General features: G+C 33.2%; 1 protein-coding gene and 1 non-coding gene across 2 annotated transcripts; both read right to left on the bottom strand.

Annotated features, from left to right (window-relative positions):
• Positions 1-15,742: 15,742 nt before the first annotated feature.
• LOC126026494 (U1 spliceosomal RNA) lies at positions 15,743-15,903 on the bottom strand. The gene has a single exon (XR_007501741.1). It is a non-coding gene; the product is annotated as a U1 spliceosomal RNA (small nuclear RNA).
• Positions 15,904-22,961: 7,058 nt separating this feature from the next.
• Positions 22,962-60,049, bottom strand: ZPLD1 (zona pellucida like domain containing 1). The gene is made up of 10 exons (XM_049785673.1): positions 59,941-60,049; positions 44,555-44,775; positions 41,338-41,519; positions 39,726-39,798; positions 34,643-34,740; positions 32,894-32,974; positions 30,255-30,426; positions 28,797-28,902; positions 23,827-23,856; positions 22,962-23,137 (listed from the first exon to the last, which is right to left on the bottom strand). Exons 1-10 carry the CDS (start codon positions 60,044-60,046, stop codon positions 22,962-22,964), a joined length of 1,245 nt encoding a protein of 414 aa, XP_049641630.1. The 5' UTR covers positions 60,047-60,049.
• Positions 60,050-72,089: the final 12,040 nt, after the last annotated feature.

The following is a 72,089-nucleotide window of genomic DNA, read 5'->3' as shown; positions in this document are numbered from 1 at the left end:
CTGCAAGGAGTCTATAGTAATCCCATGACAGTATACTTCAGGGATGGAGAAACCCTCTATCTCCTAGGCCAAGGGAATTCCCTCTACAATATCCCCAATAATTACTGTGCCTATGCAGGGGGAAAAAGAAAAAAAATAAGCACAAAATAATCATTTTTCCACATATATATTTATTGATTGATTGATTGGGTTTTTTTGACGTCTTTATTTTGGTATAGATATTGAAATTGATGTTTCCTTTTTTATTTTATATTATTTTATCTTATTTTTCTCTTTCTTTTTTGCACTCCAGCATGATTTGAATTCAGAACTGAGACTATTGTGTGGTGATTCTCTTTATTGCTCTAGGGCTCACTGGATATTTAATTTGACATTTATTTTTGTATTGTTATGGTGTTTCAATTACCTTTTTCATGTCCTCTCTCAAACTGAGGCTTATAGACACAAGAAGGACTCCACCCATTTTCAGCATATTTTTATTAATTAATTTTTTTTATTCTTTTGCTTAATATTTACCCCATTCTATTGCCTTTCTTTCCATCAAACAAAACCACATAACTCGATTTATCTAGGTTAGCCTCTCAAATAGAAAGAGAAACAAGGGAGGCACCAGGACCAAACAGGTGTATGATCACTGATAGTAAGCTAGACAAAGAGGGGACCTCCTACCCTAGCAGCCTGGGAGGTGATGGTGGGGGATATGGGTTGCAGAAAGGGAACAGGGAAGGGGGGAGGACAAAGTTGGTGGTGAGTATTCCCCTGATTCAATGTTAATATGTACCTAAAATACTAATGTGAAAGATATGTAAGCCACTATGATCAAAATAAAAATTAAAAAATAGTAAAAATAACTTTTGTAGAGAGACAATAAGTTTTGTAAAATGAGTAAAAACATTAATATAGTTCTAAAATGTTCACTTGTGCTCCTGACATTGTTGATGACAGACTAGTTATCAACACCCAATCCAACAATGGTACTGAACCAGTTCAACAATCCTCAACTGCTTTCACATATAATTGAACAGTGAAAATAATTCCGCAGAATTATTTAGGCCCTTCGGAGAAATTTGTTCAATATGGCCTAGCTCTAATTTGCTTTCAGTGGCCTAGCTCTAATTTGCTGAAATAATTCAATAGACTGAGACCCCTTTGACTCAAAATTCCTGTTGTCCTGCAAACTTTCAAAAATGTCAAGCCTATACCACTGCTGATAGTCTTTTTATTTACTTCTGTTTTCTTCTGTTTATTTTGCACAGATGCCTCTATTTAAAACTCTATGTAATTAATGTAATTCTTGGGCCAGAGATATAGTACAAGAAATAAAGTGATTTCCCTGTAAAAATAATAAAATAAAATAAAATAAAGATTTGGAATATATGGTGACCAGTGGTAGAGACAAGTACATTTCAATGAAATGCTAAATATAACTAAAATGCTCGAGTTTGTTAGAATTTACAAAACTCCTTTGCAAGCACTAGCCATGGAAGGACCGCGGTTCGATCCTCCTGCATCCCGTATGGTCCCCCCAAGCCAGGGGCAATTTCTGAGCACTTAGCCAGGAGTAACTCCTGAGCATCAAAAGGGTGTGGCCCAAAAAAACAAAACAAAACAAAAAAAGAATTTACAAAACTTTCTTACAAGATCTGCCCCTTATATATGGTCTTGGGAGGCAAAACAGTAGGGTAGTAAACAACAGCGCTGTGAAATTGTGCTAGAGGTAGCATTGAGGCTCAAATTACTGCTTGAAAATTACCAACAAAATGATATCTGACAACTAGAGAATGAGTTGAAGCTACTATTCAGCAACAGCCTTGTCAACCTGTTGAGAATAGCACAGATTAATACATTAGCAATATGCAATCATCCAATTTTAAAGATAAGGAAATTGAGACATTTTAAAAATTTATCCAGGGACCTAAGTGGTAGCAAAACAGTAGTGTGTTTGCCTTGCACTCAGTCTTCTGGAACAGACCTGGGTTCGATCCCTGACATCCCATATGGTCCCCAGAGCCTGCCATAATCAATTTCTGAGCATGGAGCCAGGAGTAACACTCCTGCATATAGTAACTTCCTACAGTTCTGGCCAGTGACAAGCAGAGAAGCCAACATTTTATTTATAATTAAATGTTTGAGAAAAAATACACATTTCATGTAAAATTTAATTTGAGTTCTTAATTACATTATTACTAGATGTAAAAAATATAGTATTTTCTGTATTATCCAGGAGACTGTCACATTTAACTATAAAAGAAACACATCCCATTTTTAAAAATTTGGCAATCTTTGGCCAACTTAGATTTTGATAAAAACTATTGTAAAAATAAGAGGGAGTTTTCTGACAAAATGAGCATGACTTATGATTGAGTCACTTTTGTAACAGTTATAAAAAATATTTAGCCTCCAATTTATAAATTCCTTTTTATTAACATCTACTCACATATGACAATATTTGTATGCCTGAAACTATGATATGCAGTCATAGTTATTTCTGATAGACCTGACTTACAGCTTTTCTCTATTATGGTTTCTTCTGGAGTCTAATGAAATTCCTGGTAAGAGCATAAATTGAGAAAGAGACTGAGTGATGAACATAATGCTATTTACATAGAGTTCATTTTTAATTATGTATTCCTTAAATATATAGAATGTCATGAACAATGTACTTTTACTAAAAATATTAAATTTTTTAGTTTGTGTTTTGCTTTTGGAGCTAGACTCAACAGTGCTCAGGAATTATTGGTTCTATATTCAGGGATCACACTCCTGGCTGAACTCAAAGCATCATATGGGTGCTAAGTATCAATCCATGGTCTTCCTCATACAAGATTAAGTGTCTTTCCTACTGCACTATTTCTCTGACTTCTAAAACTAATCAATATTTAATGAGAATGGAAAGAATATGCTGGAGTCTGGGAGAGACTGAGGGGGCCTGTCGGCTTTGTATGTCTCTCTTCTCTTCCGTCTCCTGAAACTCTCCTGAGAGGGCCAGGAAGGTTGCAGCAAAAGCTGTCTCCTGGAAGCTCCAGAAAAGCACAGCTCCACTTTGCTTCGTGGCCTCATGCTCTTTCTAACTATTGAAAATAACACGCAGAAAAAATCACACTGCAAGCATGACAATGGGGAAACCTCAAAGGGAAATACCATGCATAGAGAATGAAGATGATAGCTCTGATGACCCAAAAAATACCAACCATCTGATTAATCTCTCTGAGAAAGAGTGTAGAATAGAAATATGGAGGATCCTCATGGAAATCAAAGAAAAGATAGCTCTAACTGAACAGAACACAAAGACAGAAATCAGAAAACTCCAAACTGAAATAATAACAGATCTGAAAAACATGGTAGATGAACTGAAAACCTCAGTGGAAAGCCTCTCCAACAGGATAACAGCAGCCGAGGAAAGAATCAGTGAAGTGGAAGATGAAATGCAAATCAACTCCATACAGCAGAAGATATTGGAAAAGAATATGCTACATGCAACATAATTTATACAAACAAGTATAAACAGGTAGTCTTTAAATTCTTAATGAAGTTACTTACATTTTACTTAAAGTCACAGACTGATTATTTATATTTATCTTGTTTAACTATACAATTATATATTCTAGAGAGAGGTTGTATTTTAATGACCAAAACAAAAAATTATTAAAGGTGCTGTCATACAATTATTAGAATTTAATGGTACTATTAATATAATAAATCACAGTCATTAATATTAAAGAACCATGAGCATTTTTTCACAAGGCAAATACTATCTTTTTCTCATCTTGCTTTCTTTTGTATGGATGTAATTTATTTATTCATTATGTTTTCCTAGAATAATAGAGGAAATAAACAACAGCTCATTTTAATATCATTTCTTTCTAAAGAAAGTATTGGGAAAAGGCAAGACTAAAAAACACTGTCTTTTTGGTTCACCAGGAAATGAATCTTTTGCTAAAAGTAAAACTCACCCTGATTAAGTGAAAGGTAATTAAAATCTAAAGTAAAACTCACCCTGATTAAGTGAAAGGTAATTAAAGTCTAATGGAAAATCCATTTCAACTACAATTTAAATTGGTTAAATAGAATTAAAATTGGAATATTTGACAATCTTATAATATAACTAAAATGGATTGCTATGGGGATGTAAAAAATGTTTACTTTGTATTAAAATAAATATTACCTGAATGAAATGAGGTCATTTCAAAATTTACATGATTTTTCATTATGAAATAGAATATTGTGAGAATTCACATTTTACTATGGGTAATGAAAAGACATCTGGCATAAAATTAAAAGCTTTTAATAAGACCTAATAAACAACAAATACCTAGTGATTGTCATAATTAATAGGTATTTGTTATATTTAGGCCTTATTATTTGAGCATGAGTATTTTATACAAAGTTTAGAGATGAGATTTTATAATTTGCTATTTTAATTTTTAATTTGCTATTATCTTAACCTAGAATTATGTGATCAGGTTTAACAGTTATTTTCTATTCAATAATGGATACTATAAAGTCACAATGATGTTTTATTGTGTAATCTTGCTATTTTTATTAAAATAGTAATATATTAAAGTAATCTGACATAAGAAGTAGACATAATGGTCTTTGAATTTCTTAGAATTAAACATAAGCATAAGAAATGTAACAGAAATTTAGAGAGAATGTGATATTCCTATCTTAATGCTGGTCTCCCATATTTTTACTCGATATTTTCTCCAATCTTACTTTGCTTATTACCTAAGATCCTAGGTGCAACTTATTTTTATTATCAACTACATAATCAGTGTTACTGATAAAGTAGCATTATTTCTACAACTGTGAAATTCCATCCTGTTCCAAAAGACCAGTCTAAGGATTTTTAAGGTTCACTGATTGGGAAAATAAATTTTTTTTCTGGACAAGCTATGACTCAAAGGACACTGACAGAGGAATAGTTAAAGCACAAACAGTATAAGTTGGTATTTCAAGAGTTTCTTAAGACAAATTAAATTTGTTTCTAATTATGGGTTTTGCGAGTCATAATGTATTGACTCCACCTCCACAGATAACATGTAGGTTTTAAGAACTTTGGTTTCCTGAGAAATTTGTATATCTAGAAAATGAGTATTTTTTATACCACCATAATACATACCAAATAACCTCAGAGGAAGTCATTAACCCAACATGGAAGCATATATAGAAAAAAGGTTCCAATAAAAATAGGAAAGTATGGGTCATTTTTTTTAATTACAGACAAACAGATGCTCATGAAAGACAAGTATTGATGTATTTTCCCAGGAAACCATGTTAAATTGAGAGCTGCTCTGACAGGAGATGTGGTATAAAATTTAACCTGACTTAGGCCAATAATGTCATAAAAACAGCCATAAAATTCTCCCATCTAGTTAATACTAAAATTATGCTCAGAGACCAATAAAATGAGCATAAATATTCTGTATGCATTGATTATATAAGAGGGCACTCAATAAAGTATGCATGCTGTACATAACTAAAATTGAGCTCTGCTATAAATTAAAATAACTTAAAATTAATATGCTACCTATAATAAATATTAAAAATTTAATTAATGATATTTTTGCTTGCCTTCTTAGAAATTTTACAACTTAAATGGCTTGTGTCTCTAAAATTGATATGTAGGGAATTTGAAATTATACATTGTCTCTTTGAAAGATTCCTGTCTATATATAAATTAGGCTATAATAGTCTAAGACTGAAACCATTTAAAATACAAAATCAAACTTTGTACAGACTTAAATATAATCTGAGCTGATGTAAGATGATGATGATGATGATGATGATGATTAGTTTGGGGACACACCGGGCATTACTCAGCAGTTAAGCCCGGCTCTGCACTCAGAAATTATTCCTGGCAGGTCCTGGGACCATATAAGATCCCAGAGATCGAACCTGGGTCAGCCACATGCAAGGTAAATGCTCTACCTGCCATACTATCTCTTCTGCTCCTGATTCTAAGAGGGATATTTTAAGGGGATGAAAAAAGAGATCCGGGGAGCAGAGCAGTGGCACTAGAGGTAAGGCATCTGCCTTGCGGTCCTAGGACGGACTGCAGTTGGATCTCTCTGCGTCCTATATGGTCCCCCCCAAGCCAGGAGCGATTTCTGAGCACATAGCCAGGAGTAACCCCTGAACATCACAGGGTATGGCCAACAAACAAAACCAAAAATTAATATGTGTAGAGCAAAATATTCTGCAGGTTGTCAAAAAAGTGAAGAACCAGTGTGGTATTAAAATTGATGTTTTGTTAGGAAACAGGGAAAGAAAAAGGAAAAAAAAACAAGAAAGAAATTCAGTCACTGTGGTAGACACAGGTGTCCATGTCTAGACAGTCCCAGAGATCCAATGGCAATGGTCTTAGAAGAATCATGGCAAACTTAAGACCCCGTAATTATATTGATGTAAAGGGGATCCTAAACTTCAAATGATACTTATTTTATGAGGCCTAAAATAGATCTGTTTGACAGCCTGGATAATACAGGGAGCTGTGCTTACATGGAAACTATTATGCTGAGTGAAATAAGTCAGAGAGAAAAATAGACACAGAATAGACTCACTCATCTATAGGATTTAAGAAAAATAAAAGACATTATTATAATAATACCCAGAAACAATAAAGATAAGGGCTGGAAGGACTGGCCCAAGGTATGAAGCTTACCACAATGAGTGGTGAGTTCAATTAGAGAAATAACTACACTGTCAACTATGATGACAATAGTAGTGAGTGAGAGAAATAGAATGCCTGTCTCAAGACAGGCAGTGGGTGAGGGAAGAGAGAGATGGGGGCATTGGTGGTGGGAAGGTTGCACTGGTGAAGGGGGTTCATTTTTTAAAACTGAAACCCAACTACAAACATGTTTATAATTATGGTGCTTAAATAAAGATATTTAAAAAAACACCTTAGAGCTTTATTCTAATATTCAAAAATCAAGGTTTTTTTCCCCCAGAGTTTAACCTTAGTGGTTAAAGATTCCTTCTCCCAACAACTAACACATTTAAAATAATATCAATAGTATTGGCCTAATCTTTGAATACAGAACAAGATATTGTGACTTTAGTCACTCTATCTATCTATCTATCTATCTATCTATCTATCTATCTATCTATCTATCTATTTATTTATTTATTTATTTATTTATTTATTTATTTATTTATGAAATCTTATTTTCCTAACAGCACATGGCTGTCCACCCCAACCCCACCTAAATACAAAAAGGCTTTGAGAGATATAGTGAAAAGTGGGGCCATTGCTACACTTTCTACCTGCTCAGGTAATCTGATTGCATGTTAATGGCCTGGAAGTATTTGCAATACTAATAAGGAATAAATGTAGAGAATATTACTAGTACCTATATTTTACACATTTTCTAATTAGAATTGTCTCAAGTACATACCAGTGAAATCCTTTTATATGACAGAACTTCAAAAATATTTCTGAAAGGAAAAAAAATGAATGTGATTTTTTTCCTCCCTAAAGTACTATCATCAGGATATTTTGAAAGTCTAACAAAGAAAAACAAAGCAACAACATGGCCAAAGAATGAAGACAATAGTGATTTCAAACTTCAATTGCAAGATTTCCCTACTTATATTTGATTAGAAACGCTGACATTTGTTCCTAAGAACCACTTGTGAAAGTGATCAGTGTTATTTCTTTAATATGTACACAAAAGAAAACTACAGTGTATGTTTCAGAACTAGTATTGAAGCCTATGAAAACCCATTGGCCCCTGTTCAGAACCTCCCACCTCCCTAATTCAAAACAAAAATAATGCACTGGTGAAGGGTGTGTTCTTTTCTATAAATGGAACCCCACTACAAACACGTTTGTAATCACGGTGCTTAAATAAAAATATTATTATAAAAAAATAAGGAAAAAAGTGCAAATTCAGGCCAGGTGCACCAGGAATTTTTTAGACTCTGATAACTGAATTTATTGCAGTTTCCCATTTGTTTTTGTTTTTTTTTTCCAAATAAAAATTGGCATAATGATAGCTATCAGACATGAGCAGTCTCTTATATAAGCAAAATGTTCAAATTCAAGTGAAACACCTAAGAAACTCTAATAATTAACCAAAAGGACTTTAATTTTTCATTGTCAGAGGCCAGAGGGATAGCACAGCACTAGGGCATTTGCCTTGCATGCGGCCTACCCGGGATGAACCCAGGTTTGATTCCTGACCCCCCATATGGTCCCTAGAGTCTGCCAGGAGTGTTTTCTGAGTGCAGAGCCAAGTGTAACACCTGAACACCACCAGATGTGGCCCAAAAACAAAACAAAAATAAATAAACAAATAAATAAATATTTCATTGTCAGTTCCGCATTATCCCTGAGCAAGCAAACCAGAGATGTAGATAGCTATTAAAAGGTTTGAAACAATAATGCTTTAAATTTATATATATATATATATAGTATTACATATATAATATATATATTTCTCCAAACTCAATTTTGTGGGCACACTTTTCATTTTTAAGACTAGATCTGCATGATCAGTAAAACCTAGAAAGTGTCACCTAATTAATATTGTACAATGTGCTCATTTTTTTGCTAATCAGAAAAAAATAAGGTTCAACTCCTGTTTTGCAAATGATTCTCTGAAAAAAAATTTCCATAGCTTCAATGTGAACCTTGGACTGCTATAGTTGTCAGAGCTTAGCTAAAGAAAGCTCTGACTGACTTTTATTTTGACAGTTTCTTTGGAACAATTATTTAATGCAATCATTATTTAAATGTAAGAGCGCAATGAATATATCTTGGTGTGTTTAAAATCCAGTCTCAACATCTTATCTTCCATCTACATTTAAAACAGGACATTATTCTTTCCTCTTTGCTTTCCATTTAGATATAGCATAAATGTTTAAAGGAGGGAAGTATTTTTGACTGAAGAGAAGATGTACATTGATGTGCTGTCTTTAGCTCTCTAACTCTCTTAATCCCATCTGAAGAAAGAAAAATGCTGATTTTAAGTTGAGGCAAAATATAAGCCCATTTGAACTTTATAGTTAACAATTTAGAGACAACACAGCAACGGAGCACAATCTTGAGTATAACTTAAAACACTCTGAGCAGGCTGGGATTAATATAAAGGGTTTGAAATACATGCTTTGCATGTGAAAAGTCCTATCCCAACCAGTATTACAATGTTCCCCCAAGCCCCCCTTTAGATCAGCAAAGCAACTAAAGACCCCCTGAACACCAGTGAGTGTGGCTCAAAAGTCAAAGCAAACCAAACAAAAAATCTTTTGAGTGTCTATAATCTTTATCTGGTCGCCACTATAAGAAAAAAATACAGTTTTGAGATAAGATGAACTAAATTTTCAATAAAGTCAATGAGTCAGTGGAAGGAAACTCTTGAATCCTTTTCTATCATAACCGCAGGAATTCGAATCTTATATTTATAATGGAATCCTTGGCAATCATTAAAGAGCAAGTTATTAATAAAAAATGGAGGTAAAGTGACAAATCCACAAAGCACTCATCATTGTTCTAACGGGGAGATGGCATAGGGTGAAATGCATAGAAAATAGTTATTAGTTTACTTCAAAATATGCGTAATGTTACACTGAAAGGAGTGATGTGGAGAATTTCTGCATCTTTTCACATGCCATTTCTCTCAGGAATGGGCAGGCAGTGGCTTAATGCTTATTCTGAAAATTGTCTATATGTACAAATAGCATTCATTACATGCAGCTTTTCTCAGCTCTAAAGGGCAAGAGGAAAACAGATTATTTGCAAAATAAAAAAAAATGATAAGACTACAGGGACATTTTCCCCCTCGGGGTGAGAGGGAAAATGCCTGGATGTTGTTTTCAAACATTCCAGCCATCAACCTCAGAGAGCATAGTCAAACATAATTATTGTTGTTGACATAATGAAGATGACGATGCTTTTCAGCCATTTCCCAGGGCATCAACTCATTTTTTGGTGTGAGCCTAGCTGTGTGATCATAACAAATACTAGTGATGTGAGAAAAACAAAACTACAAATGAGAAGCAATGAGGTAGATAGCTCATTCATTATTATCAAGAGGAGCAGAGTCCCCACAAATTTACTTTGTATTTGCCTTTGAATCATAGACCATTTATATGTCAAATAAGTCATTAGCATCCTTTAGAAACAAAAGTTGCATTTTCACTCTGAGGGGTTTGAATTTTCGTTTTCTTTATGTGTGCGCTTATTAAATTAGCTGTGAAGATTATTTTTCCAGCAGATGAATCTACTTGTTCAGAATCAATAAACTATTTCAATATTCCAGACAAAACAGTTTCCTTAATTTCTAGATTGCCAAACAGCTAGAATTTGCTCTCTGATTTAAATATTCTCAGTTGTATATGTATATATACATATATAAATCATCAGTGGTATATATACCAATATATATACCACTGAGAATATTTAAATCAGAGAGCAAATATATCTATCTATATTTTGCGAAAAAAGCAGTTTAAAAATAATGTAAGATTAATTTTAAACCAAATTTTTTTCTGACTAATAAATATGCCTATCACTACCCTTTCCTGTTCTTTTCCTGTGAAAGTTTATGTTGGCATATATAAAAATATAATTTAAAAATAGTTTTGAGGGAACCAGAGCGATAGCACAGTGGGGAGAGCATTTGCCTTTCACGCAGCTGACTCAGGTTTGATCTCCAGCATCCCATCTGGTCCCCTGAGCCCATAAGGAGTCATTTCTGAGCACAGACACAGGAATAACCCTGAGTACCATAGGTGTGTGCCAGAAACCAAATATATATATATATATGTATGTATGCATATATACATATATACATGTATATATACATATATACATATATACATGTATATATACATATATACATGTATATATACATATATATATATAAAGCAAAAACTTTATTTAAAAATTGTTTTCCAGGGGCCAGCGAGATGGCGCTAGAGGTAAGACCGCAGTTCGATCCCCCAGCGTCCCATATGGTCCCCCCAAGCCAGGGGCAATTTCTGAGTAACCCCTGAGCATCAAACGGGTGTGGCCCGAAAAAACAAAAAAAACTTATTTTCCAGAGTCTTGCTATGGTAAATAGTGCTGCAATAAATATAGGTGTAAGGAAGGGGGTTTTGTATTGTATTTTTGTGTTCCTAGGGTATATTCCTAGGAGTTGTATAACTGGATCATATGGGAGCTCAATTTCCAGTTTTTGGAGGAATCTCCATATTGCTCTCCAGAAAGGTTGGACTAGTCGGCATTCCCACCAGCAGTGGATAAGAGTTCCTGTCTCACCGCATCCCCGCCAACACTGCTTGTTCTCATTCTTTGTGATGTGTGCCAGTCTCTGTGGTGTGAGGTGGTACCTCATAGTTGTTTTGATTTGCATCTCCCTGATGATTAGTTATGTGGAACATTTTTTCATGTGCCTTTTGGCCATTTGTATTTCTTCTTTATCAGTCTATATTTATTGCAGCATTATTTACCATAACAAGACTATGGAAACAACTGAGATACCCTTCAACAGATGAATGGCTAGAGAAACTGTGGTACATATACACAATGAAATATTATGCAGCCATCAGGAGAGATGAAGTCATGAAATTTTCCTATACATCGATGTGCATGGAATCTATTATGCTGAGTGAAATAAGTCAGAGAGAAAGAGAAAGACAGAGAATGGTCTCACTCATCTATGGGTTTTAAGAAAAATGAAAGACATTTCTCAACAATTTTCAAAGATAAAAGAGAAGGGCTGGACGTTACAGCTGATCTCATGAATCTCACCACAAAGAGTGATGATTTTAGAGAAATAACCACATTACAAACTATCCTAACAATGAGAATATATGAGGGAAGTGGAAAGCCTGTCTAGAGTACAGGTAGGGGCGGGGAGGGGAGGAGGGATATTTGGGTCATTGGTGATGGGAATGTTGCACTGGTGATGGGGGAGGTATCATCTGATATGACTGAAACCCAACCGCAATCATGTTTGTAACTAAGGTGTTTAAATAAAAAATATTAAAAAATTGTTTTGAGGTATAATTCTCTGGTAGGTGTTTGTTGTTTTGTATGCTTTCTGTTTAGTTTTCAGATAACATTGGTTTACTTGAATGTGTTTAGGCTACAAAGTCATGCCTCATCAGAGTATGTATTACCAAACCACAACTACTCAACAAGGAACTATTTGCCTGAGGAGGCTCCTTGAGGTGACTTAAGTGAAGTGGGATGGAGAGAAACAGAAGCCTCAAAAGGAAACCTACCAGTTTTCTCTGGATCCACCCACTGAACACCTGGGAGATCTAAGACTGAAGAAAGTGGGCTGTGAGCCCTTGCACCTCATGAATTCATATTCCATCTTGAGAAGATTCGCAGGTGTATGAAGTATGAAGTCTTCTTGTTCAGCCTGGTGTGGAAGATGATGGAGAGCAATACTCAAACTGGAATGAGGAATTGTTCTTTGCAGAGCAAATATAAGGTCTAGAAAGTCAGTTCTAGATTTTATCTAGACTATTTGGAACTAAACCTTTGAATTCACAGAAAGGAATTTCCGGAATAGATGAGATAGTGAATTAACAACATCTGTTTTTTTTTCCCTTCTTCCTCACCCAAGCAACCAAGCTGCTGAGTTTATTGCAGGGACAGAACTTCCACAGAGGAAGATGTGTAGCCTTGAGAAGTATCCACCAAACTGGGCCCTTAACATGTCAGACTATGAACACAACTTTCCCGGAAGCAGCCAACAAGGTCCATTGTCATCCAGGTCCTATATTGGAAAGCAGTAAAAGGACTTCATTATGTTTTTAGTGCAGACCTTACTGGGCTAGAGAGACCTCCTTTGCAGCAAGGTCTAGACCTCATCCTACACCTCTACAGGCTTCATGGATGGTGTCTTCAAGCATCACGGAGAGTGTCCCCAACACCTCCAATAGCCCTTGCCCTTCCCACTCAGTACAATTATAGGTTAACCTCATTTTTAAAAATCACCATTAGCTTCTGATGATAGTTAACAACATCTTTTAGTTGGAAATACTGAGGAAGGAGGGAGAGGGAGAGAGAGGAAAAAGAGAGGGAGAAAGAGAGAGAGATATACTCAAGAGGGAATGAAAGTTTTTTCAAAGGCAGAGAAAGCCAATACACACCCCAAGGTAAAACTATTTACATCTCTAAAGGGGTTTTGCTGGCAGTTGCAATTCTTGTTTGTACAAATAGTTTGTTTATATACACTTTTCCCACAAGTCTGTTGCTAGCATGGTTGCCAAGGGAAATTTGTAACAATAAATGATCTTATTTTAATATTCTTTACATGGTCTTTGTTCCAGCACTGGAGCATTTTACCTCACCTCTGGGATGTAGCTACCTCTTCTCTCAGAAAATCTATTTTCACTTGACCTGGAAATCTATATCTCAATATGTTTCCTGGCTCCTAAAGCGTCGAAGGTCCTTTGTGTCCAAGGCCTCCATGTGTTTAGAATAGACAAGGTTGCAACTTGTTTTCCTCAAAATGCACTTTACCAGGGCCCTTCCTATATCTGTGCCTGCTTGCAACCAAACCAACTTCTTAGTACCAAAATCCTCAGTGCCTCTTTCACATTTTAACTTTCCCATCAGTGTATCTGGTATCATTAGCTTTGTGGTCACAATAATGGATCAATGAGATTGAGTCTATATATTCATCCACAGTTCCCAGATTTTTAAATATTTTCAAGAATGAAGATAAGGACCAGGAGGGAGAGAACAGCAGGTGCAGTGTTAGTCTAGCATAGAAACAACATTGCTTCAATCTTATTCACCCCATATTTTCCCAACCTCCCTCCAGAAGGGATCCCTGAGTAGAGAGCCAAAAGTAAGCCTGAACTCCATTAAATGTCCAGCTCTTCCCACGCCCAAAAGAAATGAAAATATTGAATAGTAAAGATGATCAGACACAGAGTTATCAAGTAAAAAATTTTATTAAAACCTATGTAGAAGAGACAATCTTAGCATGTGAGAAACTTAGTATAGGGCTAAATATGACTCATTTTATGGTGTTTTTTTATTGAAAATTGGGCCTTTTTGTAACTTCCTTTTTGTTTTGTGGGTGGGGGTCACATCCTGCAATGCTTAGGGGTTACTTCTGGCTCTGTACTCAGCAACCACTCCTGGCATGCTGGAGGACCATTATAGGATGCTGGAATTTGAAGCACCATCCGTCCTGGATCTGACACGTGCAAGGCAAATGTCTTACCACTGTCCTATTTCTCTGGCCCCTTTTTGTAACTTTTCAAAATAGCAGAGGATTCCCTTTGTTTCCCAGAGATGGTTTGTTAATTTATGGCCCATGGTGTTGCTAATAAGATTAATATCTTCCATTATCTCTTAGCATTGTGTAAACTGTTTATTAAAGACATTTTAGATTATATATTCTAGCATGTGGCCAGGTATTGCCCTGTTAATTTATTCTCTTTTGAACCCAAGGTCTGGGGCAGATATTATGATCTTGGGTAAGGGTAAATTTTCTCATTCTCCTAGAATCTCAAAATTCATAGAAATATTTAAAATGTAGGATGGTGACAGCTAAAACAAAGCTGTTTATAGCAGCTGACAAGGAGAAACTGGCTTTTAGTCTCTCTGCTTCTGTGCTTTGCTTTACTATATTTAGGAATGTGAACTCATTTGCCTTTCCTATAGACTTATTTCACTTAGCATGACCCAATTCCATTCATGATGTTGCAAAAAAGCATTATTTTATTGTTTTTATAAGAAACGGACAGTACACCAGTGTGTAAATATATCAGTTTCTTTATACGTTAATCTGTCACTGGCACATTAAGTCCAGAACTCAGGTTCCACCCACCCAAAAGACCAGCAGGGAGATAGTTCAGGAATGCAAAAACAAGGGAGTTTATTCCAGCATGCTGGAGTACAACATTTCTTAAGAAATGAGTACCCCAAGGATGTCTCACAGGTCAATTTTACTTTAGAGGATTCCAGCCTTCGGATAGTGGATTTTTAAAATTATATAAAATTTAAAAATTTTAAATTTAAAAAATTTTTTAAAATTATACTAGGTTGCATCACCCAAATAGCTAGGATTGGTTATAGTTCAAATGAAGCACCAGACGAAAGGCTGGGTGGGCTGCATACCCCCAGATCCAGGCTGCGATATCATCTGGCTATCTTCCCATTGCTTCAGACCCAGGGTGCAGTTGTCATCTGTCAGCTGCTGTTTAGTCTTATTTGGATTTTTTTCCTGGCATTTTCCCCAGAGGATCTGGTTCCAGGAACTGACTGTTCTTCTGGGCCTAGTCTTTGTACAGTCTAGGGCCTGTCATGGATGCACTTAGGCTCATGGCAAAGCCAGGTATACAGCAGTTAACTTCCTCAAGCAAGCAGAGTCCAGAAGCCAAAGCAATGTCATCTCTAAGCAAAATCACACCATTATTCTAGCATCAACATTTAGGTTACACTTCATTTTAAATCTTAGATCCTAACAGACACTGGTATTACAGATCTTGACTATAGTAAATAGGGTTATAATGAATATTACTGTACATACATCATTTCAAATTAGTGTTTTTTGTTCTCTGAGTAGATAGCTAGCAATGGAATTACTGGTTCATAAGTGTGGCAAGACTTCCCACAGGAATATTATAGCATTTCCCTTTCCATCTCTCAAAAAAAAAAAAATCCTCTACAGCTCTTTCTCCTGCTCCTCTCAGTTTGTAGGTTGACTACTGATCACACCTTCCTCAGTTAACCCTTTATTGATTATTATTTTTCTTTTTTTTTCAGGGGAGAGCACGAACACAGTCCCCCACTACCAAAAATTATGCAGTTGAGTTTCCCACATTTGGGGAAATCGCAGGGGTCAGCACACCCGGAGTGCAATGGGAAATACTCTACCATTGAGCTATTCTATGGACCTTGATGAAAACATCCTAACTAAATACTGTAGACTTAGAAAGTATAATGCAGATTTGTGCATTGGACCATTATTAAGTTTAGATATATTGCTAGGATGAATATCACTGGAAGTAGCTTATGTCCCCAAGGACTAAGAGTGCCCTCAAAACTTATATGTTGATAAGAGCATGTAAAATATCCTTAAGCAGCACATTAAATCTGCTATTTAGAAAATATTCATATTTAGCAGAAATAAATACACAGTTTGTGAAGATATTCCTAGAATTTTACATATGAATTAACTCTAGACATAGGAATAAAATAATTCTATTAGAGAGATAAATGGGCATTAATTTTTATAATTTTAATATACCTAAAGCATTTAAATAAATGTGTATTTATAACCCAGCCTGGTAGAAATTTTCTGCTTATTGCATTGTTGTCTGGCATTTCTGACATTTGACGATTCTAAAACAAAATTTTAAATCCACAAAGATTCTTAAAGAACTGGAATGCTGACTAGGAGAAAAACTTTATGTACACACAAAACTGTGACACAGGGTCTTAGATGTGCATACTTCAGTAGCCTAGAGTATGTATTCAGTGTTTTGTTTTATTTTTAATTTAAGAATCATGCTGTTCTATTGATTTCATCATAATGTATATGGTAACTTTAGAAAGAACTGATCAAGTTATAGAGGCATAAATCATCTGTGTCAGCAAATAATTTGTGATATAAGAGAAAATTCTCATTATATACTATTGATAAATGGAAAGAAAACTTTAATGTTTCCATAAATCTATCTTTTAATGAAAGATAATGAATTACCTTTGTAATTCCATATTGTTTTCTGAGTGTGAAAGTGATTTAAAAATATCTATGATTTAGCATTATTGGATTCAAGACATATTATTGGATTCAATTTCTCTCTCAATAGGCATGCTGCATCATTTTCTGCCCTCACATTTTACCAACAACAAAATATATGTTAGCAAAACAATAGCTTTTAAAAAATAAATCAGTTCCAATTCCTGAGTAGTAAATAATTTCTAAAGTATAGTAGTGTATTTTCCTCTAGGGAAATTTTTCATTTTAGTCAATTGTTCACTAACATACAAAAAAAGTTTATAAAACCACATTTAAGAAATTGCTTCAGGAACTGTACAAGTTTATGTTAGAATTGCCTGAAATGATCAAATCACAATTCTGCTAGAATCCTCCGATGTTTATTAACCAAGCCATCAGATCACTAAGTAATGATTTCCTCTTTGGATAATGCCAACACAATCAGACTCCTAAAAATAACTTTTGACTAAACTTCCATATAGGTAATTTTGGTCTTTCACATTGTAACACATAAGATGAACAGTAATATTAAGGCAATTTTATTAGCAATTTAAATAAAAATACATATCAAGATAATTTAAACAAAGAAAGATGTGGTTTGAACTATTCAGAAATAATTTGATCTCTGAACTCTGCTGAGCCAAGATTAAGCAGTGTCTTATTAACAAAATAGTGGAATTTCTAAATAGCATGTCTAATGCCCCATGACTAGAAATACTCCTCCCCATTTTTTCTTTTGTTCCCATTTATCTTAATATCTTAGCATGAAGTAGCATTGATCAAGATTCAGTTTTCCTGCATTATTCTAATTTGCAGACACCGCCTATATTTATTCAGAAGTTAATATTTTTTTCTCACAAAATAAAAATATGAGTTATTTTTATTCAGCTTTCACATACTTTGTGCCCAAAATAAGATGAACTACCATTATGAAGAATGTAGATAAAATTTGCCAAAATGATTCAAGTTTTGTCTCATTACAGGGAACTTTTAGTCTTTTTTAAATAAATTCTATTAATTCTTTTTCTGTTGAGATCCTGTTATAATAGCTAACTCTGATATAATTTTATGTTAAGTTGTATTTTTCTTAAATACTAAGAAATCATCATTATCATAGCATATAAAATATAGTTATTGCCATGGTAAGTTTATAGTATTAATATACAAAGTTGGGCCCAGAGAGATAGCACAGCGGCGTTTGCCTTGCAAGCAGCCGATCCAGGACCAAAGGTAGTTCGTTTGAATCCCAGTGTCCCATATGTTCCCCCGTGCCTGTCAGGAGCTATTTCTGAGCAGACAGCCAGGAGTAACCCCTGAGCACCGCCGAGTGTGGCCCAAAAACCATCTATATATATATATATATGTATGTATGTATATATGTATGTATGTATATATGTGTATATATATGTATATATGTATATATATATATGTATGTATATATGTATGTATGTATATATGTGTATATATATACAAAGTTACTACACACCATCAAAGTGATGAGTCTGCTACTATCTCAGCTCTAAACTAATCTTCATCTCTCCCTTCCCTACTATTTGTTTATAAATAATGTAATCCAAGGTCAAAGGTTTCTCATTTTTATATACTGTGTAGTCCTTGTTTTGCCTGTTTATATTTCACAGATAAATGAGAGCATCTGGTATTTGTTCTTCTTCCTCTGACAGTATTTAAAGTGATACTCTCCAGTTTCCAGCCACATAGCAGTGAAATAAAGGATTGTATTTTTCTTACAGCTGTATAATATTACATTAATTTTATATGCCACACTTCTTATACATTAATTTATTATTGGAATTTAGCTGATTTCCATATAATGAGTATAAGTATACAGATATCCTTTTGAGTGAATGTTATTGTGTTTGAGAAACTATGCTAAGAAGTGGCATATCTAGGTTACACAAGAATTCTCTTATTACTTTTTGAGTGACTCTCCATATTATTTTCCATAGAGGTTCAGTTACCATATAATATTATAACCAATAGTGAATGAGTGTTCTGCTTTCACTGCATCATCCCCAACACTTATTTCTTCAGTCTTTTTTGATACATGCCATAATAACTTGTATGAGATACCCTATTGTTGCTTTGAATGCCTCTCCATTTGTAAATAATTGAAGAAATGGAGTCCTACAGGCATTTGTTTGGTGATGCTCCCAAACCTCATCACTAATCTAAAGGACCCAGAAGAGTTATCATTTCTTTTGACTGCCCACTCTGGTTGCAAATAATTTACATTTAAAAATTTTAATCTAATATTAAGTTTTCCTCATTTACCATAATTATTTATAGTTTAATTTCACTGTAGAATGTTCTAATAGTGATCATACCACTGGTGTTGACTTCTATCCACCTATCCACTAGTATCCTCAGTTTCCCTCTCACTCTTCAGCCATGATACACACATTTTTAAGTTAGGCTATCATACTTTGTATTACATGCTTACATTATTGTTCACTTTGTAGTTTATATATATATATATATATATATATATATATATATATATATATATATATATATCACGCCTCTACACCACCAAGGTGCCCTATGCCCATGCCTTCTACTCATTTTAACTCCCATACATCACTTATAATCATCCATTTCAACCAGATTCTTTTCTTCCTTGTTCTTATTTCTATTATCAAGGATCAAGGGGAGCCTAGGTATCCCTTTTTGGCTCATCCATTTACTCCTCCTAGTCTTTTTTTTTTTTGAGTTACACCCAGATGTGCACAAAGGTTACATCTGTCTGTACTCAATAATTACTCATGTTGGGCTACAGAAATCATATGGGATGCCATAGATTAAATTCTGGCCAGCTGTGTGCAAGACAAGAGCCTAACTGATATTGCGCCAGCTCCATATATATATATAGTTTAGGAGAGTGAGATAATTCAGTATTTGTCTTTATTTTCTGACTCATTTCACATAACATGATATCCTCAAGTTCTATTCAAGTTGCTGTGAATTACATAACTTCATCATTTCTTGCAAACAATAGTGATTATGTGATTATCATAGTATGTCTCTTCAACCCTGAGTCAAAATTTAAAACAAGGAACAACACAGGAGACAGCTTATTTTAATACTTTTTTCTTAATATTTGTAAAAGAATGTTGAGAAAAATAGAGGAAATAACAGCCAATAGGGCTGTTGTTCACCTTGCATGTGACCAATTTGGGTCTTATCCTCACCATTCCATATGGTCCCTTGAGCACTGCCAGCAATGACTGCAGAGAGCAGAGCTGGGAATAACCTCTGAACGCCCCTGGGTGTGACCCAAAAACAAAAATAAATAAATAAATAAAGGCAAGTCAATTATTTAAAAGTATTATTTTACAATTAGTTTATTAAACAATCACCTTTTACACTTTATCAGACCATATACTTGAAATACAAAAAAATAACAAAAAAGAAAACAATCTGAGGTATTAAACTGAAAGAAAAAATTGACATTAAAAATGTTTTCACACTACTGTAAATGAAATATTCCAGATAACAAAATACTACATACAATTGCATAGGTCTTTAGGAAGTGCATATTTATATTGCTTTAGCAACTACAATGTAGAAAATAAACCTGGTTTACCTTCTCATGGTTTCAATTCTGCCAATTATGACAAAGGAGTGGCAAAATATTACGAGATGAATTTGCTTTCAAAATGATAGGCCCCACTATCCAGTTTTATAAAATAACATAAAGAATGTAAAGGTCAACATTAGAAACTGCAATATTCTCAAAACGTAAAAATCTAACTGACTCACTGATTTTCATAAAATAATCTTATTCATAGGACTTATTACTTAGAACAAAGTCAATCCATATATATAAGAATCTGGAGAAATTAATGGACTATTACATTATTTCTCACAAACTCTTCATTTTTCTCTTTTTTGGGGGTTTTGGGACCACATCCAGTAGTTCTCAAGGGTTACTCCTGGATCTGTGTTCAGAAATTGTTCCTGATTGGCTCAGGAGAATATATTGGATGCCAGGGATTAAACCCAGGTCAGCCATGTGCAAGGTTTATTCACTATGCTATCAATATAGCCACAATATAGTCTCTTTCTATCTAAAGGATTTTTCTCTTAAATTTTAAAATATATTTGTAAACACAGATAAAGACAGTATGGTCACTTCAAAGTTTTTGAAGAGATCATTCGTTTAATGGTAGTATCTTTTTATGTGGGAGAAAGTATCCAGAGATTTTCCAGTTTCTATTTCACTCTGATTATCATTACATTTTGAACTAAAAAGTCAAAGCAATTCTCGGGGTACTTATTGTAATATAAATACTTTCTTGTGAAAAATTCAGGCAAATTGGAGAAAAGGTCTTTATTTTTTAATTTGGTGATTGAAATAATTATTAACTAGAGTGTGGACTCTTCATTTGAAACAAATCTGGAAGGCTCTGTGATTTGTATGCAGTCAAATAAATTAAGTTCTGAATAATGGGTCACATTGCTGAAAAGAATTTCATTTGTACAGTAAATTTTACAGTTAAAATACTATTTCTATTAGCTGCACATACACATGGGTTTTTTCATTATTATTAACTTTGGGGAGGCTCAATAGTGTAGCTAGACTGAACAAAGTGGAAAGTTTATTTCTGTATCATTAAAATATAGGATATAAAGCCATTTATTCTGTGGCTTCCATGACACTTTCAAAGAAGACACTTTAAAAACAAGACTTTTTCTAACCTACTTTTGAACAAAGGCATTTGGAGCTACACCCAACTATAATCAGTTTTCTCCTAGGTATCCTCTCAGATTACTCCTGGCAGTGCTCTGGGGACAATCTAAGGTGCTGAACTGATGTTGGACACATGCAAAGCAAATTCTCTACTATCTGTTGGGCTTTTTCTCTAGGCTTTGTTTCATTAAAACTAAAAATTTATACTAAAGAATCAATTTTTCATGGATATTACAGCAAAGTTTTTCAAGAAGCTCTTAACCTGTATTTTTTTTTTTTTTGTTATTGGGGAATAATGAACCCAAGTTGTTAACAAGGAGAATAAGATTTTTTTTCCCTTACAAGAAAGAGACCACAACTATATTGTTTTTTTTTTTCCAGGCAATGTTTCTGAAGTAAAAATGATCTTTGGAATAAACTCACTGCTGGAAGCACAGATGTTCCAGCAGCTGAGCTGTTTACCTGGGAGGAGAGTCAACATGTGCTGATGTTCTCAGATGAACCAGGGAGAGAAAATTAATCCCACTCAGTTCTATTCTAATGAATAATGATTTAAGAACACTTAGTAGCCTATGGAGGTTAGGAACTATTTTTTACTGGTAATTGCAGAAAAGAATGCTCCATGTTAACATAATTTCCATAAGAATTTTTATTTTAGGTAGGGAGAGAAATAGAATGGGTCACACCCAACAGATATCAGGATTTATTCAGTGGAGGACCATATGTGTGCCAGGCATCAGTTGTTTTAGTCACATGTAAGCCCTCCAGAAGACATTTTTTTTAAAGTATAAAAGTCTATTGGAAAGTGGAAGAGAAAAAAAAAATGAAACACCTTAGTCCTAAGTATAGGACTAAGTTCCCTCCAGAAGAAACAAATATATCAGACACAGAAATCAACCAAAAACAGGAGGTTAAAAAATGAATAATTAAATCTCTTTAAAAATAGCCAGTCCTGAGGCCAGAGTTGGTGGCACAACTGGTAAGGTGTCTGCCTTACCCACACTAGCCTAGGACGGTCCCCAATTCGATCCCCCAGCATCCCATATGCTCCCCCAAGCCAGGAGCTATTTCTGAGCACATATCTAGGAGTAACCTCTGAGCATCACCAGGTTTTCTCCCCCCACCAAATAGCAGTCCTATTGGAACATCTCCACAAGCTGGAATAAACTGGAACAAAGCAAAACCAACTTTTCTTGTAGAATAAATGTGCAAATTTAGATATTATCACATTGGATATTAATGCTTGGGGAAGAATAGAATGAATTATATTTTATAAAATAAAATAGAATTGTTCCTGTAGAATCTAAAACCTGAATATTTCTAGCTGATCATTTATTTGCACCACACAAACAAAAGTGTCCTCAGACATAAGCGAAAGAAACATCAGAATTCTTTCATTGCTGTCATACTAAAGTACACTGTAAATCTATTGAACCTAAGAACAGCAAATGTTTGCATTATGGCATTCAATTCAATTCGATTCAAATTCATTTCATACTTGCTACAAGTCATTGAAACTTCTCTCAAGAACAAAGGCTTATTACAAATCAATCAAAAACTGGGTTTCTTATCCCATTTAAAACTAAATTGGTGGGCATCTTCCTATGTAAAAGGGCCAGTGAGCACAGGAGAAGGGAAAAACTCATGACTCCCAGAATGACCATTCCTGCTATCAATGCACTGGTGACAGAATTCAGCTGAAAAGGATGTTCACTTGGAGAACCTGAAAATAATAAAACATATACAATAGAAGATTTCAAATGCTCATTTACATTTCCTTACACAAATGTGTTCATTTGGGGCTAGGTTTGTTTGCACTCAGGAATTATTTCTAATTCTGTGCTCAGGGATCTTTCTGGTGATGGTTAGGGGAACATATGTAATGCCAGGAATTGGATCCTGGTTGATGGAATTTAAAGCAAACTCTTGAACCACTGTACTATCTCTCTTGTCCCCTTATCCCTCCCCTAATTCCCCCAAATACCTGTCATTATATCTTTTAGACTACAGAATGATATTGGATTATGCTAAAATCCAATATCTAAAAAATTCTGTTATAAACACCTATTTAACTGCAGCAATCAAAGGGAAAAATAAATGTTATAAAAATTGACCAATTTCTGGTGTAAAATGTGCACTGGTGCAGGAATGGGTGTTGGACTTTGTATAACTGAAATACAATCATATGAAACTTTGTAATAGTGTATCTTATGGTGATTCAATTAAAAATGTATTTAATTAAAAAAAAAGGAAAAATGACAAATTTCTCATATAAGTTCTGGAACCAGTAGCTAACTGTTATTTTCAAGGTAAAAATGTGTAAAACTAGATTATATTACAATTACCTTATTAGAGTTTAATAATAAAGACAAATTTTTTTACTTTTATTTTGGTATATGTTAATTATCTTACCAAGCTGTGAATTGTTGGTTGGAGTCTCATCTGAGGACAAGAAAGGAAAAATAAAGGTAAAACTTAGTCATTACTAAATATTTTCTGGTGTTTATTATAATCTTGTATTTACTGTTTACCAGCATGCCCTCTCAACTATACCCAAGTCCATGAAGATCAACATAAAGTCCTCATAACTATCTTCTTTTTCATTTTCCTTATACGTAAAAATTATATGTAACAAATATATATAAATATAAAATAATTGGATAAATAGTTATAATTCGGTATCATTTTATTTTAGCACTGCCAGTTTACCCTTTATAATCTCCAGAGCATCATTTAAGAATCCAAGAAGATAAACTCCTAATTCATATTTAACAACTAAATGAAAGGAAAACATAACTCTTAAACTTGACTATTTTGCTTCTGCTAATATATTGCAGTAGTTATAATTTTTTTACATTTTTAAGAAACTATAATAAAAATAGAGGGAGAAGGATAGACATAGATGGCCACACTTATCTGTGGGATAAAATATAGTATGAGAATAATAACCACAGACAATAAATGATGGATGGAAGTGCAATTAAAATAGAGAATGCATTATTATGAAAATAATAGTTGGAAATTATTACTCTGAACAAACTCTGGAATTTAAGGGAAATAAATGATATGCACAATTTCACTAAGAATATTGCAATCCATGGTGACCATAAGGAAAAATAATAAAGAGAGAAAGAAAGAGAGGTGTTTGCATAGAGAAGTCTGGGGAAGGGTGGATGACAAAAGGGTAACTGGGAAAGGGATGGGTATTAAAACATTGTATGACCAAAATTGTCTCATAGTTATTTAATTTATATTTTAATAATTAAAACAAAAAGCTATTTGTTTTATTTCATAATTAGAGGTTTTATGATTAATACATTTTATATTTGTGTATAGTATGTGTCATTTTACTTGACCCACAAATCTGTGCAGTTAACTTATTATGAACTTTTCATATTCCTACAATGACTATATGGACATTGTATTACAATTTATATGGTATCATATCATTTCTCATAATAGCCATATGGCTTATATATCACTTTTACCCATGTTAAAGATGAGAAAGAACACTTTTATTCCTGTGATAAAATAAGCACATGCTTAACTAAAAAATGAATTTTAAAGTCATTTTTCTAAATGAATACAAATTAGCCACATATGAAAAATACTTTTAGATATAGAGATAAATATCTCAATGTATAGAATTCTAGGATCAAATATTTAAAACAGTTGCTTGAAGATAAAAGAGAATGATTATAAGAATAACAATGTACCATAACAATAGTACAGGGGTAGAGCTTTGCTTTACACAAAGCCAAGCAGGGTTCAATCCCAGCACATCTCATTGCTGAGCACCACCAGGAGTAATTCTTGAGTGTAGAACTAGGAGTAACCTTGAACATCACTGGGTATGGCTCCCGCCCCAGAAAACAAGCAAAAATAAATGGTTATGGAAAAAAAGCATGGTATGCTATTTCTTTTTCAGACATAGGAGTCTTGGTGGAAAAAAATTTGTATTTTATTTTTAAAGGACAGTGTCCAGAAATAATAGTCCACCCATACACAGAATTCTTTAGAATTTTCTAGTATTGTTATTTAAACAAAAATAATTATACAAAAGTTTACTAAGGACCCCTCTTAGAAAACCTAGCTTTCAACCCTAGCCAACACCAATTTATAAAGATATTTCCTTCACATGGAAATATTTGATTTGAATTAATGTGATCAGTTCATCCAAAAACTCCCTGTTCTCTTTCCTAAGACTTTCTGAGGACCATATGTTAGCTGTGATCAAATCAGTTTGGCCAAAAACCAAGGCAAGCATACTACTGACTGTATTACCTCTCTCACCCACAGTTTCTAAAAGAGTACTTACCTAAATAAATAAGTTCTAATTGGCTATTAATCATCCACAAAATGGATTGAACTGAATTTGAATTTGATTTGGTCATCTTCATAGGAATTTACATAAACCAAAAACAAGTATCTACTCCTGTTTTCCAGTGATAATATCTTCTCCTTTCTAACACCATACCTCATGATAAGCATTTTCCTGTCAAAGTCTTCTTGTATTTGGGAGCTTAAAATATGAATACTTCAGGAATTTCAAGCATTTAAAATATTGAGAATGTGAATATTTCTCTAAATCAACAAGTAAATAAGTTAGCATTTGGCCAAAAAATATTTGTCAGAATAGACTTGATATCCTTAAAAACAAAAACAAAAACTGTTAGGTTTAACAACTTGTTAAAGTTGACTTGAGCCACATGTCTAGAAGAAAGAGATTGTTCAGTGAGTAAACAGGGCCAAAAGTTCCAAGTTTCTGAGAGCTTTGAAAAGAACAAAACATGCCTAAAATTGGACATATAAAAATCAGCCCTAGGACCCAAGAATATAAATTCTAGCTGAATTAAGGTAAAAATAAAGTGAAACTAAGGAACAAAGGTAGCCTTTATCATTAAGCTGAGCATTAAATGTAACTAGAATTTTCCTGGAGGGATTCTTTACTTACATGAGATTTTTAAAAACAAGCATATATTTAGGATTCTCAATTATTAATTGCTATATCTGATCCTGTACACAGAAGATTATAATGAACACCAAAAATGTGATAATTTTATATATCTCTTATGAAAATCATAAAAATATAATAATGAAATGTGAAAGGAATGTTGAAGATCTGGAAGGTTTGAGCGTGATCCTTTGGACCTAGCCATGGAGAGACCAATAAGTAGCCACCACAATGTAATAAAGGATAAATAGTTGTCTTGAGGTAGAAGCAGGTAAAATTGAAAAGGACGAGATCCAGATATGACATTACTGTTCTGTAACCAAAGGCATTTACTGGCACAGGTACTTTAGGTGATGGAATATGAAATAACAGACCAAAGTAGCTAATTAGTTACAGTAGAGTTAGAAATGTCTATTTGGTGATGTTTACTAATTTGGGGGGGATATGATAATTTTGGACTCTTTAAAAATTATCATAAATAGAATAGCATTCAAAATGTTTAATATTTAAATTTAGTATAGGTAAGAAGCAAGCAAGAAAGTTAAAGAGAAAGGCTGTGATGATGGGCAGAGTAAAGATTTTCAAAATTGTTATTTTTATAGTAAATTAATTCTGTTCAACATAGGAAAAATATCGTGTATCTACCAAAAGCATTCTTAAATTTTGTCAAGGATACCTGAGTTTCCATGTAGTGCAAAATAATTCTTCAAGCTATTTCTAGCAACAAAATAGAGATAAGAATTGGATCTTTCACAAGCCACAAACCAGCCATTTTCAAACTTTAAGAAATCCTCAGGGCATACAGAGCTTAAAATTTCATATTTAATAAACTCTTGCATTATTATAAAGATTTACTACTTTGCTTTAAAATAATATTATGTCTATACAAACAAAATAAAGTGAATAATTAAAACAATTTCTGAATTTTCAGGCCAAAATAATTTTTTTATTAACTACCTATTTAGGCAAAATATTCTTTTCACTCTGGGATGGGAGGCAAAGTAAAACAATAATTATAGCCTTGCAGCAAAAATTACATAGAAGAAAATTATTAGACTATAATTCAAACCTGAATTTCCTTTCTAAAAATTTAGAACTATAGTGTTAGGGAAAAGAAGCTATAAAGTTTACTTTTTCATTATCCTCATTAAAAACGAAACATTGCTCAAAGAAAGTAAAATCCCAGTAATATAGCATGTTGGAAATAAAGCTAGAATTAGGACTAATTTTTCTGACTTTGGTTTGTATTGTTATATTGCTTGTCGGTTTTATTCAGATTGGTTCAGACTGATTTTGGATTGTTTTACACTGATGTAAAGCAATAAACCAAGGGGAGGACAGGAAAGAGAGTGAGATGAGAAATATTTGTACAGGGACCGAAGTGGTAGTACAATGGCAGGGCATTTGCCTTGCACATGGCTGACCCCGAGCCTGCCAGGAGTGATTTTTTTTTTTTTTAAGTTTTTGGGTCACACCCGACATTGCTCAGGGGTTACTCCTGGCTGTCTGCTCAGAAATAGCTCCTGGCAGGCACGGGGGACCATATGGGATACCGGGATTCGAACCAACCACCTTTGGTCCTGGATCAGTGCTTGCAAGGCAAACACCGCTGTGCTATCTCTCCGGGCCCAACCAGGAGTGATTTTTGAGCGCAGATCCAGGAGTAACCTCTGAGAGCAGACAGGTGTGACCACCCCCCCCCCAAAAAAAAAAGAAAAAGAAAAATACATATGATAATATACATACATATATATGCTTACGCCCATTAGATATTTGAATATGAATGTAGTAAGTTGTAATAATCATGATTTTGAGAGGGAAAAAGTGCTATTCCAATTAGGCAATGTAAGAACCATTTGATCAGACAATGAACAAAGATGTATAGAATTCAAATGGAGTGATGTGGACTGTGCTGTCAGAACAGCACCACTTAGATTGAAGCCAAACACAAAGTAGATGTCAAAACCATCAATGGCTGCAAATCCCACAGGCCAGTTTTCAGGAAACAGAACAAAGAAGATTGGGTGACATTAGAAAGGTAAATGAAACAGGTTTAAAATGGTATGTGAGTTGTGTAGAGTTAATTTTGGTATAGATAGAATTGCTCTTTAAGCATTTAAGGTGGCAGAAAACACAAAACTAATGTAAAATAAAAGTTGTTTAGCATTTTATCTGGTCACACAGCTTATTAGTACAATTTAGGAGTCACTTTGAGTTCTCCTGAGAAGATAGCAATTTTTGGGAGGGGGGGGCTCACACCCAAAGGCTCTCAGGGGTTACTCCTGGCAGGCTTGCAATTTGGGATACTGGAGATCAAACATAAGTTGGCCGCATGCAAGGCCAATAAATACCCTAGCCACTGTGCTATCTATCTAACCCTACCAAATAATTTTTGGAACTATCTACAACAATAACAAAATGATCCTACCACTCCGAGTGATAATGGGGCCCGCAGACAGGATGGCATTTCCAGAGGTGCTCTGAGGGATCCAAGTTGTTCTCCTCACATCTCTCCTTTCTCGGTGGCCACAGTTCTGAGGAGTTTATGAAAACAAATGAAATTCCACATCACCACAGAATTGCTTCTTTAAGACCATTTAGAAAGCAGATTGTTTTCGAAGAGATATCACATGTTTAATTTGATTCATTTACTCCTGTGCATTTACTTAATTACTTTATGTGTAACTGCTACAGGGTGTCTTAGCCTATCTGGGGCCACATTTCTTATTTCCTCCTGTTGTAATTTGGCATTGCCTCATTAAATTTCATAGTCCAGTGACACTCCTGAAAAAAGAGCTCTGTTTATCAAACTTTTCCACTTTTATTTCTCTCAAGTCTTTAATAAATCTTTTCTTTAAATTTTGGTCAGTGAAATGTTAAAAGGTCTATCCACTGACCATTTAACTCTTTCTGAGATAGCTTGTTTGGTGCAAAGAAATGAGAAGAAAAGATGATCAGGAAAAGCATACATTTGAATAATAATATAAACATATAAAAGCTATTTCTAATAGTTAAAACATGACTTCATAGTTCTATTTAATGTGACACTAGGAGGCCTGTCAGAATTTTTTAATAATCTTAGTGAATGACATTACAGCATAATGATGACTTTACACAATCAGAAACATACCTTTTATGAATTTTAATTTTTTGTTATGGAAGTCATATCCTGCACTATACAGGCATCACTCTGTATTCAAGGATCATTCCAGGTAAGTGCAGGAGACCATATGGGGTGCCAGGGATTGAAAATGGGTTAATCATATGCAAGGCAAATGCCCTTCTCACTCTAATTTGTTTCTTCCCCTGTATTTTAACTTTCTATGTCAGGAATAACAAGGTCATATAATCCCCATTCTCCCAGCAATAGCCCAGCTCTCGCCCAAGATTTTCCATCATCTTCTACTCTGCTCCACTCTGTAAGTTCTTTGATTACTGTTTCATACACTTAGACTTTGGCTAGCCTTTGATTTAAGTATCTCTCAGACTTTTAACATTCATCACTTTGGGATTCATACATTTCAGGGTCGTAACCTGAGATTCATTCCTTCAACCAGCTTGCTCTTAACTTCTCCTGTTTCATCTTTCTTACAAGAATGAGGGCTACAATACACACCTGCCTTTGCACCATAATTTTGTATAGCCTTGTTTTCTTCTGTGACTATTTCATACCCATAAAAGATTGATTGAATTAAGAATTTATGCTGCCCTTATCTCTGCCTTCCTAGTGAGATTGTTATCACAGTCCATCAATGTTGACTCAGCGACTGAATATATCTTATTCAAATAGATGCAAATCCACTTTCGATATTAAAATTAGTCCCTACCACTTAATAACCTTTCAGCTTAGATTAAGGTAGAAATTGAGTTGCTGTTTAAAACGTACTGGCATAAGGAAAGGGCAGTCATCAGCTCTACAAAGTTTGGTGACACAGTGCAGGAAGACAGTGGACATTTTCTGGTTCTTGTGTTTCACAAATCTGAACACTTCAAAGGAAAAACGACCATGCTGACTTCTTCCATTTTCAATGACGGTGGTCTGAGGATCTTTATCACAGCTATATTTCAAGGAATATGAAAACAGCACATATTATTGGAAGGTACTAGCCCACTGAGACTTATAATTTATTGTTATGGTATTGTTTCCCAATATATTAAGTGCTAACAAAATCACACTTTGTTTCAGGTATATAATAAGAATATAAGATAACTCGGGGCCGGAGAGATAGCATGGAGATAAGGCGTTTGCCTAGCGTGCAGAAGGTCAGTGGTTCGAATCCAGGCATCCCATATGGTCCCCTGAGCCCCCAGGAGCGATTTCTGAGCATAGAGCCAGGAGTAACCCCTGAGCGTTGCCGGGTGTGACCGAAAGAAAAAAAAAAGAATATAAGCTAACTCAAGACAAGAGTAACCTAGATCAAATTTTTTTTTAAAAGATTAGTTCCTAATAGAATTACTTTTTTTTTTAGAGGAATTATAGTTGCCTATGGACTTAAAAGTATTAAAGTTTCTACCTTTGGCACTATGTTCCTTAATGCAGGGGTCTTTTCCACAGTGAGTCAAAGTCTTTGCCTCCCTCAGGAGATGAATCCTGTATTTGCAAGGAGTGCCATTACTTCTGCATCATTATATTTTACTTATTGTGAGGTTTGGAACACTCATCATTCTCTGTATGTCCCCAACCCTTGATAGATTTAAATGTGTTTTGATTCCCTTTCAGAAATTCACTCTCAGAAAGGCACCCTTTCCTGCTAGGGTTGCACATCTATTGTCTCCACAAGATGCAAAACTGGGGAAGCTCAACATTCATTTTTTTTTTCTGTGTTTCCTGCTTTCTGTTCTCAAATTTTTCCTTGCGATCTTCTTATAGCATTTTCTTTTCCTAAATTAAAGTTATAAGCACTATTACATAGTTTGGAATTTTTAGGTTTTCTTTTTTTTTTAGCTTTACTGAAAGAAGTTTGGGGAGTATTTTTAGTTCCCCACTTTACTTATTAGCTTCTAATGAGAAAGTTATAAAAAATGAAGAAATAAGTTGCCACCATAGTTATAATATAGTCTGATTATTACATTTCAATGATTAGAATGAGATCATAATAATGAAGTTTGGAAATGTGAAAAACTCTTTAAATCCTACCATGGAGTACCTTTTTGTGTATTTTCTTATTATCTCTTCTAGAATATATTATATAAATTATATCCTGAAATGAATTATGTATGATGATTGACTTAATTAATAGTTTAATAACACTTAAAACTTAAAGAAACATAAACCTGGAAGTATAAAAATTTTAGGAAAACAGAATGGAAAGGTATTTTAAATATTTTTTTATTTTTTACAGTAAGTATACATGCCTGTAGTGCCTGTATGAACATTTAACTTACTGGATCCGCATCATTTTGTTCATACTAGCTATGGAAACCACAGCTGGCTGACCTTGGGGGACCATGTGCTTGGGGTCAAACTCAAGTCTACTACATGCAAGGTACATGCTTTACCATTTGAATCATATTTCTGGCCTTGGTTCTCTCTCCATAATTCAACCAAACATTTTCTACTGAAATTTCTTCCAATATGACACCACTTTAGACATCATCAAATGTGATAGGAATAGACTGGTAAATCATAAATATTTTAGAATATGCATCTCAAATTACAGATTTAAAATGAGCAATATGGCATCTTTTTAGGCTTTTGATGCATATTTATATTTTTCCCAAAAGTATTCCCCAAACATTTCCAGCAATAGAAAATGAGTGGCAGTTTCATCAGACCCTCTGAACATCATCTTAACCTTGATTAAGCAACAAAATATATTATTTTGGTTTGCCATCATATTACTCCCATCATGTGTCAATAAGCAGCAGTGATTTGAGCCAAGTGCATTTTATAAACACGATTAAAAGTCATTGCATGACTATCAAGTCTTTTCTACTGTCGGATAAAAATGCTGAAAGTGAACTGAGATGATTGAATATTTTTATGATCAATGTCTACATTTCCCAAATATAGATTACATTTACTCTATCACTGTCTATGGGGGAATGAAGTTGAAATTATTAATTCTGAAAAAAGGAGTAATAGGCTATATTACACTTCATATTAAACACTGATAAATTAAGGAGGCATTTTGGGATCTAAATTATCAAGGCTATTACTTTAATTTTATTCTTCTTTTAACATAAAATGTGCACATCCAGCAGCAGAAGATAGTCCCTCTTTTGGCCTTTCTTTTGCTGCCAAGAAAGCACTAATCATGCTTTTCCTAAAACACTGAAAATTCCCATATATTCTAAACATAAATAAAACATCTTCGATGTACATAACATATAATTCTTACTAAACAACAGTTTTATAAGCATTTAATGCTAAAAATCTTGACTCTTATATTTAACTTTATAAGTACTATGGTAAAACCTTAAATTTAAAAGCCTCAAACTACCTAGTAATTTGTTTATGTCAGTACATTTATTTGATTTATCTATACTGTGTCTTTGCTATCAGTACAAGAGTTAATCACCTACCTAAGGAAGAGGTCATACCGAATATCATCATTTGGATTCCCTGATGGGGTCGTGTAGCAATAATCCATTAAGACATTCCATCTGTAGAAAGTGGTAAGCATAAACGAGAGTCAGAAACTCCTAAGGTTTAATTATTGATTCTAAGGAAATAAATATTGACTGTTACCCATGGATTCTGAGTTTTTTAGGTGTTATTTGTAGAGGCTTAATATTTATATATATATATATATATATATAACTTACACAGATGTAAGTTATATGGATATTTATATAATTAGTGTAAACAATGTTCTCTTGTTTCCAATGTTACTGCCTATATATAAAATATATTATAATTCTACATACATCAAAGCATTTTGGAGCATACAATATACACAGTAAATTATGCCAGAATCAGTAGAATTAGACAAAGGAATTATAATGGACACTATATTAGAAGATGAAAGCCCAAGGTCAAATCCTCTGGATTGTCTAAGGACCAGTTTAAAATATAACTTTGCTGCAACTCTGGTGTTAAAATAATAACTTGTCTGTAAGAAGTGAATACAAGAAAATGGAACAACTGCATTCAGTAAGATGACTTTATTATTTTTTATTCTTTGTTTAGGTTTTGGGCCCTACCTGGTGGCACTCAGAGGTTACTCCTGGCTCTGAGCTCAGAAATCACTACTGGCAGGCTCAGGGGATCATATGGGATGCCAGGAATCAAACCAAGGTCAGTCCCAGGTCAGCAGCATGCAAGGCAAACTCCCTACTGCTTTGTTATCACAACAGCCCCAGTAAGACAATTTTAAATGGCATATATATCCAAAACTAGTAATATCAGAGACACAAAGAGAGCACACAACAAAATATCTAAAGCATATAAATTTCTTCAGAATAAAGTTTAGTTAACAATACAGATGAACCACAGTATCAATTATTTACATATCATATGCTTTTGCTTTTTGGGGAGTCACATCTAGAGGTTCTAGTTCTTTGTTCAAAGATCAATCCTGGTAGGGTGCAGTAGACCATATGTGTGCAGAAAATAAAGCTTTTAGATCAAGGCAAGAGCCCTACCTGTTGATTGTTGATCTATCTCTCAAGTCTGAACAACCTGTTTATAAAACAGGACTGGGTTCTTTTTAATTCTTTTTAGGGATTACTTCTGCCTCTTCTCAGGGATCACTCCTTGCAGGTTCAGGGAGCCATATAAAGTTCTGGGAATCAAACCAGTTAGGCAATGTACAAAAAAAGTATTCTACCTGTTGTATTATGACTCCATTCCTGAATCTTGGAATTTCTAGGTTTCTATCCACTTAATTCATTTTTGAGATATTTTTCTGAGAATCATAATATATAATTTTGTGTCAACTTATTATAAAAATAATTTTTGTTCTTTAATGAAATTTTATAGAACTGTAACATACAAGTGGAAAAGTGCAGAAATCAAATGTCCAAAAATGACTGCTATTGATTAATCATCTTTCAGATAAAGAAAAAGAAGATTCTGGAATCCCAGATCAGCCCATGCCCTCTTCCGGTTACTGCCTCTCCTTTATCGGAAGACATTGTTTTCCAATTAATGACATTAAAAGAACATTACCCCTTAATCTGTGTAGCATGATATGTCTATCTATTAGTATGTCTAAATGGAAGGCAACGACATTATCTTTAAATTTTAAATAAATGAACTAACTTTAAAATGCATGAGATTTTAAGTAGGCAAAATATTTTAACCAACAGAAGATAGGAGTTTGAAACTACCTGCCATCCAGATTAGTGGCTTGTACAGCAGCAAATACTTTGGTTTTCAAAGGTAATCCTATACTCGGAATAATCAATTGCTGACTGTAGGTTGAATCCTAATGATAAAAAATATGAACGATTCATTATTTCTTAAACAAGTGTGCTAATTATAGAATGTCTTAGAAGAAAAAGAAAAAAGGCAAATAAATCTACAAATAAACAACCAACTATGAAAAAGGATGGTGTTGCTTCTTTAATTTCTTTTTTTTTTTTTTTTTTAATTTTTTTTTTTTATTTAAACACCTTGATTACATACATGATTGTGTTTGGGTTTCAGTCATAAAAGGAACACCACCCATCACCAGTGCAACATTCCCATCACCCAAGTCCCAAATCTCCCTCCTCCCCACCCAACCCCCGCCTGTACCCTAAACAGGCTCTACATTTCCCTCATACATTCTCAATATTAGGACAGTTCAAAATGTAGTTATTTCTCTAACTAAACTCATCACTCTTTGTGGTGAGCTTCCTGAGGTGAGCTGGAACTTCCAGCTCTTTTCTCTTTTGTGTCTGAAAATTATTATTACAAGGGTGTCTTTCATTTTTCTTAAAACCCATAGATGAGTGAGACCATTCTGCGTTTTTCTCTCTCTCTCTGACTTATTTCACTCAGCATAATAGATTCCATGTACATCCATGTATAGGAAAATTTCATGACTTCATCTCTCCTGACAGCTGCATAATATTCCATTGTGTATATGTACCACAGTTTCTTTAGCCATTCATCTGTTGAAGGGCATCTTGGTTGTTTCCAGAGTCTTGCTATGGTAAATAGAGCTGCAATGAATATAGGTGTAAGGAAGGGGTTTTTGTATTGTATTTTTGTGTTCCTAGGGTATATTCCTAGGAGTGGTATAGCTGGATCGTATGGGAGCTCGATTTCCAGTTTTTGGAGGAATCTCCATATCGCTTTCCATAAAGGTTGAACTAGACGGCATTCCCACCAGCAGTGGATAAGAGTTCCTTTCTCTCCACATCCCCGCCAACACTGTTTATTCTCATTCTTTGTGATGTTCTTGTTTGTTTTTATCTTGGGGACTGGTTGAAGTGCTCATGGCAACAACTTGAGAGTTGTTCCTAGCCTGGTACTGTGTTGTCTTTCCAGCCTATAGTATTGTTCTTAAGACATGTAATGTGCTTTCTATATCTACATTACAAGTTAATTCTCATACTTATTTTCCACGATCTGTCACATATGTGGTTAATACTTGACATAAATATGCTTTTTGTGTGTGTTAGGCATGGGAAAAGGGGAAGACTAAGAACACTACTAGTAATTTTCCAGGGCTTGAATGTGTAGTACTCAGGCTGACAATGTACATGCTGTTCCAGAGATTACACTCAGTACCTTTCACACATAGTCTCTATCACTTAATCTATTTTCCTGACAGATATGTTTAAGTTACAGCTAGTGGGTTGGTTGTTAACAGTTAACATGGCTAATTTAATAGTAATTTGTCAATTTTGGTTTACATAACTTCATATTTCATTTATTTAAAGTATATTAGAGACTAATATTAATTTTATATAAATTTTATCTGCTTCAGTTTTAGCTATTTGCCATTAGAGATAAAGGTTTTCACACCCTTGATAATTAGGCTACTTTTTAAAACCTGTTTTAATTAATTAATTTCTACATCTTTCCCTTTTATTTTATACTAATTCTCAATAACTTGTTTATAACTATCCTGAATCCATACTAAGGCAGTAGATAATAATTAAAGTGAGATTTATATTTTGATAATGAAAGAAAACCATGTAGAACATGGAAAAGGTAAGATCCTCATAATTTAAGCATTAAATAAATTAGTGTAGAAGTACTCTATTTTCACAGAATTTAGTATCTCTGAAGACTTTCCTATCTTGCATCAAAGAGAAGTTACTAATGTTCATTATAACTCTAAAGTCATCAAGGAAAGGTTAATTGCAGAGAATACTCTTAAAATCTGGGAAGAACAAACTGATTATGAATTTTAAAATTAAATCAATAATAGGTTGGATGGTTCCATTTTGAAAAAGTTGCATTCATGTGGAACATTTAATTCCCAAATAAAGTCAGATAAATGAGGGGTTATATATGGTACTTATTTTCTATATTTCTGTGATAAATGATAATAGCTCTTCTAACCATGTTTGATAGGTTGTATTTTTCTTTAATTATCTTTCTGGCTTCTTATCCTAAATTCTACAAGTAATCCACACTTCATTAACTATAAAGCTCTTTCATCTTATACTTGCATCAAAATTGTCCAGAAGAGAGATTATTCTTTTCCCTCACAAATTTTATACTGCTAAGTCATTTGCAAATAATATATGATTCAGTTGCAATTTAATCATGAAACCACACATTCTTCTTAAATTGCTTCTAAAAGTTATTATTTTGATTTTATTTTATTTTTGGAAGGACCACACCCAGCAATCCTCATGCATTTCTCCTAACTCTAGACTCAAGAATCCTGGTGCTCAAGAAACTCCAGAGACTGAACCCAGATCAAACACATTCAAGGCAAGTGTTCTATCTCATTACTGACTCTCTGGCACCTGATTTTATTTTATAAAGTTTTCTCTACTTTTTTAAAGATTATATTTCCCTTCCAATAAATTATTTTAGTGGTAAAGATTTTACTTCAATATAAAAAACTATAATAATTGTTATATCCTACACCATATTTACTGTTTTTGAATATCCTGAAGATAATAGTTGAGTTACAGTTAAAATTTACAAATACATTCTCTTTTCTTCTCTATAAAGAAGAAAATTGATATGTTACATAAAAATAAGACCATGGTTCAACCTCAAATAACTCAAATATACAGAAATCATAGTCAACAAAATTATTTTTATAAATAAAACATCTCTGAGGAAATATTCTAAATCCCAGAACACAAAGAAAGAACAGTTATGCCTAATCCAAATTGTTGACAATTTTTCTCTGAAATAACCAATTATAAATAATAGTAATAAGTAAAAATGTATATATTACTTCTAAAATTTAGAAATTGAAATAAAACTATGTGAAAAGAAAGACATAGACCTTAATATTGTATAATAATATTTAATTTTATCTGCTTCATTTAAATTATATTTAGGTGTTATTTCAGACAAACAAAAAAGTGACTTTGAATAAATTATTGATTATAAATATTTATTATATAAAATATTTCAAGTACAAGAATTAATTTTTAATAAACTAAAAAATATGTGGCAAATTTTATAATTGTGCCATACTTAAAAACTACTTGGGGAAGTGAAACCCTTCTTATGATATAGAGATTAGTGGACAAGTATCAAATATTTTTGTCAAATCCCTAAAATATACATAAAGAATTAAAATACAAATTAAAACCTATAGGTACTAAAATAATACAATATCAATTTTCTACTTTCAACACATATAATAATAGTGTAAGATTTAAGTAATAAAGGAAATATACCAGCAAAACAAGTACATGAAAATTGCACCATTGATAAAAAATATTTTTTCTAAAATAAATTAACTTTTTAGTAACTAATTTTTAATTTTCAGCCATTAACTGACTTCATTTGTGTGAATTGATTATGGTTACAAAAAACTTACATTAGCATTGCTTAATTTATTTATAATATGATATCAAACAACTGATTATTTTTCTATTTTATAATTAAAATCATTAATATTATAGACCAACTAAAGTAATTTAATAATATTCTAGAAGCTTCTTTAACAATTATGTATAGCTAGCAGCAGATCTAAAATACTGTTTTTATTGATAAAGAAAAGAATTACAGGGCAAAAATATCCTCACATCTAAAAGTTGTTTTTCTGCCTTTTCAATGTTTCCCAATTTCACAGAAAATAAAAGCATCATTAAACTTCTTTGGGGATATTTCTCACTTTAGAGGGATCAGATATGACTTCTGATCATGTTTCACTCAATTATAACAACTAATTTTTAATCCAATTTTACACCATCAATTTTACTTCATGGAGTTTACAAATACAAATCAAGTGATATAAAATATATATATTGCCCCAACAATAATATATATTGACCATATTGGGAAGGAAAATTGGCACAAAAATTGCTGAATATTATAGAATCATGTAACTTGGCAGCTGTTTTTAGGAGAAAAAAAGTTTAGAAATGAAAGATGATCTTCATATCAACACATTTTAATTTGTTGTTTAGAACTCTGTAGTGTCAGACTACACACTTATAAACAAGATTTTTTTAAATGCCTTTGGAATATGTCCTACTACAATATTTATAACTCATTATACTCAAAGTATAAAGCAGTGACTTTTAAATCAGTTGCATGAATTATAACTCAGTGCCATGATGACATGAATAATAATGCAAAAATCAGATTCATAATTTACAAAAATGTTGGTTGATAGATTGAAAAATTGATATTTAAATCAGGCATTTAAAATGTATGAATAAAAATTTTAATCAACATGAAAATATCATTCGGGGGATTAATGTTAGAGTTATAAATAGAAGTCCATGTATTTTTCATGTTTTCTTGACACTGTCAATATTTACATGACAAAAGTTTAGACAATACTATATAAACAACCCTAATTATTTTAGTTGTGACAGAATTGTCATCAGCTAAAAGTATATAGGCTATTAATACATTCTTTACTAAGCATACCTTCAAAGGAAGCATAACTTGGATTTTCCTATTTATATAGGAAAAATTTTTTCACACAATTATTTACACAAAAATATTATTCACACTATTATAATGCTGAAAATGACTACACTAGCATCCACATAAATGTATACATTAAAATATATAGAGACATTTGAAGTAATTATGTAGAATCACATTCATAATATGAAATCTAAATCTTTTAATGAGTTTCAGAAAACAAGAATATTTTTAGTAGAAATATGTCACTAGGATACTTGAGAATGGTAGTAAAGATGGATAACTGTTACAACAGTATGAGGCTAATGTGGTTTTCAGTAGATTTTTATACAAAAGCCATTCATATAAATGACTCCAAGGAATAGTAAAAAGAGAAAATAATATTCTTCACCCACCACTTACATTATAAAGGAGCAAGTTCAAAGTGCTAACAAATGTACCATTGTTCTCTTTCACAGAAATAGCAGCTGAGGATCTAAAACAGATTTAGAAAAAAGAAAGGCATTGATGATATTTTAAATGAAAAGTTTCCCGAAATCCTTAAAACTGGATACAAAGTTGGCTACTAAAGAAGCCTTGATACTTACTTCTGAGGAGACTGGAAATGGACATATTGTTTATATAACTCAACTAATCAGAAAAATAAAAGAATCAAGTAAAAATGTCTCTTTAAATTGTCTTTTATTTATAGACATCATTTTTCCATGTTATATTATATATACATAGATTTTAGATTATGAAGAAAGCTTATTTCATACAATGTATCTGATTCAATACAATAAATTGATAGTGTTTATAAATACTATGAAAGTAAAATTTTATACAATCACTTTCTTTAATTATTTTTGAAGCATGAAAGCTAAATAAATGCTAAAACATTGTTTAAAAGTTAATGAATTACCATAAACAACTGAAGTTAAGTAATGTACTTAATGGGAAAGAAGGTTATACCTGTTGATCTATTGCCTTCTAACTATATTTTTTCATCTCAAGGTCTTCTTGTTATTAACATCTAAATCATTGCTTTGGTCAAGGTGTTATTCATCACTGTTCCATAAGTACAGCTATGATTTCTCTTGTTTCACAGATGAGAATCATCTTGAGTCACAGATGAGAGGAACTCCCATCTGAGCTTAGGTCAGTATGTGTTTAGGGGACTACCAGGGCTACACCTGGAAGTGTTGGGATCAAACTGCATGAGGTACCATGGAATGAACCCAGAGCTTCACATGTAAGGCACATCACTATTATGCCTAGATATTTTTTAACACTGAAGTAAGATGTGACCTCAATACGTCCTTGTGATTTGGATTAAAAAACAAGAGTTCTTACCATCTGATCTTAGACCTGAAAAAGAAAGACACCTCTCAACTCAATTTTGTCAAACATATTTGGCTAATCCAAATGACTAAGTGGATGTTACCCTATCATGGACTATGTGCTCTGGAAATAATAGTACACATGTGACTATATACCAATAACTATGACCTCAGTCCATTTGAAATTCATTTTGACATGATGACTTTTCTTGGTAATAATCAGCAACTGTGCAGGTAAAACACAGCTCAACAAAAGAATTGGAGAGTTTAGATTGTGGGATAGCAAATACTGTAGGAAAAACATGACAAAAACAAGCTACAAAGAATTGAGCAACAGAGTGGCTTAATGTTTTATAAACCAGAAACATATAGTGGTTTCTGGACTACATAAACCCCCGGAAGAGAGAAAGGAGAATTCAAAGGTGATAGCTAATTAATTTGGGTCAGTTTTTATCTGTGAAAAAAGTTTCTTGGGCAGTTGATATGAGCCTTAATAATCATTAATAGTTATAGATGATAGACAGGTGGTAGATGGTAATAAGTTAAATAGTATATAGTTTCTATTCCATTTGGTTTGACTTATTCTCGAGAAATAAGGTTATTTCTATAAGTTTGTCAAGGGTAAATAAAGTGCGACTCAAACATAAAGACAATATGAAAAAGCAAAAACAAAATAGGAATTTAAAAGAACTTACGAGGCAAGTTGGGTATTATTAACCAAGTACTCCAATGGATAACTACAACTAAATTTGTAAAGAAGCCCAGGTAGATAACTGATGATTGTTGGTGGGTCTGGAGTATCGATATATCCTGAAATATTTCCTATTTGTACTGAAGTTGAATTTCCATAACCACTTACTCCAGGAACTGTGGATACCTGTTAGAATGGTGCATCAAACAAAATGATTGCATTGCTGTACATAAATATTTCACAGACAAAATAAAACATTAGACCACATCACTGCTAGAAATATTTTTCACTGTAACGTACATGGTTTTGAAATTAAGCTATGTATAAGTTATTTGTGTGACTTTTATATATAAATGAAACTTATATTTATTGTAGATTTAATTCATAATTAATATTCATAATAAAAAAGAGTTCAGTGTTATGTGTTCAGCCTTCCACGAACTAATTTCAAACAAATTCTGTGGCATCATTTAAAAATCCTGTTTTATTATAATATTCTACTCTAGTTTTCATGTATCATGGGTGACAATCGCTATTCATGATCTAGTTCCAGTGTGCTTATTGCTCAGGTCATCACTTTTCCAGAGCATTTCCTATTCCCCCGTCTATATCTTATCTTCCCTATGATCTATTTCTGGTTCTCCCAAATGCATTGCACAATTAACATATAGTGGGAGTCATAAGCACTATTTCCTTACTTACTAGTCCCTTCAGTCATAGTCAGAGCTCTTTGTGTGCAGGAAAACTTTTCAATCTTGTTCAATTTTGCCATAAGCAGAGAACACTGAGAACCACATCTCAGGTCCCCTGTGACAATTTTTGAACAAATAAAGTCCCCGCATGTTTTAAAGCTAATCTTCCCTGAGAATTCTGTGATATTTTTCAATCCGTTCTAGGACAATAGATTATAGAAATGTTTCAAGGGAGATTATGAATTCTTGGGTATTATTTTAAAATATTTCTCAGGGCCAGAGAGATAGAAAACCTAGTAAAGCATTTGCCATGCATGCAGTTGACCCAGGTTCAATCCCCTGCATACACAGGGTGAATCTGAGGCCTGCCAGGAGTGATCCCTGAGCACAGTACTAGAAATTATCCCTAAACATCAGCTAGATGTAGACTCCAAATAATCATCACACACAAATACCCACACACAAGCACACACATAAATATATATCATGTGTATTTTCCTAAACTCAATTAGCTTAAATTATTAAATTTATAAGTTCCACTTAATGCAAGAAACACCGCTTTAGAAATAATAATGTTCTTGACTTTATAACTGCATAATTGACACTAGTTCTACATTGATATACTATATGGAACTCAATAAATATTTTTACAATATGTATGGAGAACTGAACTATTTTTTGTTTGTTTCTTTGTTTTAGAAACACGCCACACCTAGCAGAGCTATGCTGTGTTTTTTGCTCAGAAGTTACTCATAGCTCTATTCAAGGGAACAAATGCATTGTATGTATTCCAGCCCAGTAAGCTGCCTCTTCAGCTGTGTAATAAATTTTAATAATGAAATTAGGTCGAGACGTGAATATAGGAGCACATAGGCAAGGCTGAAGCAACAGTCTAGTAAATGCATGAGCAGAATGAAATTTATTAATAAAAACATTTTAATTCCAATCCAATTATTTGTCATCTTAATTCTTCCCTTGAATAACATTTCTTAAAGCAAAATCCAAATTTAGCAGCTCCTAAATCAAAAGTGAAATAGGCAAATCTTCCTCTCTTATCACCTATTGCCTGATTGATTTATAAACATACATATTGTGACTATATATGCATATATATGTATATAACTTTTCTTATATCTATTTATGGAGCAATACTTTTATTATTTATTCAATTCTAAAATTAGTAAAATTAGGAAAAATTATATCTGAGTTTACATACACATGTAAACACATATACACATGTTTTTTTTTCAGACTTCTGCCTGAATTATTCTTTAGGTAGCAGGAAAAGATGACAAATTCAGAGAATCAAGTTCCCCCCAAAAAAGGTTTGAGAGAATATTAGTAAAGGGACAAGATTCACAATTCTCTCCTCCAGCAGTAACATAGACTTGTAATAATCAGCCTGCACCAACCAGTCTCCCTTAGGCCTACTTCATAATCTCTCTTCATATAACTTGGAGAGATGAATAAACGTTTTTAATAAAGAGTCAATAATACTCAAAGTACAAACTTGGAAATGGTCATAGACATAATATTCTAACTGCCTTCTGGGGAAAAATAAGAAATAATATTCAAATAAATTTCTCTGTCCTTTCTCCCATTCCCCACCAAGTCTTAGAAATTCCAATTTTATTATAAACAAGCCTTCCCTTTAATACCAAGAAGAATTTATGAAGTGTAAACATCAATTTTTCCTTCCTCATTGGAGAAAGTGGGTAAGCTCATTATATATTCTTTTGTCTTTGCTAGAGTTTACCAATTAATTCTGTTTAGTGAGCAAATGAATTTCCAAAAAATAAATATTCCCCAAATAACAATATTTTTATTTCTATTAATTTCAATTCCAGGGCCAGACAATTCTTTATTAAATTGTGGTTTTGAATGTATGATACATAAATAAATATATAAATGTAGACCAGTGTTCATCAAAAAAAGGAAATATTAAGACAGTAAATTTTCATTCCCAAGAATTAGAGTGATTTTATGTATAAGACTTGGTATAATAAACATTTTGAATTTAAAGAACAGTCCCAAACAGTAAAGAATTTTATACCAGAAGTTCTCACAGTCTTTTCTACAAAATAATAATGTAAATTCTTCCATAGTAGACATAAAATCTAGATCATTTTTAATTTCCCATTGTGTTTTTTCCCTCTCCGAATTGGGTCACAAATTAATCATAGTCCAAGAATTTATTGCCAAATTTACTGGGAGGAAAATGTTTGATAGGATACTTCCACAAGAAAATTTAAGAAGGTAATGATCAATTGTATAGAAATGTTTACCAGTGTCATTCACACAAAAAGCAGGGAAGACCTCAAACTCTTAAATGCCACAATAAACAGAACCATATAGGAAAATGGGATTTTAAGCTGTAAGAAAAAAAATAAAAGGAAAGTTACTTGCTCATTGTTCTTTGATTTTTTTCTTGAGAAGATATATGAAGTTTCAAATTATTTTAGCAAAATCGAGAGATAGATATGTTAGTTATGATCACAAAATGATCACACAGTTTCCTAATAGTCTTACCACTAAGTTGTTTCCACAGCCTTCCAACGTGCTGAGATTAATAATGAAAATGACCACTGCAGGAAAGGTGTTGTTATTGATGAAGCCTCTGCAGTGGGAATCCCCATGCCTTCCATTCAAGGCTAGGTCTGTTTCAGAATAACCAGAGAAAAGCACTGTGCAGAAATTAATCTTCATCGTAATGGCCTGGACCCCACAGTAGACATTGATGTCTCTTTCAGCTGAAATGATAATTAATAATAATAAAAAATAGGTCAAAGTGCACACAAAAGGGCACATAAAATGTTAACATTCTCTCATGTATTTTTTACCTTAGTAGTATAACTCATTCCAATATTTGAATACACTATAATTCAACATAAATCAAAAAGAAAGTAGTTACTTAGGAGACTACAAAGGTGACAGTTTAATCTTTTTTTTTTCCCTTATGTCTGGTTTAGTGTCAATTTGTAGTACTTATGATTAGATAATTGAGTGGTAAAAACAATAAGCTTACTTGGGAAATTCTGAAATAGAGTAACCAAATTATTCAGATTGCTTTATTGAGTAAAAATTGTACAAAAGATGCATTTTCCTCAAATACAAAGACTATTAAAATCTATTCTAAACCATACTGTTGAGCACTTAAGTATTTTATAATTCATCACAAAACTATTTTTAATATTAAATAACTATGAAACATTCTATTTAATAACACCACAGATAATAGGCTAAGAATACAAACAAAACTACATGGTCTACTCTTAAGAAAATTTTTCTAATCACCTTGACTCAAATTAATTGACTATATATGATCATTCAAAGCACAAGTTTTTGTTTTTCAGAATTCTATCAGTAATCAGCAATGGAATCACCTGTGGAGAGGTAAACACACAGTACCACACATATGCAGACACATATACAAACACACACTTATTCTCCCCATCTCTAGGTATTTCCCTACATACAAGAAGGATATGTATAAATGTATATATAAATGTATATATAATGTATATATACATGTATATATGTATAAAATAAATAATTTGTCAACTAAATAACTCCCTAGTAATTGGGCCACATATAGTTGTGCTCTAAATTTACTCCGTCATCACCACTGTCAATGCTTAGGGACAATATGGGATTTTGGGAAATGAACCTGAATTAGGATGCATGCAAAATAAGCACCTTATCCCTTTTACAATCTTTCCAGCCCTAAGAAATTTTGACTTCTATCAGTTTTATAAACTATGAATTATGACTCTTTTTTCCTCCTGTATAAAAAAAAGTAAATATGCATGTAAGGCTCAACCTCTGTTTCTTAGATTTTGACCTTTTTTCAGAAATAGGGTCATTGCTTGGTTAGATTCTAATCCAGGATGGCTGATGTAACTGATAGCGTTCTAAAAGGTCTGCCATGTGAAGAGAAGGACAGGAGTATGCTCCCTGAAGAAAATTATAGTGAAGAATACAAGTCCAAAATAATCTTTTTTACATCAAGTCACTAGACTCAAAGAAGGGTCAGAGAAGAATTCTACCCAGAGTATCACAACTCAGAGGGAATTTCTCGTGCTGACATCTTAATTTTGAACTTTCAGTCTCCAGAGATCTGTGACAACCAAATTCTATTGTTTCAAATTACTATCTTTTATGGTACTTTGTTACACAGTAGAAATTTAAACCAGAAACTATTCTGCTTTTTCACACTGTTTACTTAACCATAAAGAATCTAAAATATTTTCAGAATGTGTGAAAAAACAAAAATCTATTAAACTCTCTAGAAGAAGAATACTGATTTTTTTTCTTAATAAAGAAAAATATGAGGGCCCGAGCAATAGCTCAGTAGGTAGGGCATTTGTCTTGCATGCAGCAAACCTGGGTTCCATCTCTGGTATCCCATATGGTCTCCCGAGCCTGCAAGGAGTGATTTCTGAGTGCAGAGCCAAGTGTAACTCCTGAGCACCACCAGATATGGCCTCACCCCAAAACTAAACAAAACAAAAGAAAAGAAAAAAAGAGACAAAGTAAAGCAAAAGTAAAAGCAATTCAATTAATAAGTATGATGTTCACCAAAGTAATTTATGCATATAACTTACTATTATTTAGTATAGAATTAGTTTTCTTAATACAACAGTTTAAATCTAACTATTGAGTAATCAGCATTTGGAATATTTGGAATATTTTTGCTCTATTATAATATATTAACTGGAAATGTATTATTTTTTGAGCATGTGAATACTTCAGAATGGAAATATCTTTTTGGTTATAATTAAACTTACACCAAAAAAGGAAATAAAATTATTCGTCTTCACTGAGATGAAAAGAAAGAAAGGAAAATATATTCCATAGCTAAGAGGCAAATACTACACTAATTATTGTAGAGAACTCCAAAACTTATTTATTTTATTAGTGGACAATTGAAATGAATCCATCATAAACACTTTTGTTAGCCTAGAAAAAAATACCACTAATATTGAGCACCTGTCTTTACTGGCCTTCAACAATGCTATTAAATGCAATGGTTTCACTGTTATTCCTAAAATTTAAAAAGATTTCCATTTTTATTGAGGTAATCTTTATTTACATGACTATATATGGATAAGAGGGACAATTCCACATCACTTCAAAATGTATGTCAGCACACTATAGACAGTACTAATATTTTAAATGACCATATTTATTAAATAATAGAGCTTATTTTAATAGATGTCTATTCCATGCCCATCGATTTCCTAAAACATCTTAAATTTAATGATTTTTCTCCAACTGAATGGTAGACAAGCATGGTAGTCAAGCTACTGTTACTTTATTCCTAAAAATACTATCTTAGCCTCCAAAGTGGTTTATTTTAATCTCCTTTGATAATGAAGCTTTTAGTGTATGAATCTAATAATATAATCTTTTTGTTTAAAATCTTCAAAAGATACTCATTTTATCAAGGTCGGTGTCATTTAAAAACTAATAATTTGATTGACATCTTGCTATTCCCATAAATTTTAACATAATACCGTATTTTTCGTACCATAAGATGCATTTTTCCCCCCAAAAAAGATGGGAGAAAATGTCCGTGCATCTTATGGAGCACATTCTGACTATAGTGAAGAGTTCTTGGAGTTCCCAGAAAACTAGAAAAGTACTCAAAACTTAAACTCTCCATTTGTCAATGACAGTAATATTGATTCTTCATGTCACATTGATCACTAAACATGGTTGAAATATTATTTTGTTTTAGTTTATTAAATAGTTTAGTGCACCATTTTGCCTTAGAATATATTTTCTTTTTTTCCTCGTCTAAAAGCTATGTACATCTTATGGTTCAGTTCGTCGTATAGAACAAAAATACGGTATAGAAAACACCAACATATGAACTACTTTGCTTTGTTTTGTTTTGTTTACTATTTTTAAATTTTCTTTTGGTTTTGGGACAACATTTAGTGGTGATTAGGGCTTACTCTTGGTAAGGCTAGGGGAACCATCACTGGTGCTGTGTATAAAAATAGTCAGCTGTGTATAAGGCAAACACCCTACCCACTGTGCAACTCTCCAACCCATTACTTTTTAAAATCCATGGCAGACATTGGATCCAATAAGAAACAAGACCTTTTTGTCTATAAGTTGTATTAAATTTTAAATATATTTCTTCTGTGAAATCATTATTTTGTATGTTGCCTAGGCACATTTGTTTTAAGACATATTTTCATAATTCTCTTAAAACTGTAACTACAGGGGGCTGGAGCGATAGCATAGCAGTAAGGCCTTTGCCTTGTTCACAGCCAATAGAGGACTGACCCTGATTCAAATCCCAACATCACATATGATCCCCTGAGCCTGCCAGGAGTGACTTCTAAACTCAGAGCAGGAGTAATTTTTGAGCATCGCTGGGTGTGACCCTCCCCCCCCCCAAAAAAAAACCTTGTAACTACAGGCTTATTGTAAAAAAAAAAAAAAAAACACACACACAACAGAAGAGGGTGAAAGTAGGAAAAGTTTAAATCATATACAATAACTAGTACATCAAATTACATTTAATAAAGTGGAAATCTTAGGCAATATCAAATTTCAAAGCAGAAATACAAACATAATACATATTGCTCATGCACCATCCTGCTACATATAAAAATATTATTTTTCAGTCCAAATCCAAACAACATATTTGTGTGTTTGGGGCCACAACTGGGGATTTCAGCACTTACTCCTGAATCTCTGCAGAGATCCTTCCTAGATAATATTAAAAACTCGGAAGGATCAAGTGCTTTAATAAGCCTAGAGCAGCTGAAAGGGTGGAACAAAAAATACAAATTGTGAGGGATCTGAAAACTGTTATCTGGTACAAGTTAGGCCACTGTGATTGGGCCAGCTCACTAAATCCTAAGGGTTTCCAACATCCACTCATGACTGGCAATGTTAAACTACAGGAGGCAGAATCTAAATCACATTGAACACATGCACATGTAGCAGTGGACTTTTTATCTGAAATTCCAATTTACAAACTAAGGTTGAAAATTTATTACTTTTTTAATTTTTGTTTTGTGGACTGAATGAGCTTGGGTTAAAACCAGTTTTGATCAGATCTTACTACTGTCTCTGTGCTCAGGGACCAAGGACTTTATTACATGTCCTATCTCTGTGGCCCCTCCAAATCTCTTAAATTCTTAAGCGTATAAACTGAGAGTACTGTCACTGAAGAAAGAACAACTTGACATTGTTGAATTTCTATTGCTTTACAAGTCCTATCTTGGACAAAATTCCAATCATTGAGCCAGGGTCTTTATATTATTTGAGATTTATCTTTGATTTGTCTCTGTATTCTCACCTCTCTTTTCCTCCTCCCTTACTATGTACATCTGCTTCACTTAAAACATTGGGGGGGGGGGTTATAGGGCCACACTCCTCAGTGCTCAGGGTTTATCCCTCGCTCTACACTCAGGGTTCACTCAATGAAGTTCCAGAGACCACACGTGATGCCAACATCAAACCCAATTGACTTCATGATCGACAAGTGCCCTACCCATTCATTATACTATGTTCTGCTGCTGTGTTTTTGAAAAGTTTTTGAAAGTTTAATATAGTATGTACATGGGACCTTTGGTTAATGTGCTTGCTTCCACTTGGGATCCCTCCTCTACCCCCAATAGTTTTCAGATTAACTCCTCTTCTCTTTAGGTCTAATTTCATTGTCTTTTCACAGATCCTCAATCAAATGTTGCTTTATTACTTAGAATAATGTATAGTTGTATAGTTGTTCTCTAAGCAAAATGAAATTGGACAATAGGGAACTAATGTATATCTAAGGATATACTCCGAGTGGTAAATACTCTATTATTCACAGAAAATACTGTAATAGATTATGTCAAGTCTTCATAAAATAGTGTTATTAATTCTCAAATAGATGAGCTAAAAAGAAAAGAAAAGAAAGATGTTTCCTAAGAGAAAAATTGGACAAAGAGCTCTGTGATGAAATAGAAATCTAGTTTCATCCAAACCATTTTATAAGAAACAACTTTCTAAAGGAGATAAGTATTGAGTTGATTTTTAAAGAACAGCAGGAATTAACCATGCAAGAGTAAAACTTGGATTAGGGAGATGCTCAAGGGCTAGAGTAAATGTTTTGTATATGAGAGCCCTGGGTTCCATCTTTGCTCTTCAGGGTCCCCAATTATCTCACTCCTTAGTGGTCTCTTGAACACTATTAAGTGTGACCTGAAGCAAAAACAAACAAATAAAAGAGTGACAAATTATGAATACAAAGGAGATAGCGATCTTAAAAGTGCTCAGTAATGTGGATAATTGGAGAGGAGTCTGTATTCATTAGAAATTTCATGCATAGGAGTATATAGCAGGGAGTAAAGGATTACAAAAAAACATTTATGTACAAAATGTTCTCCATAGAATAGCAAAGTATCTAGTTTAATTCTAAATAATGCCTTAGTGCTAGAGAATTCAACAAGAACTTGCTTAAGTTCCAGTAAAAGATCTATGTCATTGAATTAATTGATGTGCCATAAATATGTTGAAGAGAATACTTATTGATAAATGTGTCAAAATGGAGAGATATTATTCTATTTGAATTAAAACATAGGCCTTTAACATCTTCACCTTTGAGAGGAATTAATTCATGTTTTCGGAAGCTTCAAAAATGGCAGACAGTTTTGTCCTTTCTGGTTTTTGCTTGATAGGTAACCTCTGCAACAGATGTAAATTTGGTAAGATCATCCTACTTGAAGACTTTAACAAATTAAAGGCTTTGCAGGATAAGAAAAAAGATTTGTTTAAATGCATCCTAACCTAACTTTCTAAAAATATTTCATTGTCCCGTCCAAGGAACATATCTTTTTCGCAGTTGTAAAAACTAAAATCATCCAGTTAGCACATTTTCATTCTTGAGATTTTAAGAGAAAACAAAAAACATACTGCAAGTTGCCAAAGGACAATTTCTGCCAAAGATAAAGGTTCTTTCAGAGTTAATAAATATTTGTTATCTATGACTAAATTTTTGAACTTTATTGTCTAATCTGTGATTTGAGCTATAACATCCCTTAGAACAATACTCTGGAGTATTGAATAAACAATAAATACTGGTTAATAAAAAAAAGTGATAAATAAATGTCTTCAATGTTTGACTTTTATTGTTTGTGTTTAAAGATAGTATTTTAAATGACTCTTCCCACAGAGCTTATGTGAAATTAAATTGCCAAATTAATGTGTTTCTGTTCATATTTTTCAACATTATTTTTCAAAGTAATATAATATAGAATACTCAGATTTTTAAAAATATATAAAAATGCTCTGCATCCCTCAGTTAGGCTCTGAATTTACTTGTTTTGTATTTTCTAAAATTATTCAAATTTAAGGACTGAGCGATAGCACAGCAGTAGGGTGTTTGCCTTGCATGCAGCCAACACCAGGCAGATCCTGATTTGATTCCCAGCATCTCATATGGACCCTCGAGCCTGCCAGGAGCAAATTCTGAGTTCAAAGCCAAAAGTAACGTCTGAGTGCCACAGGATGTAACCCCCAAAAATAAAATTATTCAAATTTAATATAGCCTATTACTTTGCAACTATCTTTCTGATGATGTACAAAAATATAATTTGATTTCAGTTCATAAACATATTGCTATATGATACATTTTAAAGGGAATATGTACTTATTTATCCTTGTAAATAAAAAACTTTACTCCCCACAATAAAATTACTTATACATCATATTACATTTGTACCTACTAATTACTAACAACATATTTGCACCATATCAGTCATATATCTATTATATATATACATATATATGTATATATATAATTGCTCTTTTACTCAGTAAGCTTGTATTTGTTTAACTAAGAAGCCAGTTGACATTTCCCCACCAATGCCCCCGCTACCAGTTTAGGCAAAAGTTCTTAAAGATTGAATGATTTTATTGTCAAAATAGTGTTAGGCTTGAGAACTATATTTCTTTCCTAATTTCTTTTATTATGATCATTTACATCAGAATTGTAAAATAAACTTCTTGGATTGTTTGTCAGGCCTGTTTTCTCCCTTAGCTCATGTATCGCATTATCTCTATATTTATTTCCACTTAATATTCTTGTATTCTCTCTTGAACATATATATCCCTCTTTCTCTCCTTTCACCTCTTTCTAAGCAAGTTTTCTCAATAAAAAATTACTTTGCTTCACTAAAAAATGTTACTAATAATTACTAGAAAACTCTGATTATTCAAATAATTTGCAACATATTCCAAAATACAGCAAAACTCAAAAATTAGACTGTAGACTGGTATCAAAACTTCAGCATAGTGATTCAAAATGCAATGTCACTGTGTACCCAAAATACTAATATGAAAGATTTTTAATCCACTTTGGTCAAAATAAAAATTAATAAAAAATTAAAATAAAACTATAGTATTCAACCTATGATATTAAATAAAATTATTCATAGCATAACTTTCAATTTCAGGTCAACAAAAAAGTGTTCCTTCACTATTGATGAAACATGTGAAAGAAAATCTGTATCATAAGAGCAATTCTTGGGTCAGTTTTAATATAAATAACAAATGAGATGCAAAATATTTGAACAAATAAAACCATGCCAGCGGTCTATTATAAGATGAAAACTATTTTCTATCTTTACATTAACAATGTATTTATAAAAAAGTATTTGCATATTTTGTATGGGTCTCTGTTCTAGACTCTAAAGCTAAAGGCATTAACATGAGTTCTTTAAATCAAGAAGATCATGCTGAAGAGAAGAGACAACTTATGCAAGAAAACTTGCAAATAACAATATTGCCAATAATCAAATGATAGAACATTGTATACAATAGTATATGTATAAAACCGGAACTTGGCAAAGCAGGGGTGTTTAAAAAAGTGTAACCAAGCATAAATGTTGAGCAGATAATTGGAATTATGAGTCTAACCTTTAGAGAATAGGAAGTTAGAAAAGTTAGTTTTAGAAAAAAACAAATATGCAATCTACTAATTATAAAAATATCTTTATTTATGAGACTTATGAGAGCAATAAAGAGAAATAAACTGAGACAGAATTTTTCCTCCAAATAAGTAGGTTTTCTTCCCAATATATCATCACCCAGCTCCAAAAATCCTACTGTAGAAAGACCCTAAGTAGTTAATATAATAGAGTTGATATTAAGATACAAAGTCTTTAAAAGCCCTAAATTTCCCCATAAAGCAAACAAAAAGCACTTTAAAATGTTGTTTAAAATATAGTTAATTCAGTCACTTCACAAACATCAAAAACATGACCACAATTGATAAAGTTGTATCTTTTTATCTATCTAAAACTCATATTATTTGTCTTTACCATGAACAGCCTGAGGAAAATAATTCTTGTTTTCAAGTTTTGGACAAACATCAGTCTTAATGTCAGTTATTTTCTGACTTTTAATTGAGAAAATCCAACCAACTAAATACTATGAAATTAATGAATTTTTTGCTATTTGTTTATATAGTTAACCTTTAACGCATTATTCTTGTCAACAAATATTCTTTTCCTCATTATTAATAATAAAGTTTTAATTATTTCTCTTTAACAGTGATGGATTTAGCAATCTCTGTTGCCACAAACAGCAAGCAAAGCAAGACAAGCTGCTGGGTTGGCATAAACACTGTCATGCAACCATGCTAAGTGAGCCTGATAACATGAGTCCAGACTCTTAACAAACTACATCATTAAAATGTAGGTTATGATACCATGGACAGAACTATGATCGTTGCATTTCTCACACAGTGATTCTAGTGTTCCAAGTCTTTTATGCAATTGATCTACTAATTAGTTCAACTATGTATTCTGAAAGGATGGAAGTTAACCCCTAAATGAATTCCTGCCGTTGGGATTAAGTACTTCCACAAAATACCAATATGAGTCATTTGTATTGATGGAGGGTGAAGGAAGAAGTCTGGACAATAAAAGAACAAGAGTGACAGAGTGGCATACAAAAGAATACTGAAAGAGGCCTGTTTCACTTCCTTTTCTGAAGAACTACTTTTATTTGAGACTCAGGGAGAGATTTATGAAGGAATGTATGTGAGTAACTGCTAGTAGGTCTACTTTATTTATTACCCATGCGTCAAGAACTGTATATATGAATACTTCTCCCTTAACTCACCCATTCTTTTTTATTTATTTTATTATTTATTTTTGGCTTGCAATAACATTAATGGTTTCTCATGAATGTAATTTTGACACCACACCTATTTCCAGTGTATTCAAATCCATTTCCTCCCTCTAAGTTGACTTTCAATATAGTTGTATGGGTAGTTATCTGTTATGTTGCCTTTGGTCTTTGTTGCTGCCTCACTGTGCATCTTTAAGTCCCATATTTGAGATAAAGACTAGTTTGCATCTGTCCCTATGCTTTTAACTTCATTCACCATGATATCCTCTAGTTCAATCTAAATTGATACAAATTGCATGATTTTGTCTTTTCTTAGAGCTGCATAGTATAATATGTGTATACATACCACAACTTCTTGATCTATTAATCTGTAGTTGGGCATTTGGGTTGTTTACATATCTTGGTACTCATTGCAGCAATGACCCCATTATTTAAACCAGTGTTCTTCCACAGTTTTATACTCACAAATTGGGACATTATGCATAACTTTCCACAGACAGGTTGTAATAACCACTGAGGTACACTAAAGATTTTCAACCTTTCTATTTTACAGACCAGCAAGTTCATGGACCAGCAGTTAAAGATCACTGCCTTAAGTCAGAAGTTCTCAAACACTCCTATTTATTATTGATTGGTTGATTGATTGATTGATTGGAAGTCCAACAAACTGCTCAGAAAACAAGAATGGGTTAGAATGAGAATGCGTTTAGCAAAGGATAGGGTACAGTATGCCATGCCAGAGATTCAACCAGGGTTGACAATGTGTAAAACAAGTACCTTTACCACTGTACAATCTCACCTGCCCTCTAGTTTTCTTTCTTATTTGAATCACTTGCAGAGGCTTTTAAATTGCTGATTTATTTCGAGTATTCCTAACATTTTAAGTTTAAATCAGAACATAACTATGACACCTATAACAAAATCATCTCTGAAGGTGGCTTCCAGGCTTCATTATCTTTAATTTAGTGATTCCAATGTGCTACCACCTTTGAGAATCACTACCTGAAGAGATGTTTATTTGCTATTTGGTGGAGCCCAATATTCTGCCTCAAAAGATTACCCATCCCTAGTCACTCTAATCCTATCAGGGATAGGGTCGGGTGTGCATGAGTTTTCTAAGAAGAGACTCTTGCAGTTAAGATGCAATATTTCTGAGAATAAGATTTATTTTTTTTATTTTTTTAGTATTTATTTTAGCACCATGATTACAACCATGTTTGTAGTTTGTTTTTGGTTATAAATAAGAACACCCCCTTCACCAGTGCAACATCCCCACTCCCTGGCTGCATTCAAGTCAGAATTCAAGATAGTTGTCAATGTAATTATTTCTCTAACTGAACTCACCACTCTTTGTGGTAAGCTTCATATCATGGGCCGGTCATTCCAGCTCTCATCTCTATTGTCTCTGTGTATTATTACAATAATGCATTTTATTTTTCTTAAAACCCATAGATGAGTGAGACTATTCTGTGTCTATTGATTTTATTTGTATTGATGTGCTGGATTATATGACCTTAATTGTAGCCTTGGTTTTAAAATAATAGCAAAAAATAAAGAAGAGTATTTTCTGTGTGTTAAATCTTTTCTATGCCAAAGACATCTCAGCTAGAAATAATTTATTTCCTGGACACTAATAGATATTTCTAAATTTATGCCATTTTAACAGATTAGAAGACTAATTTGGACATCATTTCCATGTTAAAATGAAAGCAGTCATATTTGGCACTCCATATACTTAAATTTGCCTAGAGAACAGATGCTACATTATTGTTTTAAGTCATTTTCTTAAGGGTTATTTTTCCTCTTAACAAGTTTTTACACTGTACTGAAACTTGAGTGCTATAAGACCAAAAAAATCCTAACGGAGTATTGATATTTTGTCTTCACAGAACACCAACAGCTCATGAGCAATTTAAAGAAAAAAAGGAGAGCCTGCTTCTTGCCAGTATTGAAAGGTTCTGTGATGCCTCAGTTTTCCACATCTATTCCTTGTTAGCAGAGGCAAGCTTTTATTTCTCAAGCTCTGGCAAAACCATGTGAAGTCTGTGGCAAACTTTCAGACTTCTATACTATTATTTTTTTCTTGTACATCCTTAAGAACAAGAATAATCTTTTTGAGACAGGTACAAAAAAATCTTTTAGGGTCAAGAAAATGACTTAAGTAGCAGGGAAGCATGTGGATACCTGGAGTAGAGCCACAACACTGCGTGCTGCTCCAAGCATACCAGGGCTGACAGATGCGATTCCTAAAACAAAAAGAAAGTAAAGGAAAGAAAAGAAAAGGCAATAGGTCTAATGGAACAGGGGAAGTAAAAATTCTCATGCAATAAAAACTTGAATATCAAAATACTGAATATCAAAATATATGGACTTTCAATGATTCAGTCACTGAAATTTACTAATTGCTCTCCTCACCATTGCACTTTATCACTGCACTTCAATCAGTCTGTGACCAATAACTGCTTGGATCAGTTCTTACATTTCATCTGATCTATGACAGTTACAGATGAAAAGTTGAAAGCATTCTTTCTTCTGACATCTTAAAGACTAAAATACTAGTTCAACATATAGAAATGCATGAGAACTGGCCTTTCCGATCTACACAGAGGACTGGAATGTATTCCCTGGGATAATTACTTCATTATCCACTCATTCATTATTGGACACAGAGCAGTGTAAATGTTGACCAAAACCTAATGGGAGATCAGAAAGTTCATTTTGGTTGACTTAGGAAAAATATTTCCTTAGTCAAGAAAATTCTCAGAAAGTAAATAAAGGTCCTCTTCAAATGATAACTGTCTAACTTTTAATGTAACACTTTTCATTATAATTTAATATTTGTACTTTATTTTTGTTATGGTGGTGATTATTTTTGCTTTGGGGCCATACCTGATAATGCTCCTGGCTCTGCACTCAGAAATTACTTCTGGTAGTGTTCATGAGACCACATAGAATGCTGGGGATAGAACCCATGTCTGCTGCATGCAAGGCAAATGGTCTTCCTGCTATACTATCATTCCATCTTCTGTTCTTCATTTTATAGTGAGTCTTAATAGTTTATTTTAAGGAATTACAATTTGATAGCAGGAGTCCCAATTGATAGCTTTGAAGTATTAGAAAACTTGAACCTGAGAATTCAAAACCTGCAAAGGTTTCTTATCACTTTTTTCTTTGTAAGAATAAAAAAAATAGTTATGTAATTGACCTAGATTTCAGTTCATGGGAACTATTTTTCTATTGTTTATTATTGTTATTTTACATAAGATATAAAATAACAAGTTAGGAAACAATGACTCATATTCATCATAGTTCACCATAAGGTAGAACCAGCCTCATTATTTCCAGTACCTTAAAACTTAATTTTCCTTTGTTGTGCATTTATTATTGAAGATCTCTTTATTACTAAAGGTTTCTTTCTTAGAGAAATGACAGTGTAGGCTTATTTACTATTTTATTTTCCAAAAGGGGCTAATCTAAAAGTATTCTTAGTTACAGAAACCAAAAGCCAAAAATCTTTTTTTAAATATGTTTCACTCTGGTCAACCAATTCCTTGATACACTAAGTCAACTCCCCCTCCATTTTTATTCTGGCTAATAAACAACTATTTTCAAATTTGTTTTTTGTTAGTAGAATAGAGGCATCTCTCTTTACAATGAAATGATGTCTCTTTAAATTAAAAACAATAAATTGGACTATGGTAATTCCCTTGGCTCAAAAATAAATGCCATAAAAATTTTTAAAGAATTCTAATGTCAGGATGCAGTGAAGGTCAGATAGGGTGAGGTGATTACTATCCTCGTTATTAACAATGCTTTGCATTTAGATAGACCCTCTCCTTTGCCAAATTCATTCTCATTCATCGCTTGGATTCTGTGCAGTTTGCTGGACTCCTTATGACATCAAGTTGATTCTAATGTGAAAGAGAAGCCTCAAGCCAAGAGGTGAGTAAACAATTAGTATTTGGACTTTATTTTTTGCTGCGCTGTCTTCTGCAAACAACCTGCAAAAAGGTGCTGAATACACACTTCAACTTGAAGCCAATCCTGAGACTTCTTATGTATCTGAATTGCAAATATTTTAATAATCATTTAAATCTCATCAATAGTGTGCACATACACACATGTGTCTGAAATCGGGAAGTCTGGATGTTTTTGTTTTTGTTTTTGTTTTTTTTGTTTTTGTCTATGATGGACAGTATTATCAATGCTACATGAGTGAGTGAGGAGTGATACTAATTCAAAATAAAGAAGCTTAATTCTGCCCTATAAAAATAAAAGACAGTTCTCTGCTTCCCTTTTTAGGGCATTTTTATAGTAGAACAACTTAAAAATACTATTGTATTCTTTACTCCTTAGTAATGGGAACGTTGCACTGGTGAAGAAGGGGTGTTTGGGACATTGGTGATGGGAATGTTGCACTGGTGATGGGTGGTGTTCTTTACATGACTGAAACCCAAACACAATCATGTATGTAATTAAGGTGTTTAAATAAATTAAAAAAAATTAAAATCCAACTACAAACATGCTTATGAACATGGTGCTTTAATAAAAAAAATAATTTAAAAGAAATAAATGACGTTTTTACCAGAGGGTAATAAAAATCTTAAAAATAAAAAAATAAAGAGATTTTTTTTCACCTTCTTCATTCAGGTCTTCATTAAGGACGTGGATTGCATCCAATTGAATGCAAACAGAAGAAAAAATACCATCTCACCCCTTAGTGCCTGCAGAATGTGTTAGCCTAACTTCAGAAGAAAACTTGCTGTAAATTGCAATAGTGTTTTCTTTCATCAAGATGCATTTGTTTTTTCTCTTGATAAAGTCAATACATTAACACAGAAGCTAACCCCAATTTCCAAGTAAATTTTTTCCAACCCTCATATTAGAGGAATATCTTTTATTTGAAAGTATACATTTTAACAGTTTCATTTGCTTTACTTAATTGAAACAATGATCACTCTTAATTGTTTTTACTGATCTTTCTGTTTGTTTTTATTTGAAATTTTCCATAATAGATAGCATTTTCAAGACCTGGCATTTGTTCAACTTGTGCTATTTAAGATTAGTAAGAATCCTACCTTTGAATATTTTCTAAACTGACTTTTAGACATCTCCCATCTGACCTCATATTTTACTTAACTAGCGAAGCACTTAGATACTAAATATAGCCACATGAAGACATTGCTTCACACTCCTGGCTTTACCCTGAGGCAAGATAGATTAACTATCTTCAGATAAATTAGAAATATCACATAAACTGCATAACTCTTGCTATACGCTGTCTATGATTGCTTTCAGTAAGTAAGCCAGTTGGACACATTCATCAATACAGTCAAAAATAATTTCTGTCACAATACTGATTTATTACTATTAAAAGCATTATAAAAGCATTCTTTATACTTTGGTAATTTTGGGGGGTGATGCATCAGATTTTAATATCATTTTATTAAGCATTATTCCTAAATAAATTTATTAGCTTTAAAATGGCAGTTTTGAAAGAAATTAGTGTCTCACACAATTTTATCACACTTTAGCCAATATTTTTCACATCTGTGATCAACTACTATTATAATATTAACTATGGTGAACATTTTGCACATTAATGTGAATACAAATTGCTCCAGAAAAAAACTATCTTTTGTCATTTGCCTATTTAATATCCACTTAAAAAGGAGGGGTATCCTTTTTAAGTGGATATTATATATATGTTTTACTAGTCAAACACAATAACTCTTTCTAGACACAATTAGAGAAATGATTAGGTTCAAACTTACCAGGAAATCTACTGTGAAGGTTGGCATCACAGTTGTAGCTATTAAATTGAGCAGAACCCGGAAGCACTTTAATTGTTAGAATCAGCAGCAACCATATTTGTTCCATTGCAAAACCTAAAAAAGAGTCACTTGTGATGTAACATTAATAACCTTCATTTTATTTTTAGGACAAACTAAGTCTGATCTCAACTATGCTGTATAAGTGATCTACATTCATGCAATAAAGTAGTCTATCTCCATCATTAAGTTTGAAGATTATTAAAATAATTACCAACATAAGGATAGAGAATTTTACAAAACATATTTTAATATGCTATTTTTTGGCTTCAGTGTGCTATAGGGAACAAAGTGAGAATTGTATAGTTGAAAGCTAAGAAACAACTCATAACATTTGCAAAGGAGAAATATTTATTAACAGAGAGAATTCAAATAAAAACTTTGTCAGATTTGTAGAGTCTGTAGAATTGCAGAAATGTTTACCAGGCAGAATAACCAACTTAGAAACAACTCTACACTTAAAAAAATGATACATCATCTAGAAAGATAGTGCAAACCATAGAAAATATGTATAGCATATACAGGTCCCTGAGTTGATTCTGGCAGTACATGGACACCTAAGAACTGCTGGGTAGAGCTGTGTTAGTCTCTGAGCACCACAGACATCACTAGAGGTTAGTACCACACAAAAATATTATATACCATGTATCCTATATATCAATATATTATAATAATTAGGGATTAATAAAATGATTCTGATAGAATGGTCAAATAAATCTCTAAAAATTCACGAAGTGTCAAGAAGTTTTCTTCAACAAACTTCCAGAATACAACAGCTTTTCAACACAATTATTTGTGTATAATTTCCCCCAGACTATATTAAAATAGAGCAAGAGGGAGCACAGGAAATAGTACGTATGAAACATCCTGTTTCTTCCATTGACAGGAAACATGGATTGACAAAGATATATGAGAAGATTAAATTCTCTAGGAAAGAGAAATAATAAAAGGCAATTTTTAAGATGTCAGTGTCAACTGAACAAATAAATAAAAATTGACTTTGATACTTAAATACTAGTTAGTCCAGTGCTTAATGTCCTTTCCAGATGCCTATTAAGTGTCTAGATAAAATTACAACATCCTGAAGAAATGCTAAAATTGTACTCAGAGTTTTCAGTATGTAGTTTGTTCACTGACCAAAAAAAAAATCTCTTTGGTTGGTGGTTTTGCTCTGCACATAAAAAGCAAAACAGAAACAGAATTGTGAACAGTTTTCTCAAATAATTTAATGCACTTTAAAAGCTTGGTTTTTAGGGAAATGGTTTTACGTGTTCTTGAAGATCTGCCCTTCACTAATTAAGTCTTTAGCAAAAGGAAAGAAATACATCTTGCCTTTAAATCATTGCATTAGTATAAGAAGTTCATGGTGAAACAAAGTCAGTTTGGTGAGGATGTGGGAAAGAAAGCCATGAGTTTGCTCTCAAAATTAGACCAACAAATAGTAATTCAACATAAGCTTTCTTTTTTTGGCTTCATGTCATAATGCTCAAACAAATCTAATGAGTAATAGGACAGTCACATGTATCATTATCTTTAAATCTTTAGGAGAATTCTAAAAAAAAATAAATAGCTCACACAAATGATCTTGGGCTATACTAGACAAACCTACAAATACACCTTCATTAGCAAAGACTTCAACATAAAGAATAAGACATCCCTGCCCCTTTGGGAGTTTTAGGAAGACTCTTCGGAAAGAAAACACCTTATTTCTGATAAACATACCATCTGTCACCTCCCTGCCCTCCCATACACATATTCACCTGCCATTACTTTTTCACAGTGGGTCCTATTAATTTCTAGAAGGCATTTGAAACCAAAGCCTCCAGACTGTAGTCATCCATTCTATAATTGTCCCCCACCCTTATGGATTCACAGTCAGGACTAGAGTTGAGTTATTTTTACAACTCTGAAATATTTTTTGGATCTTATCTCACAGGATAAAAGAATAACAATAACTTTTTTCTGTGCCTAAGAAGGCTTCTTGTGGCATAATATTTATTTCCTGTTCCACATTCATAATTCTTAGAATAATATTGTGAGACTAAAATTATTATTCTGTGCACAGAGAAAGAAAACTGTATCTCAAAAAGTTTAAGTGATGTGGACAACTGGTGAATATTCTTACAACTACATCTTTATGATAACAAAGTTACCTTCACAAGTTATCTAAAAATATTGGTTATCCTAAAATCCAGGATTTATTTGGTTTGTTTTCTCTTTGTTACCAGTTTTTATTAAGCTATTGAAGTTATAGATTCTAATACATATTTCATCTGAATATTGAAAAATAAATTCTTATAAAGTGATTGTTATTTGCTTTATATATAATAGCATGGGTTCATGAAGAATAAAATTAAAAGTTATTTGTAGAAATGAAGAGTTGGCTATCACTGTCAAAGCAGTAAGAAATTTTAATATAGACCAAATGAGATAGATATATGTTTGCCAGAAAAAACTCAAATCTGTTTGAAAGAGTCTGCTGAGAGAAGCTGTAAAGTTTTAGTTCCACAACTTTGGAACATATCTGAAGTCTCCAAAAGAGGCATATCTTTTGTTTTCTTCTACACTGTGACAGTACCTAAAACATTATTGTAGAGAATAAATTCTTAAGGAAATTAGAAATAAGGTTTAGGGTCCTAAAGTGGCTGCCTGGACACAAGCTTAAAGCCAGTTCTGCTACAAGTGCCAGTGCAATTCAGGTATCCATACCAATTGGGATTCCTGGAGTGGTGCAAACAAACAACAAAAAAGCAAAGCAAACAAAAACAAACATAAAACTTCTTAAAGAATAAATTTGGAAGAAAAGATTGAAGGGAAAAAACACTACCTGTTATTACATAATATACATTGATAAGCAGATGTAAATTAAATCCCTCCTGGTCATCATCTAGATTTGCCATTTGAAAAACAAAATGATGATTTTATGACCTTACAAACTAAAAATGAATAAATACGCACAAATAATTTGGACATCCAAAAGACACCTAAATACAGAATATGGGAAATGGTGCACTGAACAAAAGAACAATCACAGTAGGTTATTTTCTATGTTCCTGAGCTAGCTTGCTTCATGGAAAGGTGTTCATAACCAATGTTAGTGGTGACCCTTATTAACAAAATTATTATTTTTATTAAAATAATATATGTACTAGTTTTTTCTTTAACCTCTAGGTATAATGTAGGAGTGTTTTTGTTTGGTTTTGTTTGGGGGAAGTCACACTCAGTAGTGCTTAGTGTTTTCTCCTGACTCTCTGATCAGAGATCACACCTGGCAGTGCTCTGAGGACTGTGTGGGGTGCTGGGGATCAAACCGAGGTTGACAGCATGCAGCTACCTACTGTATTATTATTATAACTCAGCTTCTAAGTGGAAGATATCAAAAAGCATCTACATCTCTTATCTAGACAGTTTTCACATTTTTATTCCTATAATATTTATAATGCTTATTAGCATTTTCAAAACTGAGAGGCTTTTAATATTTCACCTGCAAGTTAAAACAAGATGATGGAATATTAACTTCTGAACTCTTCTCCCTCAATCCTATTTCCATTATTTCCTTGCACATAGGAAAACTGGAGCATCAACTTGAAGAAGTAATCTTGGAGATGCTATCTGCTACCATTCTTAAAGTTATTTTCTGAAGTGGCATTACTTACAATTCTGAAAACTCTATTGAGTCCCTTTCAGTTTTAAGCCCCCTCAGCTCCTCAGCAAATCTAGGCAAGTTGATAAAATCAAGTCAGGTTGATAAAATCTTAGTTGATCTTTGTGTCATAAGGCTAAGCCTGATTTCTGTGATTTTTTTCTGGGATGATCTGAGGTCCTTGCTGTCTCATTGTGACTTCAGGAAATTCTGCTTCAGAAACACAGGAAGAACTTTTCTCTTTTTATTCATTTTAACTAGATGCAAAAAAAAAAAACCCTATTGCCCCTTTGTTGATCCAAATAATGTCCAACAAGATTGCTTAACAGACAGTATCATAGGCTATTAGTAGCAGCCTTAAAGAATAATAACCTTGGATATATATTTCTGCACAAGGTTTTGGGGCATGTGTCTTAATTTAATAGCTACACAAACTTAAATTGAATGAAGATAGAATAAAAGTATTTATCCTAGAGTGAAATTTAAGAAATTCAGAGTGTTGGAAGAGATACTTGAACCTCTTAAATTTGTACTAGTAGGCTCTGTGTTTTTTTTTTCACAGTACAAGGAGATTCTATACTCAGTGATTTTCTATAGAGTATATTAATCTTCACACATTTAAATATTTCTTTAAAGTAATAGCATTTTAAAACTCTTATTTTTTAACTTTCTTATTTAGGATAGAACTTAGAGGTTAAAAGGCACAATTTTATACTTAAAACTAACTCAATTTTGAATAAATTGCAGTTCTGAGAAAATATAATTTTCTAGATCTTATATATTTAACTACACTTTTTTGAGTTTCCTTTAATTGAGTTCTGTTATTTGTAAGTCACTTTTCTATGTTTAATATTCAACTACTAACACAGATTTAATTTTCACCCATGTTAAAAATTTGGAAACTGAAGCCTGAAGCTATTAATTGGCTTTCCCAAGGTCACAGACTCAGTAGATAGCAGAGCAGAATTCAAAATCAAATTTGACCTTTGGAATTATTGTGCTACACTGCTTGACTTAACTGGAGTTTCTCAAATAAATAAAATTGTTGACTTGGTAATTTTCAAAAAATAAATTAGATTGATAACATATACTTAAAATATGCCTTGAGCTTAATGTTGCAGATAATCGAGGTATGGTATTTCTAATATCTACAGTTGTCATGACTATTTTCCTGAAGCAATGAATGCATAAGGAATATTATTTTTCATAATAGATGCAATAATACTAGTGAGTTTTAAGGGATATGCACCAGAAATTTTAAGTACAGATTTCTAACCATGAGATAGATAATTGCTCTCCTTAGACTAATGAGAAAACCAAAGCACAGCAACATTAAGTAGTGTGCCCAAGGTTAAGCAGACAAGCAGTAAAAAAAATCAAGATTCAATATCAATGCACATTGACTTCAGATGTCATCCTCAACTTAGTGAGGCACTACCCATCAGTAACAAGAAAACAAATAGAAATTTTACAAATATAAAATACTAAATATTTTTTAGAAGCACATGGAAAACAAAATAAAACAAAAATTTTCAGGAAGAGTGAAGAGTATAACACAAGGATATATACTCAATTGATAGTGTAGAATTTTATAAATCACTTCTATACTGTGAGGTCCATTCATCTGTAATGTGTTTAACTTTATACTGTCCTTTTTATTTTTTTCTATTCAGTATTTCACAAATAATACAGGCTTTTACGACAAAACTTATTTTGTGGGAATAACATGTTGGAATAGACATTTTTTGACTTAGTGTGTTCTTTAGTAATTTATAATGTTTCTTAAGTAATTTTTAATGGATTTTAGTAATTTTAGTAATTTTAATAGGTTTCTTAGTAATATATTTTAGTAATTTTTAAAATATTTTTATTTAAGTAACATGATCATAGTTGGGTTACAGTCAAAACAGAACACCCCCCCCCCTTCCCAGTGTAACATTCCTCCCTCCGTCTTCCCATCCTCTACCTGTATTCAAGACAGGCATTCTACTGCAGTTATTTGCTTTTAAGTTCAGTAAATAGTATTTTTGTTTCCTTAAAGGATAAGAGTAAAAAAATATAGTAAAGGTGTGATATAGTAAAAGTGGCAATCGCCATTGTTTGCATAGGTCCAGAAAAATATGGGGAAAATGGAAAAAAATCCTTGGCCTGATTGCAAAAAGGCCTCACCCCAGAAGTTTATTGGCATAAGACCGAATCTGGGTACCAGGCATACCAGTCTGTCCAACCCGAGTCATTCTCCGTGGTCCCGATGAAACTTTTTCAGACTTTAGCTATTGTTGGTATCAATTCTTATACATAAACATTCTGGATTCTAGATTTCTTCGTCATATAGAATAAGAAATTTAGTTACAGGCTGCAATTACAAGGTAAAGAAGACTAGGCCCAAAGAGACAGCTGATTCCTGGAACCAGGCTAACCTTAATTGATTCCTGGAAACAGGGTGTAAACCACAAGGGCATTCCAGTGCGAGGACATCTTGCATTTCAGCACAGAGATACCTTGGAAGGACATAGGACGGAGGTGGAACCAGTCTGACCATCCTGCATTCTAGCATGGGGACACCTTGGTCACTGCAAGAGGGAGAGACCAAGAAGTGGCAGATAGCCCTTGAAAAGATTACGAAGAGATAATTGCACACAGTCACTAAATGAAAAACACATAAATGGCACAATAGGTATAGAATAAAGGTAAAATCTAGTTTAATGCTATTCTCGCTTGTGTCACTGGCTTGCTTGAAGTATGATACAATAAATAAGGCTCCCTTCCCCTAATTGCTCCGGGAACTATGTTGTCAAGGGAACAGGTCCTCCACCCTGTAGATTAGGAGACCACCTGGAAGGTCCAACCCATGCCATTTCTCTACATGCCATTGGTCTAGGGGTTGGGGGCAGATGATGTCATGAAAGGGCTGAATAGAAAGAAAATTGATCTTTTTCTGTATAAATTATTGGATTATTTAAACTGCATAAACCTATGAAATGCTTTGACCTGTGGGCTCATTATCATATGAATTCCCTTAAATGTTTGTGAATTTGGATGCTCAGGGTCTTACTGCAGACTGAATTTCTGGATTGTGGTGACACCCAGAGCTCAGGAGAAATAAACCTGCATTGCTGATTACATCTCTGAAGGTTCATGGTCTCTAAATAAGACAGTGGGCTCTCCCGGAGCCTGGGCATCGCTGGACCCTGGGCATCCCTAGACCCTGGGCTTTCCCCCTGGCCCTGGGTGTTCCTGGACCTTGAGCCTTCATTGGACCCTAGGCTTTCTTTGTCCCTTTTAACACATGGACAGTTTTAACAACTACATCAACATTTCCCAATGGATAAAGGTGGATTTTGTACCCAAGAAAACTAATTTATTAAATAGAACCACTGTGACCTGAAAAAAATGTAAGCATGTTTAAAAGAACTTTTATTTATTCTCAAGGAAATGCCTTTTGAAGAAACAAATGGCCTCAGTAATTTATCAAAGTTGCTTACTGCTTTAATTTTATTGCCTTCATATAGGTCAATCTATGTGATACATTTCTATATGGAAAAAAAAAACTAGAACAGTCACTTCAACTAAACATCACTCATTCCCTTATTCAGTCATCAAATAGTTTTGTTTTATTTTTCAATAATGAAGGCTGGCTATTTTATTAGATTCTCAAAAATATGAGATAGATTCTTTGGCATTGGTGACCACTCCAGTCCTACTGTTCTCTGGTCACCTTTTGATTTTCTGGACCAGTTCTTCTGCATAGGCATCAAGCCCCCATAAAATAGAATTATAGTCCTAGGCTTTCTTAATCATTGATCCAAATCTACACTTGGGTAGACAGAAGTCATTCATTGAGCTTTAAATTGTTAGAAAGTTTCCTAAGAAAAAAAGAGAGAAGAACTGTGAATTTTAGCAAAGATTTACAGTTAAGTAAAACATAAAGCCTACTGGATCCAGTTAAGATCATGAGCAAAGAAGCATAGACATTGGGCAGAGAGCATCTGTCCTGCTCAAATAAATCATGGCATTAAAGGATGTTGCCTCTTTAAAAAAAAAAAAAAAAAAAAAAGAGCAGGGAAAAGAAATGAACAAGGCTTAGAGAGAGAGCACAGCAGTAGGGCATTTGCCTTGCATACATCCAATCCAGGATGGATGAAAGGTGGTTTGAATCCCAGCATTACATATGGTCCCCCATGCCTGCCAGGAGTGATTTCTGAGCACAGAGTCAGGAATAACCACTGAGTACAACCGAGTGTAACCCAAAACACAAAATAAATAAATAAATAAAAATAAAAATAATAAAAATGAACACTATTTTTAAGCTCACTTCAGCAAATCACCAGTTTTAAAGTTTTCAAAGATAGAAATATTTAATGATAAAACACAATTTTTAATTAATATTTTTTATTTAAACACCTTGGTTACCAAAATGACTGCGGTTGGGTTTCAGTCATATAAGATGACATCCCCCCCAATCACCAGTGTAACATTCCCATCACCAATGTCCCAAATATCCCTCCTCCCCTCCCCGCCCCCACCTGTACTCTAGTCAGGCTCTCTATTTCCCTCATATCATTGGATAAAACACAATTTTAAATTGTGTCTAGACTGAAGATCTATATTTATTTTTGCGTTCCACTGATTATTTAAAAAGTATATATTTAAAGAAAAATGAAAATATAAAGCTTTCATCAGAAATAGCTATTATTACATTTATACACATTATTTGTGTAGAGTGCCCTTGTCTTGCTAAATAAAGAGTAAAACACACTGTGTACTTTTAAAATAATGCCTCAAACAAAGGAGAAAATAAATTTAACCATCAAAAATACATTCAGAAATTTTATGGCTCTAAAGACTCTGATGTATACCTTAAGAAAATGTGAATACTAAAGGCTGTTCCTGAGAGAAAAACTATACTCCAATTTTCTCTGACACGAGTATTCATTTATTTCCCTTTGCTCAATGTTCACATTTGTCTTTTTGTTGAAGGTTTTTCTCATGTAATATATAGCCTGTAAATTTCTTACAATATTTAGTTTGGAACATTTATTTTAACACCGTTTTTTCTGGATACTAAGAAACTAAGCTAAACCACTAAAATGTCGGGGTTTTTTTAGTAATTTGCCAGTTCTTTTTAAGATATTTCTACATTTACATTTTAAAGTGAAAGAACTTTAATGAGAGATTCTCATATATTTAGTGAATAATGTTTATGATGGCTCCTTATTTTATGAAGTAGTCTGATAACAAAGTACTTATTAACAAGTAATACACTGGGGTTAGCCAAATACAAAAAAACACCATGTTGATATATTCTGATTTCAGATTAATCTATTTCCCCCCAAAAATCTAAGGAATTTATATTTGTCAATTATAATAACAGAAAGCTAATGTATGCCTTTGTAAAATCTTGCCAAAAAGTAAATATCCCCATTTTATTACTATCTGTTAGTGGAAGTACCTCTTTCATATTCTAATTTATTCCACATATTTTTACTATTCAATTTCTGTGTCAGTCTCAGGATACTGAAACTCCAGTGATGAACAAAAATAAACATGGCTTTTTTTCTCTCAAGGAATTTTAAAAATCAAAGAAAGAAATAGTCATCAAAACTATTGTAATATACATAAATATATATTTACAAAGTATATTGATTAAGTTATATAAATGGAAAGCAAAGAATACCTCAAGAATTATAATAGAAAAATCTAACTAGAGGTTGGAGTAGGTAGGCATTTGCCTTGCACGTGGCCAACCCAGGTTTGATCCTGGCATTCCATATGGTCCCCCAGGCAATTTCTGAACACAGAGCCAGGAGTAACCCCTGAGCACCACCAGGTGTGGCTCAAAAATAAAAAACCAAAAAGAAAAGAAAAGAAAAACCTACTCTAACTTCTGAGAATAATCACAGCTTATCAGTATTTAAAGATTTATTTAGTCAAAAAGGAAAAAATAAAGGGAGAACTCACTGATTAATCACAGGTCTGAAACAGTGAAATTTAATATAATTATATTTTAAAATTTGGGGGCTAAAGTGACAGTATAGTGGGTAGGACATTTACTTATACTGGCTGACCTGGTTTTAATCCCTGGCATCCCATATGGTCTTCTGAGCAGCACTAGGGAATAATTCCTGAATGTAGTGTCAGAAGTAATTCCTGCGCATCATAGTGCATGGCCCAAAACTTTAGGTATGCATATGTTTTCTGAAATTTTAAAGAATATTTATGATATCCAGACTTAACTAAAGATCAGGCGGAGATAGTAATACACTACTTTCCCTAACTAAAATGGGTTGTTATTAAAGACATTTTTGGGGACTAGGATTGTATTAACAGAAACATGCTGATAAAAGATTAAATTTATACAGAACAAAAGTTAATAGGATCTGTCTGGAGATATTACTATCCATATTTAGGGATTAAGTCATTGTTTAGACAAGGCCAATTGCTGTTGAAACCCCAATACTGTAAATTGTTTTTTTTTTTGGGGGGGTCACACCCGGCAGTGCTCAGGGGTTACTCCTGGCTTCATGCTCAGAAATTGCTCCTGGCAGGCACGGGGGACCATATGGGACGCCGGGATTTGAACCGATGACCTTCTGCATGAAAGGCAAATGCCTTACCTCCATGCTATCTCTCCGGCCCCTGTAAATTGTTTTTAAGCATCACTAGTTGTGTTACTTCTAAGCACAGAGCCAGGTGTAAGCCCTGAGCAGCACCAAGTGTGGCCAAATAAAATAAATAAAATATCAGAACATTTTGATTGAATTCAAGATTCAAACAAAGATGAATTAACTAGTAATATCTTGATATTACTTAATATCTACACCTTGATTACCATATCTTGACACCTCATATATTTCCTATAATTTAATAAATTGTCTTTATGTGAGTCATGAAGAATTGAATAATTTAAATGAGTTGCTCACAACTTTCCACCACGATGAGAATAGAATGATGAGAGTAAAATGATATAAAAAGGAAACTCTTGTTGGGGCTAGAGAGATAGCACAGTGGTAGGGCATTTGCCTTGCATATGGCAGACCCAGGAGTGGTTCAATTCCCAGCATTCCATATGGTCCATAGCCTGTCAGGGGCAATTTCTGAGTGCAGAGCCAGGAGTAACCCCTGAGCACCACTGGGTGTGGCTCAAAATCCAATCAATCAATCAATCAATCAATAAAGTAAAGAAAAAAAGAAAAGGAAACTATTGTCTAATTTGGGCTTCCCAGTATTCTTATTTAAATTCAAGGTAGAAAATATAGTCATTACAATCATTACAATAATAGTCATTATAGCTAGACAAGAGATTTTGAAATTTCCAACATGAGTTTTAACTTTTATAGGAAGACTTGAAGAACTGATCTCAGAATCTTCACAGAAGAATATATTCTTCAATAACCTATAAGTGCAATGAATTGTCCTTCATGAAGAAGCTTGTATTGGAGTAAGAAAAGCAAATATGTCTGGATTTTGAAATGGGGTTTTCTTTTAGCTCCCATTTTAGATAGTAATCCAGGCAGTTTCATGGTTTGTAAAACGTAGGGACACGTGGTTAACTTTTCATGTATAACCTAAGAGAAATTGACCGTCAGAATTCTGCACCGGTTTAAGTGAGTCAATGTTGAGTGATAATGGCAGAAAGGCAAATGAAGATTGAACGGAAGTTTGAGATTGTTCTCCATAAAATTGACTCACCTGATCTCTTGGGCTGAGTGAAATAAGTCAGAGGGAGAGAGGTAGACAGAATAGTCTCACTCATCTGTGAGATTTAAGAGTAATAAAAGACATTATTGTAATAACACCCAGAGACAATAGAGATATGGGCTGGAAGGACCAGCCCACCGTATGAAGCTCACCACAGAGTGGTGAGTGCAGGTAGAGAAATAACTATACTGACAACTATCATGACAATGTTAATGAATGAGAAAAGTAGAAAGCCTGTCTCCAATACTGGAAGGAGGTGGGGGAACGGGGGGGGGGGGGCATTGGTGATGGGAATGTTACACTGATGAAGGGGTATGTTCTTTAGATGATTGCAACCCAACTACAAGCATGTTTGAAATCAAGGTGCTTAAATAAAGATAATAGTTGTAAAAAGGGAGGGGGGGGAAACCACACACTTTGTAAAATAATTTTAAAAAAATTGACTCACCTGAACTTATCATTTTAAAAACTTCCACAAATACTAAGACAAAGAAGGTACTTGAAATTTTAAATATATATTATCTTTTTAAATAGAGTAGATGCTATTCAAACAATTCACATATTCATATATGTGAATACAGTAGAAGCAATGATGATGTATAATGACCAAATGAGATTTCTCCATTCAAGCCATTTAGTATTATAAATGATAAATAGGCATTTTCATTCACACTAAACCTTATGAGCTCAATATTGCATTTATCCCTGTTTTTACCTGGTGAGACTAAAATTTACTTTAAATTAAGAG

The sequence above is a fragment of the Suncus etruscus genome, chromosome 13 (assembly GCF_024139225.1).
Source record: "Suncus etruscus isolate mSunEtr1 chromosome 13, mSunEtr1.pri.cur, whole genome shotgun sequence".
Lineage (NCBI taxonomy): Eukaryota > Metazoa > Chordata > Mammalia > Eulipotyphla > Soricidae > Suncus > Suncus etruscus.
The sequence above is the reverse complement of the archived record's forward strand: the minus strand, read 5'-3'. Positions and strand labels throughout refer to the sequence as shown.

Excerpts from the sequence above, each read along its gene's own strand:
- ZPLD1 (XM_049785673.1), bottom strand. The coding sequence starts at position 60,046 with ATGGAACAAATATGGTTGCTGCTGATTCTAACAATTAAAGTGCTTCCG. Across the intron at positions 34,741-39,725 it reads TGAACTTGCTCCTTTATAAT|GATTCAACCTACAGTCAGCA; the intron begins GTAAGTGGTGGG and ends TTTTATCATTAG. Across the intron at positions 30,427-32,893 it reads CGGTATGACCTCTTCCTTAG|CTGTGATAAAGATCCTCAGA; the intron begins GTAGGTGATTAA and ends CTTGAAATATAG.